Genomic DNA, 72,089 nt, shown 5'->3' on the forward strand with positions numbered 1-72,089 from the left:
ATAAACCATCTCTCTCCAAAAACAAAGCTCTTAAGATCTCATATACAGTATTATAATCAATCGTATCAAAACCTTCTCAAAGGCAAGTTTTACAATAATAACTTCCTTTTTGGAGTACTGGCATTGATGAATATATGCACAAGCCCATGCAAGGAAATCTTGGATGGATCTCCCTTTAAGAAACACATGTTGATTAGTATGGATTAGCCTCAGAACAATCTATTGCAATATATTAGCTAGAAGATTTGTAACGATTTTAATTGTGCAATTGAGTAATGAGATGGTCCTATAGTCATTTGGGCAGACAACATTGTCCTTCTTAGGAATCATAGTGCTAAATGAATTCTTAATAGATTGTAAATTAAGCTTTCCGTCATAAAAATCATTTACCAACATTCTTTTATGAAGTTCCCGTTGAAGCCATTACTGATTGGGGCTTTATCACAAGGAAACTCCTTAACCACATTATTAATTTCTACCATAAAGAAAGGACTCTCAAGTTCTTGGAAATCCACCTCAATTTGCAGCAGGCTCGAAAGATGGGTTTTTTTCTTGAAGTATTAGTACAATCTCTCATACTTCCTTGAAAAGTTGTCCAAAGAGTTGTTGCTTTTCCTTGATGATCTCTATGGTCATGTGATTGCTCATCCCTTAACACTGCAATATGACTAGATCTATATTTAATGGTATATTGGCATACAAGAATTGAGTGTTTCATCTCCAAACTGGACCCATCTAATTGTTGCCCTTTGCCTCGAGTAAGTGTATCAAAATGCCAAAAAATTGTTCAAATGATTTTTAATAATCCTTTTACCATTCCCTTATTATGTGGATAACCTTATGAATACTTCCAATATGTCAAACAAAATATTAAGTTCATCGTAATTTTTTATATTTGCATAGAAATTGAATTTTTTTTTGCCCAAATCTTGAGTCTTTTTCTCAGTCTTTCGAATTTGGATGTAATTCTTTTTGCACTATCTCCTGCATCCACATCTTGTCCCCAGATTGGTTTTACCACATCTTGAAAGCCCTCAACTTACTGCGAAAAAAATTCAAATCTAAAATTTGGGCTTTAGGGATACTTGTTCTCACTTGAATAAGATTCAAGAAGTGGTCGGAGATTGACTTTGCTAAAAACGAGTTAATTGTATTAGGTTAAATCAAAGTCCATGATTCAGATGAAAAACACCAGTCTAGCTTTTTGCAAGGCAGGGGCTTCTTGCATATTGCTCTAATTAAATTTTCTCCCTTTCGAATGAATTTTCTACCAAACCCATTGAGCTAATTGCTTCATTAAATGCTAACTTGTCTTGCATATTTTTCCATGTTCTATTTATGTGATCTTGATATCTAATATAATTAAAATATCCAAGCATCAACAATTCTATCTCTTGATGCCTTTGAATGTTGGAAACCGAGTTGAAAAACACCTATTTTCCTTCCAAATCACAAGGGCCATAAATATTTGTCAAAATCCAAGAGGAACCACTGAGATAGGAGGTAAATTGTACAGAAAGGGCATATTGATGGAGAACACAGTTTCTATAGAGAACAAGCTAGCATTCCAGGCTACAAGAATCCCTGCAGAAGATCCTTGAGTGGGAACATACACAAACCTACTTAATATTCTAGGGGGAAAAGGTTTTAGGAAGGAAAAGTCAATTGTTTATTTTGTAGTTTCTTGAAGGCAAAGAATATTACAGTATGTCTCTTTAATTTTGTTGGCAATAGCTAACCATTTAGCCTTATTTCCCAGACCTATAATATTCCAGTTTAATGCTTTCCACTGTCTATTCATTTTTCAATAGGGTATAAAATTTCACCACTAGTAATACGCAAAGTAGTTATTGATATATAAAGCTACTTAAACACCACCGCCAACAGCGAAAAATAGACCACCAAATATACAACATTGTACCCTCTAGCTTTAGGGCCATTTCCATACATCATAAACTTCCACATAGACAACAACTTACAGATAATCTTATGAGAAAAGAGACTAGCAGGGTTACAACTCATAGTGGTAAAATAGTTCTTACACGCCACACACCAAAAGAATTTATTCTACTTCCCGAGAAGGAACTTCTCTCTCTGCTTTGCAGCTTGATGGTTATTATTTTTCAGCTCTATCTTCCTTGTCCTCCTCCTTCTTCGACCCCTTTTTCTTTTTTGCTTTCGTTTTCAGAATCTCTTTAGTGGAATCCATTTGAGGTACCTTGCAAAAGGTAGTATTTAGTTTTTTTTAACATTTTTTTCTTTTAGGTTAGGAGCGTCTGCATTACAAGCCATGCTTTTTTTTATTAGCACAAACTTTTTTTGTGAACCCTTTTTATAAATACAGTAACCTAGTGCTCCTCCTTACCTCGGTCTCCACTATAGGGCCCCCTACTCCTTCCTCTTTATCTTGATGTGGAGAGCACTAGTGGTGGATGCTTGTCCATAGCTAACTTTTGTTCAGGAACAGATCAAGATTGTTTACTTTGAGGGGCTGAAAAATTGAGTGCATTTCCATTGAGACTGGAGGAAGAGCAATAGTTTTTCCAAATTGGAGCAATGGTCTTTGCATTCACTCACTGATGTTCTTTTAGCTCAATATAACGATTGAATAAAAAGTACCATATAGGAGAATACAAACCTAACTATCTACGACCACCTATGAAGGCAAGAAGGTTGTATGCCTTCCTAGATTGTAGTTGCACATGTTCCATGTTTGTTTTGATGATGCTTTATTTATCGCAAGGAGCACCAGAAGTTGTACAAGTATCCTACATGCACCCCTGCATTGACATCCTTGTAACATTCGTTCCGTTCACCTTTCTCGACCGCCTCCACTCCAAGTTTTAGCACTAGGAGGCACCATATATAGCAGCCGATTGTCATGATGATGCCGTGGGATTGGCCCCGAGCTACAAACAGGTCGAGTGCTTAGATGATGTATGGCACATCATGAAGGCAGTAGCCGGCAATGACTGCAACAATTCCAGCTACTGTAGCACACAGGGGCATGAGTAGTCATGTTGTGAGGTGGGGAGGAAGATGATGCACCTATGTCCGAGGAGTAGAAACAAGAGTGCTATATGTGTGTTTCCGCACACACCCCATTAATATCAGCTTGCACAAGTCTAAACCATCCTATTTATTATTTCCCTCTTTCTCTTCGTCAATGATACAAGATACTCCCTTTGTTCCTCAATCCACTCAGTACTATTTTTCTGGGAATTTTTCATATGTAGTGCATAGTTGGAGTGCAACGCAGTTCTGCATAAAACTTAATTACCCTCCCCGGGCTGAAAGTGTGCGTCATAGGGCACATAGGTCCAAAATACACACGGCAGCACACTTCTTGGTATTGCGATCAGAGGAAACACGCACTATATAAAGGTACATAGACGAAAGAGGGAGGATATTAGTGACTACGAGAAGTATCCTCCAAACTTCGGAGCAGCATGTTTTTTATAAGCATAGATCATGCTTAAAAGGTGTGTGGGTGCAATAGTTATCCATTATCTCCTTCGGCTTGGACAAAAGGGGAAAAAACTAGACACCTGATCATCAGTTCAAATAGACCCGGTTCTGAGATTTTGGGGGCCCGGAGTGACACTAGAACACGGGCCCTTCAATATAAGGGCGCTGCTACGCGTCCGTCAGCCGATCTTTCTAAAAGATCGGTCGTGGTCGGGTCGCTAGCCACCAACGTCATCAAATGTGTGATGGGCATAATAATTTTTGCAGCATAGATTATGTTGCATAATTTTTTGCAACATAGAATGTGTTATAGAAACGTCTGTAGATTTTTATTTTTTACAACAGAGTTTATTATAGAATATTTTCTGCAATAAAGATCGTGTTACAGAAACATCTGTAGAATTTTAGTTACAACAGAGTTTGTTATATAATATTTTTAACGACAAAGATTATGTTGCGGAAACATCTCTAGAATTTTATTTACAACAGTTTTTATTATACAAAAAAATCAATAACAAAGACAGTGTTGCGGAAATATCTATAGAATTGTTTTGCAACAAAGTTTGTTATAATTTTATTCCCCAAAAAAGATCATGTTATAGAAATGTTTGTAAAAAATTTCTACAATAGAAATCATATTGTAGAAACGTGTGTAATTCATTTTTGTAAGAGAGGCTTTGTTGCAGAAAAATTATGCAACAAAGATAATGTTGCAAAAACTGCACGACGACGGCACTAGAGGTTGCGGCGTTGAACGACGGAGACGGCGGACAAGGCTCCAGCGATCTCTCTTCCGCCAACAAGACCTTGGTTGCAAAATATCTTCTCTGTTTTCCTCCAATAAGATCCTTTGAAAAAATTACAATATCTTTCATCCCTTCTCTATTTTCCGCAACGACACCTTTGTTGCGAAAATTTCGTCTAAAGCAATTGTAGCATCACTTCATGGATTCGGTCCGCAAAAATCAGTGGTGAGCGACACGTGCCTTTAGCATTTGAATCCCGGCCTACAACGCCGACACCTTGAAGCAGACACTTCGCCTGTACGCCCTTCATGTGGTCGGCCGATCAAAACGAATCGGATGGCTGGATCTATGACAGATGCACACGCAGGATCAACAGGCAGATTTAGATCATTTCCCTTAATATAATCATTAAGACAATTAATATTTCCTCGTTTTCTAAATATAAGATGTATTTTTTAAGTAAAAAATTCTAACCTTGACTAATTTATAAAGAAAAATATCAATATCCAGAATACCAAATCCCCCTCAGGGCCGGCCCCGAGTTCAAAATAAAAGGCTGAATCCGTGGTACAAAGTTCATGTCAAGGGACAGCAAGTGGCCGACATCTTTGCCGTAAAGTATTGGAGCTAGGTTGTCGTACGGGCGCGCCCACCTGAACGCAGGCTGGCTGGTAGCCACCCGTCTGATATCTGGGCCGGTGGCGTCGCCGTCCCACGTCGATGGCGTCGCTCGCGTCTCAGTACATCGACCATTCTTTATTGATTGATCAGTTAGATATTATTTGATAAATGTATTAATGTATTCGAGATGTATTAGTGATGTATTTGAGATTATATATTCGATAATATTAAATGAGTTATTTGATGATGCATTAATTAAGTGGATTATTCGATGTATTAGTGATATTATATATACATGATGATCTTGCTGCTCAAAATGACCTAGTTTACTTATGATTACACATTTTATTTCTTGATTCCCTTACTTGGAAAGCACTCTCAAGCTATACCTTGTAAGTCATGGGAATGCATTGTCAAGTCCCCATTCATTCATTCACAAAACATAAATCTTATAGTGATGGAACTTTTTTGGCCAATGTTAATGGGAGCCAAAGAAAATGTTTTGTGCATGTTTGAAACATAGAAGTTTGTGTAATTCGGCTATTCATACAAGGAGCTGAAATATTTGCAGAAACTATGAATCAAAGAGACATGGAAAAAGAATAGTTGTTGGGGGATATAATCCTCGCTGGACATGATGTCTTCTCGTATCTCACCGACGTCGATGGTCTGGAAGGAAAGGATGACGGCTCGGGTGATCGAACAATGGAGGAGGAAGGACACGATTAGGATGGCTCCGGTCATCAAATGCTGGGGGAAGAAGGAGAACATGATGACGGCTCCGGTGACCGAATGGAGGAGGGAGCTTTTGCAAAGTCCGACGAGGTATATATATATATTAATTAAGCTTGTACCGACTAGCTAATTGATGCATTAACTGTTTTGATATGTACATATATTAACTCTTCTTTCTTCTTTTATAGACCTCCGGATCGACCCGAACTTCGGTAACGAGACGAGGCCCGAAGAGAAGGTTGCGCAAGGATGAAAGGTTCACGATCACAACACTCGCGGACGATGGCCTACCGATTCAACCCAAGCAGACTAAGGACGCATTTTGCGTTAGAAATATTTCTTTCACATTTCAGTTTCATTTTTGGTTAAAACAAGTTTGCGTGAAATAGATTGTTTCGGCATCTTTTTAATTAAGTATGTATTTCAAATTTTTCTAACGCAAATGTTCTCCACATATGAAATGTGAAATGTCAAAATTTACACATGTTTGAAATGTACCCGGAATAGATCTAGTTCTAAAGGGCTTGACGCGAGGAGTCCAAATATGTAAAAAGTTACAAAAACGAGCCTATAACTTAAAAGATATGAATGATTTACATTGTCTACGATGAAATAAGGTCTATTGATTTCTTGAAGGGAGAGAGAGAAGAGAGATGCATGTGCATCTTTCCTTGCAAAGGTGGTCCTGGGCCAAACGAACTAACACTGATTTGACCCAAAAATAAAACATAGAACAATTATACTACTGCTATGCAGCTAGATGGGCCATAACTCATGCATCTCGAAAATTATGAGCGGTCTGAAATCTATCGGTAGGTAGCATCACCGCCCAAAATGACTTTCGCTTTTCTTCTCCCGTACGTCTACCCAGCCCTAACCACCTGCATCCTCCTCGTATTTGGCGCACATCGCCTCGCCCTCCAGCTCCAGCTTGTACATAGCTCGGTCCCGTCGTCCCCTCCTTCGGGCTAGGACGAAAGGGAAAAGAACTAGTACTAATCAGTTCAAAATGAAAGGCAGAATCCGTGGTACAAACTCCATGTCATGGGACGGCAAGTGGCCGACACCTTTGCCGCAAAGTATTCGAGCTAGGTTGTCGTACGGGCAAGCCCCACTAGTAGAAAAAGGGGCTTCCGTCCCAGCTCAATTTACACATTAGTCCCGGTTTCATTACGAACCGGGATTAATGTTAGCATTAGTCCCGGTTCGAACAGCAAGGACGCTGGTCGGTCATTAGTCCCGGTTAAAAGGGACCTTTAGTCCCGGTTCGTGTCTCGAACCGGGACTAAAGGGTTTGGAGGCTTTAGTCCTGGTTCGTGTCTTGAACCGGGACTAAAGGGTAGACCTTTAGTCCCGGTTCGAGACACGAACCGGGACTAAAGGGGTTTTGTATTTTTATTTTTTCCTGTTTTTAAATTTTATTTCTGTTTGTAGTTTCTGTTTTAAATTGCTTATATCTTTTAGGATATTTAATTTTTTTAGTGATTCTTTTTGCATTAGATTCAAAACTTTGTCTAGTTTCTGTTTGTGCAATTAGTTTTTAAATTTGAATGGTTTAAATTTGAATTTGTTCAAATTTGCTTCAAACCCAAATTGTGAATAACTTGAGTTTACAAATAGTTTTTAATTTAATTCTTTTTTCTCCTAGTCATCTGTTAGATTGTTATCACAGTAAGATTTATTTGGTTATTTTTAGAATAATTTAAATTTGGATTTTAATTAAAACAATATTGTTTTGCTTATATAGTTGTTTTTAGTCATTTAATTGTTGTTTTTTATTATTTTTAGTTAGTACTTTCTGTAGATTTTAACATGTTATAGTATGGTGCATATTGAATGCATAAAAAGTCTGGGATTAAAATCATTTTAATAAAATGCCTTTGTAGCAGATGGGTTTTCGTCTGAAACCTTGATACTTCGAAGGATGATCCAGTTTGTACACGAAGTGCATCCAGTTTTTATCATAACTCTCTCAACTTTTTAGCACATGCCATGTGGGTGAAACTATGATACCTTGCCAACTTTCAACCTTTTCAGAGTTCATTTGTAGTGCTTTTCAATTTCAGGGTCAATTAGCTCAAAAAAGTAAGTAAATGCATGAAAAATACCAAATGAAGTCAGAAAATATTGAAAAATTATGATATGGCTTTAAATGGTGTATTTTAAACACACAAGAAGTATGGAGTTCAAATAAGTTCAAAAAAAGGAAATCCCTTTGCAATAGATGAGTTTTCGTTCGAAACCCTGATACTTCAAAAGAGATTGTTCATTTTGTACACGAAGTGCATCCAGTTTTTGACGTTACCCTCTCAACTTTTTAGCACATGCTACGTGGGAGAAATGATGATACGATGCCAAGTTTCAACCTTTTCAGAGTTCATTTGTCGGGCTTTTCAATTTCAAGGTCATTTAGGTCAAAAAATCATTAAATGCATGAAAATTAGCAAATGAAGTTATAAAGGGTCAAAATTTAGGATGTGGTTTCGAATGGTTTATATTGAATGCACAAAATGCATAAAATGTCTGAAGTTGAAATAAGTAAAAAAATAAAATATATTTCTAGCAGATGAGTTTTCGTCCGAAACCGTGATACTTTGAAGGAGATGGTCCAGTTTGTACACGAAGTACATCCAGTTTTTGTCGTAACCCTCTCAACTTTTTAGCACAAGCTATGTGGATGAAATGATGATACCATGCCAAGTTTAACATTTTCAGAGTTCATTATAGTTCTTTTCAATTTCAGGGTCATTTAGCTCAACATAGCAAATAAAGTTAGAAAGGGTTAATTCTGGCTTGGTTAACCTTAGTTGTGATTCTGGCGGGGACGGTGCTAGCAAATGTAGTCGACGGGTATGATTGGACTCTTGGCTAAAGGGGGATTCTGAAATTTTCAAACTCTACCCTCCCTGGACCGTCTTTTTTATTTTTGTAGAAAATAAACAAAAATGCTAAAATCTTCAAAAAATAAAATCCTTTGAGATGTAGTTAGGTTTTAGTGCCTAGTTGGTATACAAATTTTGAGATATGAATTTTGACCGTTTTTCCAAAAAAGGGAAAAATGTAAAACGGCCATAACTTTTGCATACGACGTAAAAAAAAAGTTTAATATTTCAAACAAAACTAGAGAAAATTGGGAATCGATTTCACCGGGGCTTGCCCGGTGAAGTTTTCTCAGATGCTCAAAAATCTAAATGTAAAAAAAGTTATGGCAAAAAGAAGTTTTTCCACCAAAATAAGAAAAAATAATTTTATTTAAAATCTTTAGGTTGTTTTCATTAAAATTTACTATTATTATTACTTATTTTGTTTATTTTAATAATTGTTTGAATTCAAAAAATTAAATCATGTGACATGACATCAAACCCTAGGTTGTTTAGGATTGATAGCTTACTATTGTTAGGAGAACAACAAGTGCAGACTTGGCAACTGAAGCAACGAAAGGATGGGTGACCGGCCGAGAAGTTAGATGATTTGAAATGAGAAATGAGGATGGGTTATTAGAGATTAAATTGTCAAATAAATCAAAGATTTAAAAATTTAAATAAAACATAAAAATAAATCAAAGAATATTCAAAAATAAAATTTGAAAAAATAAATAAAAAGGGTACCTTTTTAGGTCAAACACACCAAATAAACAGACGGATCCTTTAGTCCCGGTTCTCAAAGATTTAAAAATTTAAATAAAACATAAAAACAAATCAAAGAATATTCAAAAATAAAATTTGAAAATAAAAATAAAAAGGGTACCTTTTTAGGTCAAACACACCAAATAAATAGACGGATCCTTTAGTCCCGGTTCGTGTTAAGACCCGGGACTAAAGGGCCTGCCCCGGAGGACGCTACGAGGCGCCCACGTGGAACACCTTTGGTCCCGGCTTGGAACAGGGCCGGGACTAAAGGTTAGGCCTTTAGTCCCGCCTCTTTGGTCCCGGTTGATGAACCGAAACTAAAGCCCCTTACGGGCCGGGACTATAGTCCCTGTCCCCACTAGTGCCCACCTGAACGCAGGCTGGTTGGTAGCCACTCCTTCAATATCTGCGCCGGTGGACGGATTTGGCATACAGCGTCCCGGATTAGGCATAAGGCATCCAATTGCAAACCACGCCCTTGCCCTCCATGGCCCAGCCAAGCCAAGTTGCAGAGGCAGAGCATTATTACTTGCTTCACGGCTATATATTCTACAATCATGCAGCTAGCAGCGTGTGACATCCTCGACTTTTACTACAGTAGTGATTGTAATTAAGCTACAGTGATCAACCGCTAATGATGCCACGTCACCGAATTTCCATCTCACACCCGCATTGATTCAAGCCTATCCGGGTTCAAAATTTGAGGACAAAAGAAAAGTGTATTATAAATTCATGTTAAATATCGAAAGAACATATATGTAAAAAAAAAGAAAGTATTAAAGAAATAATAATGATAAAAGAAAGAAAAGAAAACTGAAAGAAAGAAATAATAAAAAGAAAAGGGAAAAGGAGAAAACAAGATAAATCTAATCAAAAAAAAAAATTGAAAACAACCCTCACTCCCCCGTGGCCCAACTGGGCCAAAAGGCCCAGCCGGCCACCACCCCCACCCTCCAAAACCCTAGCGCCACCCCACCCCCACGCCAACTCCCTCCCCCCCTGGGCGCCGCCGCCAGCCCCCCCCTCGTGGGGGGCCCCACCCCCACGCCGCCACCTCTCCCTCCCCTCTCGTGACCCTCCCCAACCCACCGACACCCCCTCCCCCACGATCTCCCTCCTCTCCTCCCGTGGCCTCCTCCCCCAGATCTCTCCCCTGCCGAGCCCCCCTCCTCTCCCAACTCCCATGTCGCCTCCTCCTCCTACCTCCCGTCGACCCCCCCGCCGGCAGCCCCCCCCGACGGCCAGCCCTCTCCACCGCCGGCCTCCTCCCCCCACGGCCTCCTCCCCACCCCACGGCCACCTCCTACACCGAGCCGCCCCACCCCACGGCCCCTCCTTCCCCCGGCGCCCCCCCCCATCTCGGCGACCGGCCCCTTCCGGGGGGTCCCTCTCCGGCGGCCCTCTCTACGGTGGCCGCCCCTCACCGTCGGCGGCTCCACCTCCGGGGGCCCCTCCTCACCGGCTCCTCCTCGCCGGCACATCACCACCATCGGCACCGTCACCGCCTCCACGCCCGTCTCCACCGTCAACTACGTGCGAACTCCGGCTTCACCGGGCCGTCACGTCACCGTCGGTGAGCCCCTCCTCGGGCTCCTCCCACCGTGTCGTTCTCCTCGACGTCCCGGTTCCGTTCCGGCAAACGGGGCCTCGATCCGTCGACGGTGGACTCCGGTAGAAGGATTCGAAGTTTGTGTTCTTCTAGGTGGAGTAGCAAAAGAACTTCTCTGTCTCTGTTAACAGAGAGATGAGTGTTGAGAGAAAAGAAAAAAAAATAAAAATAAAAACAAAGGTTGTATTCCGTATGTATGTATGAGATGGGATGTATGTATTTGTGTATTTGGATATTTAGAGAGATACGGTATTTGCACGGATAGGTATCTAATAAAAATAAAAGAGAAAATAACCTTAGGCCACTTACCGGTGGGGCCAATGCACCGCTGTCAATGACAGGGAGGCCCCACGCGATAATTAAAAATAATGTTTTTCTTAAATAAATAAATATATATATATATATTAGTTAAATTAATTAATTTGAATAATTAGAGTATGACACGTGGGTCCCTCGTTGAATTAATCTGATTAATAAATAATTAATCTTAAATAAAACTTGTGCCTATGACGTTCGGGACCCGCTGGTCAGTTGACCGGTCAAATGTGATGTCAGCCTGACATCGCGATGATGTCATAATAGGATTTTACTAAATCTTTTAAATCTGTTTTTAATTCTTAAATAATTAATAAAACTTTAAAAATTAATATTAAATAATCCGTAAGTCAGATCAAGATAATTTCAACATGAAAGTTGATCAGCAAAGCGAGACGAACTCGGATACACGGTCCGTTCGTCTCTCACGCGTCCCTAGCATAGCAAACATGGAACTTTTCCATCGTTTCCAGTGTAACCGGTAGTAGCCCGAGACCCGGGAAAATATCGTCAGATATTCTTCCGACCCGTCTATGACGGATGTTCCTGCGTTAGCTCATGCCTAGCCTGCATATTTCCATGTCATGTTTTGTGTTGCATCGGTGCTATTATTTATTGTTTCTTCCCCCTCTTCTTACCGGTAGACCCTGAGACTGACGCTGCTGCCGGGTACATCTACGACCCTGCCGATCAGTCCTTTGCCGCAGAACAGCAAGGCAAGCAAACCCCCCTTGATCATTCCTATATCGCCTATGTCTTTCTTTCTACTGTTTGCATTAGTATTTTGCTACTGTTGTAGTTAGCTCCTATATCTGATGCATAGCCTGTTTTTGATGAACTGCTACTTTCAGTCCTGTACCTTTAACCTGCTTAGTATAGGTGGAGCAGTCATCCCCTCTGACCCCGTAGATCAGTTGCCCCGCTTGTTTTCAATTCTCGATCTCTGATCGACGAGCCAGACCCGACACAGCACGTTCACCCCCCTTCGTTGTACGACGCTACAGAGGTACTATCGGGTACCGAGGGTGACACCTCGCTAAGTACTCCTGATGAGATCTCTGTAGTATAGCTAGTCGGTCGTGGTTCTCGAGGGTGATTCCTCTTTCACCATTCCCGATGACGCCTCCGTCGTGCAACCCCGCAAGTGTGAGAGCCCCGAGGGTGATTCCTCTAAGCCCACCTTGACGGGTACATCGTTCGGAATCCAACGAGGGTGATTCCTCGGATTCCCCGGATGTTACAACCACACAGTTACTCGACCATGTTACTGGGTTCATTGGTGAATAGTTGTAAGCCGGGTGGATTCCCGTGAGACTGTGTTGTTGGCCTAATTGAAATGCTAATGGATTTGGGTATTTGATCTGGGTTGGTCGGAGACCTTTTCGCACTAACCGGCTACGCGGGAAGAATTATGGGTACTCGACGTCGCGGTATCAGCCGAAGCTTTTCAGATGTCAGCAGTGTAGCGGCGCGCGCCCGAGTGGTCCCGAGATGCATCGCGCTTGTGATTAAGGGATGCTAGGACTGACGTCGGCCGCCCACGCCACGTGCAGGAGCGTGAAGGGGAACTGGGCCCATGAACCCTTTGTGCTTAGGATTTAGACCGGCGGGCTGGCCTCTCTGATTACTCTTAGGTGGGGCTGCGACGTGTCGATATTCCGAGGCCGAGCAGGACCCAGAAAAGTATGTCCGGCCAGAGTGTTATCGAGCGTGACGGGACATGTGGTGCACCCCTGCAGGGATGAAAATTAACTATTCGGATAGCCGTGTCCACGGTTACAGGACGACTTGGAGTTGTGCCCCGATCTTATACAACTACAATTGTTACTTAACTGGAATTAGTTTGCCTCGGGATTGCTTCCTCGCAGGGAGTCGAGGGAGGATCTTTAGGCGTGACCTCACTTTAATATTGCTGCAACAATATGACTATTAATGTGTTACCCCCCCTGTTCTACTCTCGTCTATTGCTGCAAGACCCTGAAGATGCTAGTCTTCGATAGGACTAGGCCTTCTGTCTCTATTCTCGCATTGCTGCAGTCAGTCCACGTATAACCCCCTTCTTTGATACTGATGCATTATTAGAATAGTCCTGATGTAAGACTTGCGAGTACTTTGGATGAGTACTCACCGCTGCTTTGCTCCCCTCTTGTCCCCTTGATCCGTTTGCTGCGACCAGATGATGAAGCCCAGGAGATGGAGGTCCCCGTCGCCGACGACTGCTACCCCGACGGTTCCTACTACTACGTGGAGGCCGCTGATGATCAGGAGTAGTTAGGAGGTTCCCAGGCAGGAGGCCTCGCCTCGTTCGATCGTTGTATCTTTTGTGCTAGCCTTCTCTAAGGCACCCCCATGTTGTTTTATGTCTGTACTCAGATATTTGTTGCTTCCGCTGACTCGTGTGTTTTTCGAGCTTTCGTATTCTAGCCCTCGAGGCCCCTGGCTTGTAATATGAAGCTGATGTTATTTTATTTGTGTCTAGAGTTGTGTTGTGATATCTTCCCGTGAGTCCTTGGGTTTGATCGTACGCATTTGCGTGTATGGTTAGCGTACGATTAAGCCGAGGGCGTCACAAGTTGGTATCAGAGCCAACTGCCTGTAGGTAGCCCCCTTTCCAACTCCTTGGTCGAAGTTGAGTCTAGTGTTTGAAAAACTTTACTAACACTGATGTTGTGGCTTACGGGCCCACATCTCAATTGGGTGGTATTAGTATCTTTTACTCCTTTTCTATACTCTGGGCTCTACTTTCTCTTCTCTTTCGGGTCAAAGATTTTGCTAACTCTAACATCAGGTTCTCGAATCACATCAATCCGGAGCGCTGGACTATCTACTCCTTTTCTCCTGAATATGTATTACACACACTGTCATTGACATTCGTCAATCTTATTTTCAGATGCGTCCCGCAAGACAGCACGTGCGCCTGACACAGGCCACCGAGACGACTGGGTTCCCGGCCATTTTGGTCGATCTCCTGACCAGGCTGGGATATCGCTGGTACCCCGAGTACACCGTGTTCGAGGATTTCCGTGAGTACAACCAGTGCCAGTACCAGGCTGAGGTTCGCATCTTCGACCAGAGGGGCGGCGAGACCCTCGAGCGCCACGTGTTCTGTGGTATTGGAGTGTCGGTCGAGATGGCCGTCCACGATGCGGCCTACATCGCCATCACCCGACTCCGTGGAGCGTACCCTCACCTGGAGGAGAGCCCTTTCAGATACATCCCGCATGCTCCTGCTGGGGATGAGACTGGGTCTGATCTCACTGCCTACGCTTCTGACGTTCGGGAGCGCTGCGACCGTTCCTACGTCGCTGTCTGCGCCCCCTACGTGACGCGTCGCTACGACGCGCGGATTCTGGTGCAGTACACTGAGGCAATGGATCGTGCTTTCCGAGCTCTGACTGTGGAGTTGTATGCTACGCGCGCTCGTCTTTACGATGCATTGACAGAGCTGCAGCCATCACACTGTCCGAGGGTTCCCCCTTTGCGCATCCGCGAGCCGAGCAGGACAGAGCTACCATCAGCTCTCGAGTGGACAGATGTTGGGGGTAGAACCCCTGCACTTGGACCTCAGCTCCTCGACTGGATGCGGTACTGTCACCAGAGTCACAACGGGACACAGGGTCCTGTCCCTACCTTCTATCACCGCCAGCTACCAGGATTCGTTCGTCCTCTCCGACGTTGATGTAGCCTTATCGCTACATCTCGTTGTGGTACTCTTCCACCGCGTGCCTGCGCGCCGCCTAGTGAGTCCAGGGTATCGTCAAATGCGTCCGGGCTATCGCCAAATTTCGAGTTTTTAATCGTTAGTCTGTAATCGAACTTATGTATGGGTCTGTATGTCGAACTCAACTACCATGGAGTATCTATCGCATTTCCCTTTCATTATGCTTGATTACTTCATGAATGCGTGCGATGCCTTTCGATTACTTTAAGCTAAACTACCCCTGCTAAATATTTAACAGGATGGTTAGACCAGCTGGCCGCCCGCGTGGCCGTGCCAACGATGCACCACCCCCGCCTCCTGAGTATATGGCGGGGATGATCCAACAGTTTGAGCTGAACCGCCAGTTTATGCAAGGGCTCATGGATCAGTTCCAAAGGCCGAACATGAACCAACCACAAGGCGTGACACTGCAAGACTTCTGCCGTCTCAACCCTGCGATCTACCGCAGCTCAACTCAGCCTCTAGATGCTGATGACTGGCTCCGTGACATTTCTTATGAGCTAGAGTCTGCCAATGTGCCCCTGGCGAGCTATGTCAACTTTGCCGCATACTTTCTGAAGGGTCCCGCTGCTCAATGGTGGGACAGCCACAGGCGCTCTCAGCCCGTTGGAGCTATCATCACTTGGGAAGAGTTCAAGGCTGCTTTCCGTGCTCGATACATTCCCCAGGGAATCATGGACCGGAAGAAGCGTGAGTTCCGCAACTTAGTCCAGGGCAACAAGACTGTGGATGCTTATCAGCGGGAATTTCTGGAATTATCTCGCTATGCTGAAGAAGACATTGCGACTGATGCACGCAGGCAGGAGAAGTTCCGTGAAGGCCTCCACCCTGATATCAAGCTGACACTCCTCGTTCAGGACTATGCTGATTTCGCCACCCTCGTGAACAAGGCTATTCAGGTTGAGACTGGTCTGCAGGAATACAAAGATAGCAGCAAGCGCAACCGTGACATGGGCTCATCTTCGGGCTCATCTGCACAAAAGCGGAAGATCTGGATTCCCAACAACATGTACCATGCACCTGCTCCTACTCCGAGGCCGTCCTATGCTGCACCTCGCCTGCCTCCTCCACCACCTAGGCAGCCGAGGCTTCCAGCTCCACCACCTCGAGTTCCTCCTTCCCGTCCTGAGGACGGGCTGTGCTTCAAGTGTGGCCGTCCAGGTCACCGTGCTAGAGACTGCAGGCAGAATCAGAATCAGCTGGCACTTCCCGCAACTGGCCGTGGCAACAACCAGAACCGCAACTTCAACTCTAAGCCTGCTTATGTTCGTGGTCAGGCCAACAACATTGATATGGGTCAAGCTCAAGACCAGCCTGCTACCGTGATGGGTACACTTCTCGTTAACTCAGTACCTGCTTCTGTATTGTTTGATACAGGAGCATCGCATTCCTTTATGTCGGAAAATTTTGCATACATGCATGACATTAGGAGCGAAGAGATGAACCTCCCGATAGTGGTAAACACCCCTGGGGGCGAATGCCGAACCTCTGTGGTTTGCCCCCATGTTCCAGTTGAAATTGAAGGATTAGAATTCCTTGCCAACCCCATCCTACTAAAGTCATCCAACATTGATCTCATATTGGGGATGGACTGGTTGAAAACTCATACAACATCGATCGTTTGTGCCACCAAAACCGTCCACCTCCTACACCCTTCAGATGAACTAGTAAGCTACCATGCTCATCTCGTCCGTAATGCTGAGGCACGGCTGTATGCCTTGAATGCATTAAATGCGTCGCCTCTTGAAGGGATTGAAAACATACCAGTGGTCCGAGAGTTCCAAGATGTCTTTCCAGAAGAACTTCCGGGGATTCCCCCTGCTCGAGCTGTCGAGTTTGTCATTGACTTGGTACCCGGTACCACTCCTATTGCCAAGCGCCCTTATAAAATGCCACCACATGAACTCCTTGAACTTAAGCAAGAAATTGACAACTCGCTCCGTCTGGGTTTCATCCGTCCGAGTTCCTCTGCTTGGGGAGGACCTTCTCTCTTTGTTAAGAAGAAGGATGGGACAAATCGATTGGTTCAAGACTATCGTCCTATCAACCAGGCCACTATTCAGAACAAATATCCTCTCCCGCGGATAAATGATTTGTATGATCAACTTGCTGGTTCCACCGTTTTCTCTAAGCTCGACTTGAGATTGGGATACCACCAGATCCGTGTTCGCAAGGAGGATATTCCAAAGACCGCCTTTGTTACTCGATATGGGTCATACGAGTACACCGTCATGTCCTTCGGCTTAACCAATGCACCGGCAACTTTCTCTAGATTGATGAATTATATATTCATGGATTACCTCGACAAATTTGTCGTGGTATATCTGGATGATATTCTGGTGTTTTCAAAGAACAAAGAAGAGCATGCTGAACATCTTCGTCTTGTACTGGATAAGCTTCGGGAGCATAAACTCTATGCGAAGTATTCCAAATGTGAGTTCTGGCTAGACGAAGTGACTTACCTTGGTCATGTGATTTCCAAGGATGGTATTGCGGTCAACCCCGAACGAATTCAAGCTATTCTTGACTGGACTCCCCCGAAGAATGTCAAGCAAGTCAGAAGTTTTCTCGGACTCGCCAGCTATTGCCGTCGATTCGTCGAGAAATTCTCCAAGATTGCGAAGCCCTTAACCAACCTGCTTCACAAAGGTGTTAAGTATGAATGGACTGATAAATGTCAGGAAAGTTTCCAGGCACTCAAGGACAAACTGACGTCCGCTCCAGTACTTGCTCCTCCAGATACGAAAAGGGATTTCGTCATATACTGTGATGCTTCTCGTCAAGGAATAGGTTGTGTCCTAATGCAGGATCGCAAGGTGATCGCTTATGCTTCACGTCAACTGCATGCTCATGAAGAGAACTACCCAGTTCATGATCTCGAGCTTGCCGCAGTCATTCATGCATTGAAGGAATGGCGACAATACCTTGTCGGTAATCGCTGTGAAATCTACACCGACCATCAAAGTTTGAAGTACTTGTTCACTCAACCGGAGCTGAACCTGCGTCAACAAAGATGGATGGAGCGTATAGCAGATTTTGACTGTAGTATATCATATACCCCTGGCAAGGCTAATGTAATGGCTGATGCCTTAAGTCGCAAGTCATACTGCAACCACCTCCAGGTTCGTCAGGTTCACGATCGTCTGCAAGAGGAATTCCGTAAGCTGAACCTCCACATTGTTCCTCAGGGTTACCTTGTTCCCCCTCCTGAAGAGTATCAAAAGATGAACCTTCGTGTTGTTAATCAGGGTTCCCTCAGTAACCTAGTGGTTGAACCAGATCTTGTGAGCTCCATAAAGAATATACAAAACTTTGACGATGATGTCGACAGGATTAAGAGCTATATTGCAAAGGGTAAACCCTCCTTTTTCACCATTGATGAAGGTGGCGCCTTGTATTTCAAGGGTCGCCTATTCGTCCCAAACAAGAGGGAAAATCTCAGGATGACTGGGAAGGTGATGGAAGAAGCTCATGACACACCATTGTCTATTCACCCGGGTAGTACCAAGATGTACCAAGACATCCGGCAAAGATTCTGGTGGCCCAATATGAAACAAGACATTGCATGCTATGTGGCAGAATGTGATATATGCCGGCGTATCAAAGCAGAACACCAAAAGCCTGCTGGAACTCTACAACCTATCTCTATTCCCGAGTGGAAATGGGATCACGTTGAAATGGACTTCGTCACTGGTTTTCCCAGGTCTCAGAAAGGTAATGATGCTATTCTTGTCGTCATTGATCGACTGTCCAAAGTTGCACATTTCCTGGCCGTCAAAGAAACGATTAATGCTAGTCAACTGGCAGATCTTTATATGTCAAGAGTTGTTTCACTTCACGGTATTCCGTTGGTGATCAGTTCGTACCGTGGCAGCTTGTTTACTTCAAAATTCTGGGAAAGTTTTCAGAAGGCTATGGGGACTCATCTGTCCTTCAGCACTGCATTTCATCCTCAATCCCAGGGACAAGTTGAACGAGTCAACCAAATTCTCGAGGAGATGCTTCGAGCCTGTGTCATTTCTTTCGGTAAGAAATGGGAGGAATCTCTCCCGTATGCCGAGTTCTCTTACAACAATAGCTATCAAGCTAGTCTGAAGATGGCCCCTTTCGAAGTATTGTACGGGCGAAGGTGTCGAACTCCTCTGAATTGGTCAGAAACTGGGGAACGATCACTCTTCGGTCCGGATATTATTCAACATGCCGAAGATCAAGTCCGCATTATTCATGAGAATCTGAAGGCTGCTCAGTCTCGTCAGAAAAGTCAGTATGACCGTCATCATCAAGATATGGTCTATCAACCTGGCGAAAAGGCTTATCTCCGTGTCACACCAATGAGAGGCGCACACCGTTTCGGAATCAAGGGCAAGTTAGCTCCTCGTTATATTGGTCCTTTCACTATTCTCGAAAGGCGTGGAAGAGTGGCTTATCAATTGGAACTACCGGCGAACCTTTCTCAGGTTCACGATGTCTTCCATGTTTCTCAGCTCTGTCGCTGCTTCAAGGACCCTATTCGAGCAGTGGATCACGATATGCTTGAGCTACAACAAGACCTCTCTTATAAAGAGCATCCGGTCCGCATTCTCGACCAAGCTGAACGTAAAACTCGTCGCAAGGTCACTAAGTTCCTTAAGGTGCAGTGGTCAAATCACTCTGAAGATGAAGCCACTTGGGAACGCGAGGATCATCTTCGTGATGAATACCCCGGGCTCTTTCCCTCTACCTCTTAAATTCTCGGGACGAGAATTCTTGTTAGTAGGGGAGAATTGCGACATCCTCGACTTTTACTACAGTAGTGATTGTAATTAAGCTACAGTGATCAACCGCTAATGATGCCACGTCACCGAATTTCCATCTCACACCCGCATTGATTCAAGCCTATCCGGGTTCAAAATTTGAGGACAAAAGAAAAGTGTATTATAAATTCATGTTAAATATCGAAAGAACATATATGTAAAAAAAAAAGAAAGTATTAAAGAAATAATAATGATAAAAGAAAGAAAAGAAAACTGAAAGAAAGAAATAATAAAAAGAAAAGGGAAAAGGAGAAAACAAAATAAATCTAATCAAAAAAAAAAATTGAAAACAACCCTCACTCCCCCGTGGCCCAACTGGGCCAAAAGGCCCAGCCGGCCACCACCCCCACCCTCCAAAACCCTAGCGCCACCCCACCCCCACGCCAACTCCCTCCCCCCCCTGGGCGCCGCCGCCAGCCCCCCCCCCCCTCGTGGGGGGCCCCACCCCCACGCCGCCACCTCTCCCTCCCCTCTCGTGACCCTCCCCAACCCACCGACACCCCCTCCCCCACGATCTCCCTCCTCTCCTCCCGTGGCCTCCTCCCCCAGATCTCTCCCCTGCCGAGCCCCCCTCCTCTCCCAACTCCCACGTCGCCTCCTCCTCCTACCTCCCGTCGACCCCCCCGCCGGCAGCCCCCCCGATGGCCAGCCCTCTCCCCCGCCGGCCTCCTCCCCCCACGGCCTCCTCCCCACCCCACGGCCACCTCCTACACCGAGCCGCCCCACCCCACGGCCCCTCCTTCCCCCGGCGCCCCCCCCCATCTCGGCGACCGGCCCCTTCCGGGGGGTCCCTCTCCGGCGGCCCTCTCTACGGTGGCCGCCCCTCACCGTCGGCGGCTCCACCTCCGGGGGCCCCTCCTCACCGGCTCCTCCTCACCGGCACATCACCACCATCGGCACCGTCACCGCCTCCACGCCCGTCTCCACCGTCAACTACATGCGAACTCCGGCTTCACCGGGCCGTCACGTCACCGTCGGTGAGCCCCTCCTCGGGCTCCTCCCACCGTGTCGTTCTCCTCGACGTCCCGGTTCCGTTCCGGCAAACGGGGCCTCGATCCGTCGACGGTGGACTCCGGTAGAAGGATTCGAAGTTTGTGTTCTTCTAGGTGGAGTAGCAAAAGAACTTCTCTGTCTCTGTTAACAGAGAGATGAGTGTTGAGAGAAAAGAAAAAAAAATAAAAATAAAAACAAAGGTTGTATTCCGTATGTATGTATGAGATGGGATGTATGTATTTGTGTATTTGGATATTTAGAGAGATACGGTATTTGCACGGATAGGTATCTAATAAAAATAAAAGAGAAAATAACCTTAGGCCACTTACCGGTGGGGCCAATGCACCGCTGTCAATGACAGGGAGGCCCCACGCGGTAATTAAAAATAATGTTTTTCTTAAATAAATAAATAAATATATATATTAGTTAAATTAATTAATTTGAATAATTAGAGTATGACACGTGGGTCCCTCGTTGAATTAATCTGATTAATAAATAATTAATCTTAAATAAAACTTGTGCCTATGACGTTCGGGACCCGCTGGTCAGTTGACCGGTCAAATGTGATGTCAGCCTGACATCGCGATGATGTCATAATAGGATTTTACTAAATCTTTTAAATCTGTTTTTAATTCTTAAATAATTAATAAAACTTTAAAAATTAATATTAAATAATCCGTAAGTCAGATCAAGATAATTTCAACATGAAAGTTGATCAGCAAAGCGAGACGAACCCGGATACACGGTCCGTTCGTCTGTCACGCGTCCCTAGCATAGCAAACATGGAACTTTTCCATCGTTTCCAGTGTAACCGGTAGTAGCCCGAGACCCGGGAAAATATCGTCAGATATTCTTCCGACCCGTCTATGACGGATGTTCCTGCGTTAGCTCATGCCTAGCCTGCATATTTCCATGTCATGTTTTGTGTTGCATCGGTGCTATTATTTATTGTTTCTTCCCCCTCTTCTTACCGGTAGACCCTAAGACTGACGCTGCTGCCGGGTACATCTACGACCCTGCCGATCAGTCCTTTGCCGCAGAACAGCAAGGCAAGCAAACCCCCCTTGATCATTCCTATATCGCCTATGTCTTTCTTTCTACTGTTTGCATTAGTATTTTGCTACTGTTGTAGTTAGCTCCTATATCTGATGCATAGCCTGTTTTTGATGAACTGCTACTTTCAGTCCTGTACCTTTAACCTGCTTAGTATAGGTGGAGCAGTCATCCCCTCTGACCCCGTAGATCAGTTGCCCCGCTTGTTTTCAATTCTCGATCTCTGATCGACGAGCCAGACCCGACACAGCACGTTCACCCCCCTTCGTTGTACGACGCTACAGAGGTACTATCGGGTACCGAGGGTGACACCTCGCTAAGTACTCCTGATGAGATCTCTGTAGTATAGCTAGTCGGTCGTGGTTCTCGAGGGTGATTCCTCTTTCACCATTCCCGATGACGCCTCCGTCGTGCAACCCCGCAAGTGTGAGAGCCCCGAGGGTGATTCCTCTAAGCCCACCTTGACGGGTACATCGTTCGGAATCCAACGAGGGTGATTCCTCGGATTCCCCGGATGTTACAACCACACAGTTACTCGACCATGTTACTGGGTTCATTGGTGAATAGTTGTAAGCCGGGTGGATTCCCGTGAGACTGTGTTGTTGGCCTAATTAAAATGCTAATGGATTTGGGTATTTGATCTGGGTTGGTCGGAGACCTTTTCGCACTAACCGGCTACGCGGGAAGAATTATGGGTACTCGACGTCGCGGTATCTGCCGAAGCTTTTCAGATGTCAGCAGTGTAGCGACGCGCGCCCGAGTGGTCCCGAGATGCATCGCGCTTGTGATTAAGGGATGCTAGGACTGACGTCGGCCGCCCACGCCACGTGCAGGAGCGTGAAGGGGAACTGGGCCCATGAACCCTTTGTGCTTAGGATTTAGACCGGCGGGCTGGCCTCTCTGATTAGTCTTAGGTGGGGCTGCGACGTGTCGATATTCCGAGGCCGGGCAGGACCCAGAAAAGTATGTCCGGCCAGAGTGTTATCGAGCGTGACGGGACATGTGGTGCACCCCTGCAGGGATGAAAATTAACTATTCGGATAGCCGTGTCCACGGTTACAGGACGACTTGGAGTTGTGCCCCGATCTTATACAACTACAATTGTTACTTAACTGGAATTAGTTTGCCTCGGGATTGCTTCCTCGCAGGGAGTCGAGGGAGGATCTTTAGGCGTGACCTCACTTTAATATTGCTGCAACAATATGACTATTAATGTGTTACCCCCCCTGTTCTACTCTCGTCTATTGCTGCAAGACCCTGAAGATGCTAGTCTTCGATAGGACTAGGCCTTCTCTCTCTATTCTCGCATTGCTGCAGTCAGTCCACGTATAACCCCCTTCTTTGATACTGATGCATTATTAGAATAGTCCTGATGTAAGACTTGCGAGTACTTTGGATGAGTACTCACCGCTGCTTTGCTCCCCTCTTGTCCCCTTGATCCGTTTGCTGCGACCAGATGATGAAGCCCAGGAGATGGAGGTCCCCGTCGCCGACGACTGCTACCCCGACGGTTCCTACTACTACGTGGAGGCCGCTGATGATCAGGAGTAGTTAGGAGGTTCCCAGGCAGGAGGCCTCGCCTCGTTCGATCGTTGTATCTTTTGTGCTAGCCTTCTCTAAGGCACCCCCATGTTGTTTTATGTCTGTACTCAGATATTTGTTGCTTCCGCTGACTCGTGTGTTTTTCGAGCTTTCGTATTCTAGCCCTCGAGGCCCCTGGCTTGTAATATGAAGCTGATGTTATTTTATTTGTGTCTAGAGTTGTGTTGTGATATCTTCCCGTGAGTCCTTGGGTTTGATCGTACGCATTTGCGTGTATGGTTAGCGTACGATTAAGCCGAGGGCGTCACACAGCGGGAGAGCAAAAATAACCAGCCTGCGATAGCTAGGTAGACGACGGAGGCGATCCAAATAATCCATGGCGGCCGGAGGCGTTTGGGTGTTCCGGGAGGACGGGGTGATGGAGCTGAAGAGCGCCGGGGTGCAGCCATCGGCGGCGGCGGCGCCGAGCAAGAAGGCGCTGGTGTACGTGCCGGCGAACGAGACGATGCGGTCGCTGGACGCGCTGGAGCAGCGGCTGGGGTCGCTGGGCTGGGAGCGCTACTACGAGAACCGAGACATCGTGCAGCTCCACCGGCACGACGGCGGCGTCGACCTCATCGCCCTCCCGCGAGACTTTGCAAGGTTCCGATCCACACACATCACTAGTGGGGACGGGGCCTTTAGCCCCGGCTTGTAAGGGGCTTTAGTCCCGGTTCACCAACCGGGACTTAAGGGGTGGGACTAAAAGCCTAACCTTTAGTCCCGGCCCTGTTACAAGCCGGGACTAAAGGTGCTCCACGTGGGCGCCTCGTAACGCCCTCAGGGCAGGCCCTTTAGTCCCGGTTCGTTACATGGACCGGGACTAAATAGTTTCAGATTTTGTTTATTTTTCAGTTTTTTTTGAATGAAATTATTTTTGGGTTTTAGGGTTTTAGGGTTTAGGTGTTCGAGAGATTAACGTGATGCCTCGTTTGGTGTTCGGTAATTAGTTTTCATATAATTTAAATAGAAATAATTATGCATATATATATAAGATTAACTTATCTTACAAGCGAGCATATATATACAATTATACGGAGATCTGAATTATCGGGACTAGAGCCTGTCTATTTGATTACATGGACGAACATCAGTAATGGCCCCTAGCTACACTAAATCGTCCTTTGTAATCTATAGCTTCCGTGCCCAGAAAGGTCGCAAGCTCCTCTGCAACAGCAATCGTGCGTTGCTCTGGTAGGACCTTCGTCCTCATGGCCGTGTACTATATAAGAAGAGGAGATGAATATGAATATCAATCATGATAACAAGGAATGACGGTTAAAAATAGAGGTGTGAATGTTCATTGCTTACGTCGAATCTGTGATCCTTGTGCTCAGAGGTAAACGTGTGAATGGTCTCGCAAACATAGTATCCGCATAGATGCGTCCCCCGCGGCTGCTGGTCGCACTTTACGAGAATAGAATATATATAATCAAAATAATAATCTAGCATCATAAATGTATTGAAAATAGAAGTATATCATACTACTACTTACCTGAGCCGGTCTAAAGGTCAGCTTCTCAGGCTCGATACCGGGAGTCACGCACTTGAACCGCTTCCAAACCCTGCCCGACAAGGATAATGATTTGCTAAGTTTTTCATTAATTGATATATCAGAGAATCATCGAAAGAGACCGATAGAGCGCAAGAATGATTGAAATTACCCTTGGAGCAAGTCCGGCAGGCTTTGGAACTGTTCCAAGGGTCTCGATAATGGGTCGAAGGCATCAACTCTTCCCTTATCAATTTGAATGTCCAACAGAATCCAATGGAAGCTGCACATGTATATATATATATGTGTGTGTGTGTGTCAGTAACTTATGAATTACACTTATAAGTGAATGGACACAACAGAGTAAAGACCCTCACCTGAAGTTGTATGGAAACAGTATGTGGTCACAGAAATTTTGATCTGTTAGAAACCTTAGAAGGTTTTCCTCCGTCTCCTTTGGTTTATCAGTTAACGTCGCTATATGTATTTTATCTTGGTCAATAAACCCAAAATTTAGGATGTTCCTACTTTTACAATCCAGAATCTTCATTCTGCATAATAGAGTACAAGTTATATATAGACAATGAATTGAAATAACTAAACAAGTTATATGTAGACAACGAATTGAAAAACTTACAGACAATAGCAACTCATAAGCGATTTGTCGAGGGCGTCGCCATTGTACATTTGGAAGAGTTCATCAAAGTCGATATGGATTTCTGCGGGGCGGCCGTAGTACTCCCGTGGGACACTCACCACGATCATCGTTCTCCCATTCTTTGATTCACTTAAGTACCATGTATGCAGGTAACGCATATTTGTTGGGAAATCATCTTTGCTGACCAAAGGCGCTCCCATGACAAACTGTGGCTTAGGGGCTACCACAGCCTTGGGTAACCTGTCGTCTTGGGAAGCCAGAATGTCTTCAACCGGGATACCCCATTCAGCCGCCCACTTCTTTGCTAATTCCAAATCTTGCCCCTGCAACGGAGGGGGGACATTCTCGGTTAACACCCTGAGGGGTGGGATCGACTGTTTGGCCTGTTGTCCAAGCTGAGGAACGTCTGATTTTTTCTTGCTTGTAGTTGAACTTGATTTGCTCCCACTTGCACTTGCACGTCATCTGCTCTTTTTCACTTCCTTCTGCAATGTGCGTGTATAGTCATCAGGCTTATGGTGTAAGTCATACTGTGATGGAAGGCTCGTGAAGTATTTTGCAAATGCTATTTGCTCCTCGGTGTATTCTGGGCGGGGCTCGGGTTCCTTCTTTTTCATCTGTGCATCATGATGTTCCTTTGCTATCCTGGCGTTTTCCTCGGGGGTACGATCATAAGGTCTGATAGGAAGATTAGCATGAGGTACCTTTGGGAGGGGCGACCGTTTGCGCTTTGGGGGGCTCCGTCGCTTAGAAATCATCGGCGGAGCGTTCTTGCTGGCACGCTTCCGCTTAGTATCCGGAGCGGGCGGCGGCGAAGATGGACGACCCAAGTCCGGCGGCGGTGATCGAGATGGACTCGTGTTGTGCTGGCCGACGTCATGTGGAGGGCTTGGAGGTAATGGAGGTGTAGGTGACCTGCGACGACTCGGAGGCGGTGTTGTCCGTGGGGCCGAGCCTGGAAGCTTGATGTAGTTCTTGTCCCATTGGATGACTCCACCCAGTACTTCTCCGAGTGTCCTCTCATCTTCGGGTCCAGCTATGTCGAGCTCCATATCATGAAACCCCGCCATGATTTCATCCACCCCGACTTTAGCAAAGTCAGCTGGAATCTCACGGCCATGCCAGCGTGCATCAGGGCCAGAAGGTAAAGCTTGTCCGACGGACACCTTCATGGATATGTTCTTGAATTTCTGATGGACTTCACATGATGTTGACACCTTGATTCCATCCACGGGGTAGCCGGGACCGCCCTCTATCATTCTTCGTGCATCGTCGGGCGGGGCCTCAGATTCAGCCACACTGCTTTTCCGCTTAGATGGGGCGCCGGTAATATCAAATGCAGGATCTTCCTAGCGCGCTACTCCTCTAAGCTCATCAATCTGTTTCTGTTGCTCGTTAATCCTGGCAAGCAACTGGTTGAACTTGTCATTCTCCTCATCCTGCTGCCGCTTCTTTGCTCTCTCTCGGCTTCTGTAAGTGTCTTGGTCTCTGGCAAACCCCAAGCCACCACGGGTAAGAAGGACCGAAGCCTCGCGTTCGTCCTCCATGTTCGTCATTGCCGAGGACCAGGGTGAGCAAATCTTTCTCTCTATTTGCAGTGAACTTTCTTTTTCCCTCCTTAATTTCTTTCACTATCCTTTTCCAATTCTCCCTGGGTATCCTAAGACCGTCACTGCAGATGACGTCCCCTGTTTCTTCGTCGTACGAACCACCATGCGCAAGGAACCAATTTCTTGCTCTCAATTGCCACTCATCACGGAGTGGTTCAGGTACGATGCCTTTAGCTAGCAGATCTTGCTCTTTCTTATCCCACTTTGGGATGGCAGTCTCATAGCCCCCTGGCCCGAGCTTGTGGTGATATTTCTTCTTGTCGGCATTTATCTTGTTCTTTTCTAATATTGCCTGGGCATCTTCTGACTCGTTGTACTCTTCAAATGCCTTCCAGTGATTCGCCTGCTTGGCTAGATACTCCTCGAATACTGGCACTTTCTTTGTCTTCAGATAGTTTTTCCATAGCTTCTTCTTCCAGCTACGGAACAGTTCGGCCATCTTCTTTAGAGTCCACAACTTGACTTTGGCCCTCGGTTTGTCTGCGGTGTCTTCATTCTCACATTCTGGCAGGTTGAAATGTGACATGAGATCATTCCAAAGATTATCTTTGTACCTTTCGGCGACATAGTCACTATCGGCTGCCCCTTTGCGCTTGTTCCGCTCCCGAACGCTGATCGGGACGTGATCCCTAACGAGAACTCCGTATTGCTTCTTGAATGTGTCAGCAGCATTCTTAGGAAGCTTGGGTTCGCCCGTAGGCAATATCACCTCAAAGGTGTAATGCGTCCGTGCATCCAACTTTCTAATCGGGCCTCGTTTCGTAGCTTTGCTCGATGTGGAGGCCTAAGAGGGAGAACCCTAGGTTGTTTAGGATTGATAGCTTACTATTGTGAGGAGAACAACAAGTGCAGACTTGGCAACTAGGGACGATAGAACCACGAAGTTAAGCGTGCTTGAGCTGAAGCAACGAAAGGATGGGTGACCGGCCGAGAAGTTAGACGATTTGAAATGAGAAATGAGGATGGGTGATTAGAGATTAAATTGTCAAATAAATCAAAGATTTAAAAATTTAAATAAAACATAAAAACAAATCAAAGAATATTCAAAAATAAAATTTGAAAAAAAAATAAAAAGGGTACCTTTTTTGGGTCAAACACACAAAATAAACAGACGGATCCTTTAGTCCCGGTTCGTGTTAAGACCCGGGACTAAAGGGCCTGCCCCTGAGGACGCTACGAGGCGCCCACGGGGAACACCTTTGGTCCCGGCTTGGAACAGGGCCGGGACTAAAGGTTAGGCCTTTAGTCCCGCCTCTTTGGTCCCGGTTGATGAACCAGAACTAAAGCCCCTTACGGGCCGGGACTATAGGCCCTGTCACCACTAGTGCCCACCTGAACGCAGGCTGGTTGGTAGCCACTCCTTCAATATCTGCGCCGGTGGACGGATTTGGCATACAGCGTCCCGGATTAGGCATACGGCATCCAATTGCAAACCACGCCCTTGCCCTCCATGGCCCAGCCAAGCCAAGTTGCAGAGGCGGAGCATTATTACTTGCTTCACGGCTATATATTCTTCAATCATGCAGCTAGCAGCGGGAGAGCAAAAATAACCAGCCTGCGATAGCTAGGTAGACGACGGAGGCGATCCAAATAATCCATGGCGGCCGGAGGCGTTTGGGTGTTCCGGGAGGACGGGGTGATGGAGCTGAAGAGTGCCGGGGTGCAGCCGTCGGCGGCGGCGGCGCCGAGCAAGAAGGCGCTGGTGTACGTGCCGGCGAACGAGACGATGCGGTCGCTGGAGGCGCTGGAGCAGCGGCTGGGGTCGCTGGGCTGGGAGCGCTACTACGAGAACCGAGACATCGTGCAGCTCCACTGGCACGACGGCGGCGTCGACCTCATCGCCCTCCCGCGAGACTTTGCGAGGTTCCGATCCACACACATCACTAGTGGGGACGGGGCCTTTAGCCCCGGCTTGTAAGGGGCTTTAGTCCCGGTTCACCAACCGGGACTAAAGGGGTGGGACTAAAATCCTAACCTTTAGTCCCGGCCCTTTTACAAGCCGGGACTAAAGGTGCTCCACGTGGGCGCCTCGTAACGCCCTCAGGGGCAGGCCCTTTAGTCCCGGTTCGTTACACGGACCGGGACTAAAGAGTTTCAGATTTTGTTTATTTTTTAGTTTTTTTTTGAATGAAATTATTTTTGGGTTTTAGGGTTTTAGGGTTTAGGTGTTCGAGAGATTAACGTGATGCCTCGTTTGGTCTTCGGGAATTAGTTTTCATATAATTTAAATAGAAATAATTATGCATATATATAAGATTAACTTATCTTACAAGCGAGCATATATATACAATTATACGGAGATCTGAATTATCGGGACTAGAGCCTGTCTATTCGATTACATGGACGAACATCAGTAATGGCCCCTAGCTACACTAAATCGTCCTGTGTCATCTATAGCTTCCGTGCTCAGAAAGGTCGCAAGCTCCTCTGCAACAGCAATCGTGCGTTGCTCTGGTAGGACCTTCGTCCTCATGGCCGTGTACTATATAAGAAGAGGAGATGAATATGAATATCAATCATGATAACAAGGAATGACGGGTAAAAATAGAGGTGTGAATGTTCATTGCTTACGTCGAATCTGTGATCCTTGTGCTCAGAGGTAAACGTGCGAATGGTCTCGCAAACATAGTATCCGCATAGATGCGTCCCCCGTGGCTGCTGGTCGCACTTTACGAGAATAGAATATATATAATCATAATAATAATCTAGCATCATAAATGTATTGAAAATAGAAGTATATCATACTACTACTTACCTGAGCCGCTCTAAAGGTCAGCTTCTCAGGCTCGATACCGGGAGTCATGCACTTGAACCGCTTCCAAACCCTGCCCGACAAGGATAATGATTTGCTAAGTTTTTCATTAATTGATATATCAGAGAATCATCGAAAGAGACCGATAGAGCGCAAGAATGATTGAAATTACCCTTGGAGCATGTCCGGCAGGCTTTGGAACTGTTCCAAGGGTCTCGATAATGGGTCGAAGGCATCAACTCTTCCCTTATCAATTTGAATGTCCAACAGAATCCAATGGAAACTGCACATGTATATATATATATATATATATATGTGTGTGTGTGTGTGTGTGTGTCAGTAACTTATCAATTACACTTATAAGTGAATGGACACAACAGAGTAAAGACCCTCACCTGAAGTTGTATGGAAACAGTATGTGGTCACAGAAATTTTGATCTGTTAGAAACCTTAGAAGGTTTTCCTCCGTCTCCTTTGGTTTATCAGTTAACGTCGCTATATGTATTTTATCTTGGTCAATAAACCCAAAATTTAGGATGTTCCTACTTTTACAATCCAGAATCTTCATTTTGCATAATAGAGTACAAGTTATATATAGACAATGAATTGAAATAACTAAACAAGTTATATGTAGACAACGAATTGAAAAACTTACAGACAATAGCAACTCATAAGCGATTTGTCGAGGGCGTCGCCATTGTACATCTGGAAGAGTTCATCAAAGTCGATATGGATTTCTGCGGGGCGGCCGTAGTACTCCCGTGGGACACTCACCACGATCATCGTTCTCCCATTCTTTGATTCACTTAAGTACCATGTATGCAGGTAACGCATATTTGTTGGGAAATCATCTTTGCTGACCAAAGGCGCTCCCATGACAAACTGTGGCTTAGGGGCTACCACAGCCTTGGGTAACCTGTCATCTTGGGAAGCCAGAATGTCTTCAACCGGGATACCCCATCCAGGCGCCCACTTCGCCTGCTTGGCATCTTCTGACTCGTTGTACTCTTCAAATGCCTTCCAGTGATTCGCCTGCTTGGCTAGATACTCCTTGAATACTGGCACTTTCTTTGTCTTCAGATAGTTTTTCCATAGCTTCTTCTTCCAGCTACGGAACAGTTCGGCCATCTTCTTTAGAGTCCACTACTTGACTTTGGCCCTCAGTTTGTCTGCGGTGTCTTCATTCTCACATTCTGGCAGGTTGAAATGTGACATGAGATCATTCCAAAGATTATCTTTGTACCTTTCGGCGACATAGTCACTATCGGCTGCCCCTTTGCGCTTGTTCCACTCCCGAATGCTGATCGGGACGTGATCCCTAACGAGAACTCCGTATTGCTTCTTGAATGTGTCAGCAGCATTCTTAGGAAGCTTGGGTTCGCCCATAGGCAATATCACCTCAAAGGTGTAATGCGTCCGTGCATCCAACTTTCTAATCGGGCCTCGTTTCGTAGCTTTGCTCGATGTGGAGGCCTAAGAGGGAGAAACATTCGTCAAATGAATGTATATGTATACAATATGGAGCTATCTCCAATATTTTTCACATATTACAAGTGATTGTCGAACTTCATATGTATACCCCGCCGGACTTTATTATTTCTTCACCGGCTTCTCCACCGGCTTCTCCATCAGTGGAGCTATCACCTTCTGCGTCATTGGACCTATCTCCTGCCCCATCGGCTTCATCTTCGTGTCGGTCGACCTCCATTCCATATCTGGAGGGGTTTAGATATGATGACGGAAATTCATCTGGTTCAACGTCGGGGCCGTCTTTGATTATATCTCCGAGAAGTTCTTCCTCTTCGAGGTTCCTGATATGTGGATCCATAGTTCTGCAAAAAACGGACATCTGATTAACTAATAAACTAACAAACTATATAAGAGGGGTTGGAAACTTCGAAGTGTCGTTTTATATAGGAGGACCTTTAGTCCCGGGTCTTGGCTAGAACCTAAACTCTAAAATATGTCTAACGGATTCTTTTAACCTTTAAGGATTTAACAAAATGGCGACATTCTAGATGTGTAGAAAATGATCCTATTTTTCCTGATCTCATCTACCCTTCTATATGTCACATTATTCTATCAGGAACTCCGTTCCAAAACAACTTTAGTCTCGGGTCGTGGCTCCACCCGGGACTCCTAGATTTCTGCATAGTATTCAAAGTAGGAGTACTTTTCCAATTTGAGCATTCAATAAGCAAAACCAAATCGTAAAATAAAGTAGTATTCAAATTAGCATGCATTCAATTATAAGAAAATACATCATCTCTTTTGTCCGTACATCGTCGAATATTGTCACTAATACTCCTCGAATACTATCATACATATAGCATCACTGATACATCTAGAACCGTAGAGCCCGACGGGTAACGTCCCGGGCGGTGGACACCCAAAGAGAAGGAACCATCACAGGATCATAGCTCTAGTGAGATCCCCGAAGAACCTGCCAGGTATGCTCGAACCTGCCCTCCAACGCAACCATGTAGCGACGGACGTGCTCATCCTCCTCGCTGACACGGTGACGTACCACCTCTGCGGTGTCCGGAAGCCTCGGCACCCTCACTAGCCCACGCGACCGCCACCAAACAAGGATCGGGTCAACGACGGGTTGGCTCCTCACCAACCTACGCCCCCGGAAGGTAGCACCTCCCAATACCAGCCGGGCGGAGCCCAGTCCCGGACAGGGCCCCTCTGATCAAGCAGGTGTCCTCCGCCGAGTCGACGACGAGGATGCGGGATAGGCATCGTAAAATGAACTAAAAAAATAAACTAGTTCTATTAATTTTCTTGCTAAAAATAAACTATTAACACTTAAGCATATACAATAGAAAAATTAAACTATTAAAACTTAAGCATATACAATAGCAAAATTAAGCAATAATCTAAGAAACACTATTAACACTTAAGCATATACACTATACAATAGCAAAATTAAATGACAAAAAATATATTTCTTCTTCTTGTAACCCTAAACTAATTTTTCCTCTTCTTCTATTTCTCCTCTTCTTCTACTTCTTCTTCTACTTCTACTTCTCCTCTTCTTCTACTAGTTCTCCTCTTCTCTTCTTCTACTTCTCCTCTCCTCCTCTTCTAATTTTTTCTCTTCTTCTACTTCTCCTCTTCTTCTATTTTTCCTCTTCTTCTCCTCTCCTCCTCTTCTTATTCTCCTTTTTCTTTTTTCTTCTCCTCCTCTTCTTATTTTCCTTTTTCCTAATCTTATTTTCTTATTTTTCTTCATATTTCTTCTTCTTGTAACCCTAACCTACTTCTAAATATTACTAACCCTAATAATCTTGTACAAACCTAATAACAATAGGAATTAAATGACAAAAAAAATCTTTTTCTTTTTCTTCTTTTCTTCCCTCTTTCTTCTTTTCTTCTCCTTTTTATTCTTTTCTTCTCCTTTTCTTCCTTTCTTCTCCTTTTTCTTCCTTTCTTCCCTTTTTCTTCTTTTCTTCTCCTTTTTCTTCTTTTCTTCTCCTTTTTCTTCTTTTCTTCTCATTTTTCTTGTTTTCTTCTCCTTTTTCTTGTTTTCTTCTCCTTCCCTTTTTCTTCTTTTCTTCTACTTTTTTTCTTTTCTTCTCCTTTTTCTTCCTTCCTTCTCCTTTTTCTTCCTTTCTTCTCCTTTTTCTTCCTTTCTTCTCCTTTTTCTTCCTTTCTTCCCTTTTTCTTCTTTTCTTCTCCTTTTCTTCTTTTCTTCTCCTTTCTCTTCTTTTCTTCTACTGGCCGGAGTGTTGGGGAGGAGGGGACGGGGGGCTTACCGGCCGGAGGTGTCGACGGCGCGCGGCGAGGAGGACGGTGGCGCGTGGCGAGGAGGACGGCGGCGGCGAGGAGGATGACAGCGACGGCTAGGAGGACGGCAGGCGGCGGCGAGGAGGACGGCGGGCAGCCTGACGGCGTCGTCGAGGTCGTCGGTGTGCCGCGCCGGGCAGGAGAACGAGAGGAAGAAGAAGAGAAACGAACGATTTGGGTTGGAATTTTTCTAACTCCCGCTTATATAGGTGGATCTTTAGTCCCGGTTCGGGGCTGGAACCGGGACTAAAGACCCCCTTTAGTCCCGGGTGGAGGCACGACCGGGGACTAAAGGCCGTTTTTCGGGCATACCAGAAGGCGGGAAGCAGGGGTCTTTAGTCCCGGTGCGGAGCTCCAACCGGGACTAAAGGGGGTCTTTAGTCCCGGTTGGAGCCACGCACCGGGACTAAAGCCCCTCCTCGGCAGGCGGCAGGCGAGGGGCTTTAGTCCCGGGTCTTGGCTCCACCCAGGACTAAAGCCCCTCCGCGGCTGCACGATAAGTTTAGTCCCACCTCGCCCAGCGAGGGGGACTAACACTTCTTTATAAGCCCCGTCGCACCTACTCCATCGAGCTCCTCTCTAAAGCAGGCTTACGGGCCTAAACTGAGTGTAAATTAAAAAATTGAAACTATATTTGAAATAGTGAAGAAAATTAAACCTGAATTCAAAGTGAGGTCACTTTGAATTTAGGTTTAATTTTCTTTACAAATTCTCATATAGTTTCAATTTTTTTTATTTTCAAAATTAACTATTTTGTTATTTTCAATTAAAAACTATGTTTATTAAAATTCTTTTTGCATATTTGAGAATTTGACAAAACTATGATAATGAAAAGTGTTTGAAATTGAATAAATAATTCAAAACTATTTTCTATTTTCAAAAGTAATTATTTTGACTATCCAAACTATTAACTATTTTGTTATTTTCAATTAAAAACTATGTTTATTAAAATTCTTTTTGCATATTTGAGAATTTGACAAAACTATAATAATGAAAAGTGTTTGAAATTGAATAAATAATTCAAGACTATTTTCTATTTTCAAAAGTAATTATTTTGACTATCCAAACTATTAACTATTTTGTAATTTTCAATTAAAAATTATGTTTATTAAAATTCTTTTTGCATATTTAAGAATTTGACAAAATTATGATAATGAAAAGTGTTTGAAATTGAATAAATAATTCAAAAATATTTTCTATTTTGAAAAGTAATTATTTTAACTATCCAACTATTAACTATTTTGTTACTTTCAATTAAAAAATGTTTGAAATTGAAAAGCACTACAAATGAACTCTGAAAATGTTGAAAGTTGGCATGCTATCATCATTTCACCCACATAGCATGTGTTAAAAAGTTGAGACGGCTACGACAAAAACTGGATGCACTCTTCGTGTACAAAACGCACAATCCCTCTCGAAATATCAGGGTTTCGAACGAGTACTCATCCCTTACAAAGGGATTTCAGTTTTTTGAACTTATTTGAACTCCACACTTTTTGTGTGTTCAAAATGCACCATTCAAAGGCACATCACAAAATTTCAACAATTTCGGACTTCATTTGGTATTCTTCGTGCATTTACTTTTTTTTGAGCTAGTTGACCCTGAAATTGAAAAGCACTACAAATGAACTCTGAAAATGTTAAAAGTTGGCATGCTATCATCATTTCACCCACATAGCATGTGTTAAAAAGTTGAGAGGGCTACGAACAAAACTGGATGCACTTCGTGTACAAAACGGACAATCTCTCTCGAAGTATCGGGGTTTCGAACGAGAACTCATCTCTTACAAAGGGATTTTATTTTTTGAACTTATTTGAACTCCATACTTTTTGTGTGTTTAAAATGCACCATTCAAAGGCACATCACAAAATTTCAACAATTTCTGACTTCATTTGGTATTCTTCGTGCATTTAATTATTATTTTTGAGCTAGTTGACCCTGAAATTGAAAAGCACTACAAATGAACTCTGAAAATGTTGAAAGTTGGCATGCTATCATCATTTCACCCACATAGCATGTGTTAAAAAGTTGAGAGGGCTACGACAAAAACTAGATGCACTTCGTGTACAAAACGGACAATCTCTCTCGAAGTATGAGGGTTTCGAACGAGAACTCATCTCTTACAAAGGGATTTCATTTTTTTTGAACTTATTTGAACTCCATACTTTTTGTGTGTTCAAAATGCACCATTCAAAGGCACATCACAAAATTTCAACAATTTCTGACTTCATTTGGTATTCTTCGTGCATTTAACTATTTTTTTTGAGCTAGTTGACCCTGAAATTGAAAAGCACTACAAATGAACTCTGAAAATGTTGAAAGTTGGCATGCTATCATAATTTCACCCACATAGCATGTGTTAAAAAGTTGAGCGGGCTACGACAAAAACTGGATGCACTTCGTGTACAAAATGGACAATCTCTCTCGAAGTATGAAGGTTTCGAACGAGAACTCATCTCCTACAAAGGGATTTCATTTTTTTGAACTTATTTGAACTCCATACTTTTTGTGTGTTCAAAATGCACCATTCAAAGGCACATCACAAAATTTCAACAATTTCTGACTTCATTTGGTATTCTTCGTGCATTTACTTATTATTTTTTTTGAGCTAGTTGACCCTGAAATCGAAAAGCACTACAAATGAACTCTGAAAATGTTGAAAGTTTGCATGCTATCATCATTTCACCCACATAGCATGTGTTAAAAAGTTGAGAGGGCTACGAACAAAACTGGATGCACTTCGTGTACAAAACGGACAATCTCTCCCGAAGTATCGGGGTTTCGAACGAGAACTCATCTCTTACAAAGGGATTTTATTTTTTGAACTTATTTGAACTCCATACTTTTTGTGTGTTTAAAATGCACCATTCAAAGGCACATCACAAAATTTCAACAATTTCTGACTTCATTTGGTATTCTTCGTGCATTTAATTATTATTTTTGAGCTAGTTGACCCTGAAATTGAAAAGCACTACAAATGAACTCTGAAAATGTTGAAAGTTGGCATGCTATCATCATTTCACCCACATAGCATGTGTTAAAAAGTTGAGAGGGCTACGACAAAAACTAGATGCACTTCGTGTACAAAACGGACAATCTCTCTCGAAGTATGAGGGTTTCGAACGAGAACTCATCTCTTACAAAGGGATTTCATTTTTTTTGAACTTATTTGAACTCCATACTTTTTGTGTGTTCAAAATGCACCATTCAAAGGCACATCACAAAATTTCAACAATTTCTGACTTCATTTGGTATTCTTCGTGCATTTAACTATTTTTTTTGAGCTAGTTGACCCTGAAATTGAAAAGCACTACAAATGAACTCTGAAAATGTTGAAAGTTGGCATGCTATCATAATTTCACCCACATAGCATGTGTTAAAAAGTTGAGCGGGCTACGACAAAAACTGGATGCACTTCGTGTACAAAATGGACAATCTCTCTCGAAGTATGAAGGTTTCGAACGAGAACTCATCTCCTACAAAGGGATTTCATTTTTTTGAACTTATTTGAACTCCATACTTTTTGTGTGTTCAAAATGCACCATTCAAAGGCACATCACAAAATTTCAACAATTTCTGACTTCATTTGGTATTCTTCGTGCATTTACTTATTATTTTTTTTGAGCTAGTTGACCTTGAAATCGAAAAGCACTACAAATGAACTCTGAAAATGTTGAAAGTTGGCATGCTATCATCATTTCACCCACATAGCATGTGTTAAAAAGTTGAGAGGGCTACGACAAAAACTGGATGCACTTCGTGTACAAAACGGACAATCTCTCCCGAAGTATCGGGGTTTCGAACGAGAACTCATCTCTTACAAAGGGATTTTATTTTTTGAACTTATTTGAACTCCATACTTTTTGTGTGTTTAAAATGCACCATTCAAAGGCACATCACAAAATTTCAACAATTTCTGACTTCATTTGGTATTCTTCGTGCATTTAATTATTATTTTTGAGCTAGTTGACCCTGAAATTGAAAAGCACTACAAATGAACTCTGAAAATGTTGAAAGTTGGCATGCTATCATCATTTCACCCACATAGCATGTGTTAAAAAGTTGAGAGGGCTACGACAAAAACTAGATGCACTTCGTGTACAAAACGGACAATCTCTCTCGAAGTATGAGGGTTTCGAACGAGAACTCATCTCTTACAAAGGGATTTCATTTTTTTTGAACTTATTTGAACTCCATACTTTTTGTGTGTTCAAAATGCACCATTCAAAGGCACATCACAAAATTTCAACAATTTCTGACTTCATTTGGTATTCTTCGTGCATTTAACTATTTTTTTTGAGCTAGTTGACCCTGAAATTGAAAAGCACTACAAATGAACTCTGAAAATGTTGAAAGTTGGCATGCTATCATAATTTCACCCACATAGCATGTGTTAAAAAGTTGAGCGGGCTACGACAAAAACTGGATGCACTTCGTGTACAAAATGGACAATCTCTCTCGAAGTATGAAGGTTTCGAACGAGAACTCATCTCCTACAAAGGGATTTCATTTTTTTGAACTTATTTGAACTCCATACTTTTTGTGTGTTCAAAATGCACCATTCAAAGGCACATCACAAAATTTCAACAATTTCTGACTTCATTTGGTATTCTTCGTGCATTTACTTATTATTTTTTTTGAGCTAGTTGACCCTGAAATCGAAAAGCACTACAAATGAACTCTGAAAATGTTGAAAGTTGGCATGCTATCATCATTTCACCCACATAGCATGTGTTAAAATGTTGAGAGGGCTACGACAAAAACTGGATGCACTTCGTGTACAAAACGGACAATCTCTCCCGAAGTATCAGGGTTTCGAACGAGAACTCATCTCTTACAAAGGGATTTCATTTTTTTGAACTTATTTGAACTCCATACTTTTTGTGTGTTCAAAATGCACCATTCAAAGGCACATCGCAAAATTTCAACAATATCTGACTTCATTTGGTATTCTTCGTGCATTTACCTTTTTTTTTGAGCTAGTTGACCCTGAATTTTAAAAGCACTACAAATGAACTCTAAAAATGTTGAAAGTTGGCATGCTATCATCATTTCACCCACATAGCATGTGTTAAAAAGTTGAGAGGGCTACGACAAAAACTGGATCCATTTCATGTACAAAACGGACAATCTCTCTCGAAGTATGAGGGTTTCGTACGAGAACTCATCTCTTACAAAGGGATTTCATTTTTTTGAACTTATTTGAACTCCATACTTTTTTTGTGTTCAAAATGCACCATTCAAAGGCACATCACAAAATTTCAACAATTTCTGACTTCATTTGGTATTCTTCGTGCATTTACTTATTATTTTTTTTGAGCTAGTTGACCCTGAAATTGAAAAGCACTACAAATGAACTCTGAAAATGTTGAAATTGGCATGCTATCATAATTTCACCCACATAGCATGTGTTAAAAAGTTGAGAGGGCTACGACAAAAACTGGATGCACTTCGTGTACAAAACGGACAATCTCTCTCGAAGTATCAGGGTTTCGAACGAGAACTCATCTCTTACAAAGGGATTTCATTTTTTTGAACTTATTTGAACTCCATACTTTTTGTGTGTTCAAAATGCATCATTCAAAGGCACATCACAAAATTTCAACAATTTCTGACTTCATTTGGTATTCTTCGTGCATTTACTTATTATTATTTTTGAGCTTGTTGACCCTGAAATTGAAAAGCACTACAAATGAACTCTTAAAATGTTGAAAGTTGGCATGCTATCATAATTTCACCCACATAGCATGTGTTAAAAAGTTGAGAGGGCTACGACAAAAACTGGATGCACTTCGTGTACAAAACGGACAATCTCTCTCGAAGTATCAGGGTTTCGAACGAGAACTCATCTCTTACAAAGGGATTTCATTTTTTTGAACTTATTTGAACTCCATACTTTTTGTGTGTTCGAAATGCACCATTCAAAGGCACGTCACAAAATTTCAACAATTTCTGACTTCATTTGGTATTCTTCGTGCATTTACTTATTTTTTTTTGAGCTAGTTGACCCTGAAATCGAAAAGCACTACAAATGAACTCTGAAAATGTTGAAAGTTGGCATGCTATCATCATTTCACCCACATAGCATGTGTTAAAAAGTTGAGAGGGCTACGACTAAAACTGGATGCACTTCGTGTACAAAACGGACAATCTCTCCCGAAGTATCACGGTTTCGAACGAGAACTCATCTCTTACAAAGGGATTTCATTTGTTTGAACTTATTTGAACTCCATACTTTTTTTGTGTTCAAAATGCACCATTCAAAGGCACATCACAAAATTTCAACAATATCTGACTTCATTTGGTATTCTTCGTGCATTTACCTTTTTTTTTGAGCTAGTTGACCCTGAAATTGAAAAGCACTACAAATGAACTCTAAAAATGTTGAAAGTTGGCATGCTATCATCATTTCACCCACATAGCATGTGTTAAAAAGTTTAGAGGGCTACGACAAAAACTGGATCCATTTCATGTACAAAACGGACAATCTCTCTCGAAGTATGAGGGTTTCGTACGAGAACTCATCTCTTACAAAGGGATTTCATTTTTTTGAACTTATTTGAACTCCATACTTTTTTTGTGTTCAAAATGCACCATTCAAAGGCACATCACAAAATTTCAACAATTTCTGACTTCATTTGGTATTCTTCGTGCATTTACTTATTATTTTTTTTGAGCTAGTTGACCCTGAAATTGAAAAGCACTACAAATGAACTCTGAAAATGTTGAAATTGGCATGCTATCATAATTTCACCCACACAGCATGTGTTAAAAAGTTGAGAGGGCTACGACAAAAACTGGATGCACTTCGTGTACAAAACGGACAATCTCTCTCGAAGTATCAGGGTTTCGAACGAGAACTCATCTCTTACAAAGGGATTTCATTTTTTTGAACTTATTTGAACTCCATACTTTTTGTGTGTTCAAAATGCATCATTCAAAGGCACATCACAAAATTTCAACAATTTCTGACTTCATTTGGTATTCTTCGTGCATTTACTTATTATTATTTTTGAGCTAGTTGACCCTGAAATTGAAAAGCACTACAAATGAACTCTGAAAATGTTGAAAGTTGGCATGCTATCATAATTTCACCCACATAGCATGTGTTAAAAAGTTGAGAGGGCTACGGCAAAAACTGGATGCACTTCGTGTACAAAACGGACAATCTCTCTCGAAGTATCAGGGTTTCGAACGAGAACTCATCTCTTACAAAGGGATTTCATTTTTTTGAACTTATTTGAACTCCATACTTTTTGTGTGTTCAAAATGCACCATTCAAAGGCACGTCACAAAATTTCAACAATTTCTGACTTCATTTGGTATTCTTCGTGCATTTACTTTTTTTTTTGAGCTAGTTGACCCTGAAATTGAAAAGCACTACAAATGAACTCTGAAAATGTTGAAAGTTGGCATGCTATCATCATTTCACCCACATAGCATGTGTTAAAAAGTTGAGAGGGCTACGACAAAAACTGGATGCACTTCGTGTACAAAACGGACAATCTCTCTCGAAGTATCAGGGTTTCGAACGAGAACTCATCTCTTACAAAGGGATTTCATTTTTTTGAACTTATTTGAACACCATACTTTTTGTGTGTTAAAAATGCACCATTCAAAGGCACATCACAAAATTTCAACAATTTCTGACTTCATTTGTTATTCTTCGTGCATTTACTTATTTTTTTGAGCTAGTTGACCCTGAAATTGAAAAGCACTACAAATGAACTCTGAAAATATTGAAAGTTGGCATGCTATCATCATTTCACCCACATAGCATGTGTTAAAAAGTTGAGAGGGCTATGACAAAACTGGATGCACTTCGTGTACAAAACGCACAATCTCTCTCGAAGTATCAGGGTTTCGAACGAGAACTCATCTCTTACAAAGGGATTTTATTTTTTTGAACTTATTTGAACTCCATAATTTTTGTGTGTTTGAAATGTACCATTCAAAGGCACATCACAAAATTTCAACAACTTCTGACTTCATTTGGTATTCTTCGTGCATTTAACTTTTTTTTTTGAGCTAGTTGACCCTGAAATTGAAAAGCACTACAAATGAACTCTGAAAATGTTGAAAGTTGGCATGCTATCATCATTTCACCCACATAGCATGTGTTAAAAAGTTGAGAGGGCTACGACAAAAACTAGACGCACTTCGTGTACAAAGCGGACAATCTCTCTCGAAGTATGAGGGTTTCGAACGAGAACTCATCTCTTACAAAGGGATTTCATTTTTTTGAACTTATTTGAACTCCGTACTTTTTGAGTGTTCAAAATGCACCATTCAAAGGCACATCACAAAATGTCAACTATTTCTGACTTCATTTGGTATTCTTCGTGCATTTAAGTATTTTTTTTGAGCTAGTTGACCCTGAAATTGAAAAGCACTACAAATGAACTCTAAAAATGTTGAAAGTTGGCATGCTATCATAATTTCACCCACATAGCATGTGTTACAAAATTGAGAGGGCTACGACAAAAACTGGATGCACTTCGTATACAAAACGGACAATCTCTCTCGAAGTATGAAGGTTTCGAATGAGAACTCATCTCTTACAAAGGAATTTCATTTTTTTGAACTTATTTGAACTCCATACTTTTTGTGTGTTCAAAATGCACCATTCAAAGGCACATCACAAAATTTCAACAATTTCTGACTTCATTTGGTATTCTTCGTGCATTTACTTATTATTTTTTTTGAGCTAGTTGACCCTGAAATCGAAAAGCACTACAAATGAACTCTGAAAATGTTGAAAGTTGGCATGCTATCATCATTTCACCCACATAGCATGTGTTAAAAAGTTGAGAGGGCTACGACAAAAACTGGATGCACTTCGTGTACAAAACGGACAATCTCTCTCGAAGTATCAGGGTTTCGAACGAGAACTCATCTCTTACAAAGGGATTTCATTTTTTTGAACTTATTTGAACACCATACTTTTTGTGTGTTAAAAATGCACCATTCAAAGGCACATCACAAAATTTCAACAATTTCTGACTTCATTTGTTATTCTTCGTGCATTTACTTATTTTTTTGAGCTAGTTGACCCTGAAATTGAAAAGCACTACAAATGAACTCTGAAAATGTTGAATGTTGGCATGCTATCATCATTTCACCCACATAGCATGTGTTAAAAAGTTGAGACGGCTACGACAAAAACTGGATGCACTCTTCGTGTACAAAACGCACAATCTCTCTCGAAATATCAGGGTTTCGAACGAGTACTCATCCCTTACAAAGGGATTTCAGTTTTTTGAACTTATTTGAACTCCACACTTTTTGTGTGTTCAAAATGCACCATTCAAAGGCACATCACAAAATTTCAACAATTTCGGACTTCATTTGGTATTCTTCGTGCATTTACTTTTTTTTCAGCTAGTTGACCCTGAAATTGAAAAGCACTACAAATGAACTCTGAAAATGTTAAAAGTTGGCATGCTATCATCATTTCACCCACATAGCATGTGTTAAAAAGTTGAGAGGGCTACGAACAAAACTGGATGCACTTCGTGTACAAAACGGACAATCTCTCTCGAAGTATCGGGGTTTCGAACGAGAACTCATCTCTTACAAAGGGATTTTATTTTTTGAACTTATTTGAACTCCATACTTTTTGTGTGTTTAAAATGCACCATTCAAAGGCACATCACTAAATTTCAACAATTTCTGACTTCATTTGGTATTCTTCGTGCATTTAATTATTTTTTTTGAGCTAGTTGACCCTGAAATTGAAAAGCACTACAAATGAACTCTGAAAATGTTGAAAGTTGGCATGCTATCATCATTTCACCCACATAGCATGTGTTAAAAAGTTGAGAGGGCTACGACAAAAACTAGATGCACTTCGTGTACAAAACGGACAATCTCTCTCGAAGTATGAGGGTTTCGAACGAGAACTCATCTCTTACAAAGGGATTTCATTTTTTTTGAACTTATTTGAACTCCATACTTTTTGTGTGTTCAAAATGCACCATTCAAAGGCACATCACAAAATTTCAACAATTTCTGACTTCATTTGTTATTCTTCGTGCATTTAACTATTTTTTTTGAGCTAGTTGACCCTGAAATTGAAAAGCACTACAAATGAACTCTGAAAATGTTGAAAGTTGGCATGCTATCATAATTTCACCCACATAGCATGTGTTAAAAAGTTGAGCGGGCTACGACAAAAACTGGATGCACTTCGTGTACAAAATGGACAATCTCTCTCGAAGTATGAAGGTTTCGAACGAGAACTCATCTCCTACAAAGGGATTTCATTTTTTTGAACTTATTTGAACTCCATACTTTTTGTGTGTTCAAAATGCACCATTCAAAGGCACATCACAAAATTTCAACAATTTCTGACTTCATTTGGTATTCTTCGTGCATTTACTTATTATTTTTTTTGAGCTAGTTGACCCTGAAATCGAAAAGCACTACAAATGAACTCTGAAAATGTTGAAAGTTGGCATGCTATCATCATTTCACCCACATAGCATGTGTTAAAAAGTTGAGAGGGCTACGACAAAAACTGGATGCACTTCGTGTACAAAACGGACAATCTCTCCCGAAGTATCAGGGTTTCGAACGAGAACTCATCTCTTACAAAGGGATTTCATTTTTTTGAACTTATTTGAACTCCATACTTTTTGTGTGTTCAAAATGCACCATTCAAAGGCACATCGCAAAATTTCAACAATATCTGACTTCATTTGGTATTCTTCGTGCATTTACCTTTTTTTTTGAGCTAGTTGACCCTGAAATTGAAAAGCACTACAAATGAACTCTAAAAATGTTGAAAGTTGGCATGCTATCATCATTTCACCCACATAGCATGTGTTAAAAAGTTGAGAGGGCTACGACAAAAACTGGATCCATTTCATGTACAAAACGGACAATCTCTCTCGAAGTATGAGGGTTTCGTACGAGAACTCATCTCTTACAAAGGGATTTCATTTTTTTGAACTTATTTGAACTCCATACTTTTTTTGTGTTCAAAATGCACCATTCAAAGGCACATCACAAAATTTCAACAATTTCTGACTTCATTTGGTATTCTTCGTGCATTTACTTATTATTTTTTTTGAGCTAGTTGACCCTGAAATTGAAAAGCACTACAAATGAACTCTGAAAATGTTGAAATTGGCATGCTATCATAATTTCACCCACACAGCATGTGTTAAAAAGTTGAGAGGGCTACGACAAAAACTGGATGCACTTCGTGTACAAAACGGACAATCTCTCTCGATGTATCAGGGTTTCGAACGAGAACTCATCTCTTACAAAGGGATTTCATTTTTTTGAACTTATTTGAACTCCATACTTTTTGTGTGTTCAAAATGCATCATTCAAAGGCACATCACAAAATTTCAACAATTTCTGACTTCATTTGGTATTCTTCGTGCATTTACTTATTATTATTTTTGAGCTAGTTGACCCTGAAATTGAAAAGCACTACAAATGAACTCTGAAAATGTTGAAAGTTGGCATGCTATCATAATTTCACCCACATAGCATGTGTTAAAAAGTTGAGAGGGCTACGGCAAAAACTGGATGCACTTCGTGTACAAAACGGACAATCTCTCTCGAAGTATCAGGGTTTCGAACGAGAACTCATCTCTTACAAAGGGATTTCATTTTTTTGAACTTATTTGAACTCCATACTTTTTGTGTGTTCAAAATGCACCATTCAAAGGCACGTCACAAAATTTCAACAATTTCTGACTTCATTTGGTATTCTTCGTGCATTTACTTTTTTTTTTGAGCTAGTTGACCCTGAAATCGAAAAGCACTACAAATGAACTCTGAAAATGTTGAAAGTTGGCATGCTATCATCATTTCACCCACATAGCATGTGTTAAAAAGTTGAGAGGGCTACGACAAAAACTGGATGCACTTCGTGTACAAAACGGACAATCTCTCTCGAAGTATCAGGGTTTCGAACGAGAACTCATCTCTTACAAAGGGATTTCATTTTTTTGAACTTATTTGAACACCATACTTTTTGTGTGTTAAAAATGCACCATTCAAAGGCACATCACAAAATTTCAACAATTTCTGACTTCATTTGTTATTCTTCGTGTATTTACTTATTTTTTTGAGCTAGTTGACCCTGAAATTGAAAAGCACTACAAATGAACTCTGAAAATGTTGAAAGTTGGCATGCTATCATCATTTCACCCACATAGCATGTGTTAAAAAGTTGAGACGGCTACGACAAAAACTGGATGCACTCTTCGTGTACAAAACGCACAATCTCTCTCGAAATATCAGGGTTTCGAACGAGTACTCATCCCTTACAAAGGGATTTCAGTTTTTTGAACTTATTTGAACTCCACACTTTTTGTGTGTTCAAAATGCACCATTCAAAGGCACATCACATAATTTCAACAATTTCGGACTTCATTTGGTATTCTTCGTGCATTTACTTTTTTTCAGCTAGTTGACCCTGAAATTGAAAAGCACTACAAATGAACTCTGAAAATGTTAAAAGTTGGCATGCTATCATCATTTCACCCACATAGCATGTGTTAAAAAGTTGAGAGGGCTACGAACAAAACTGGATGCACTTCGTGTATAAAACGGACAATCTCTCTCGAAGTATCGGGGTTTCGAACGAGAACTCATCTCTTACAAAGGGATTTTATTTTTTGAACTTATTTGAACTCCATACTTTTTGTGTGTTCAAAATGCACCATTCAAAGGCACATCACAAAATTTCAACAATTTCTGACTTCATTTGGTATTCTTCGTGCATTTACTTATTTTTTTTGAGCTAGTTGACCCTGAAATTGAAAAGCACTACAAATGAACTCTGAAAATGTTGAAAGTTGGCATGCTATCATCATTTCACCCACATAGCATGTGTTAAAAAGTTGAGAGGGCTACGACAAAAACTAGATGCACTTCGTGTACAAAACGGACAATCTCTCTCGAAGTATGAGGGTTTCGAACGAGAACTCATCTCTTACAAAGGGATTTCATTTTTTTTGAACATATTTGAACTCCATACTTTTTGTGTGTTCAAAATGCACCATTCAAAGGCACATCACAAAATTTCAACAATTTCTGACTTCATTTGGTATTCTTCGTGCATTTAACTATTTTTTTTGAGCTAGTTGACCCTGAAATTGAAAAGCACTACAAATGAACTCTGAAAATGTTGAAAGTTGGCATGCTATCATAATTTCACCCACATAGCATGTGTTAAAAAGTTGAGCGGGCTACGACAAAAACTGGATGCACTTCGTGTACAAAATGGACAATCTCTCTCGAAGTATGAAGGTTTCGAACGAGAACTCATCTCCTACAAAGGGATTTCATTTTTTTGAACTTATTTGAACTCCATACTTTTTGTGTGTTCAAAATGCACCATTCAAAGGCACATCACAAAATTTCAACAATTTCTGACTTCATTTGGTATTCTTCGTGCATTTACTTATTATTTTTTTTGAGCTAGTTGACCCTGAAATCGAAAAGCACTACAAATGAACTCTGAAAATGTTGAAAGTTGGCATGCTATCATCATTTCACCCACATAGCATGTGTTAAAAAGTTGAGAGGGCTACGACAAAAACTGGATGCACTTCGTGTACAAAACGGACAATCTCTCCCGAAGTATCGGGGTTTCGAACGAGAACTCATCTCTTACAAAGGGATTTCATTTTTTTGAACTTATTTGAACTCCATACTTTTTGTGTGTTCAAAATGTACCATTCAAAGGCACATCGCAAAATTTCAACAATATCTGACTTAATTTGGTATTCTTCGTGCATTTACCTTTTTTTTTGAGCTAGTTGACCCTGAAATTGAAAAGCACTACAAATGAACTCTAAAAATGTTGAAAGTTGGCATGCTATCATCATTTCACCCACATAGCATGTGTTAAGAAGTTGAGACGGCTACGACAAAAACTGGATCCATTTCATGTACAAAACGGACAATCTCTCTCGAAGTATGAGGGTTTCGTACGAGAACTCATCTCTTACAAAGGGATTTCATTTTTTTGAACTTATTTGAACTCCATACTTTTTTTGTGTTCAAAATGCACCATTCAAAGGCACATCACAAAATTTCAACAATTTCTGACTTCATTTGGTATTCTTCGTGCATTTACTTATTATTATTTTTGAGCTAGTTGACCCTGAAATTGAAAAGCACTACAAATGAACTCTGAAAATGTTGAAATTGGCATGCTATCATAATTTCACCCACATAGCATGTGTTAAAAAGTTGAGAGGGCTACGACAAAAACTGGATGCACTTCGTGTACAAAACGGACAATCTCTCTCGAAGTATCAGGGTTTCGAACGAGAACTCATCTCTTACAAAGGGATTTCATTTTTTTGAACTTATTTGAACTCCATACTTTTTGTGTGTTCAAAATGCATCATTCAAAGGCACATCACAAAATTTCAACAATTTCTGACTTCATTTGGTATTCTTCGTGCATTTACTTATTATTATTTTTGAGCTAGTTGACCCTGAAATTGAAACGCACTACAAATGAACTCTTAAAATGTTGAAAGTTGGCATGCTATCATAATTTCACCCACATAGCATGTGTTAAAAAGTTGAGAGGGCTACGACAAAAACTGGATGCACTTCGTGTACAAAACGGACAATCTCTCTCGAAGTATCAGGGTTTCGAACGAGAACTCATCTCTTACAAAGGGATTTCATTTTTTTGAACTTATTTGAACTCCATACTTTTTGTGTGTCAAAATGCACCATTCAAAGGCACGTCACAAAATTTCAACAATTTCTGACTTCATTTGGTATTCTTCGTGCATTTACTTTTTTTTTTTTTGAGCTAGTTGACCCTGAAATCGAAAAGCACTACAAATGAACTCTGAAAATGTTGAAAGTTGGCATGCTATCATCATTTCACCCACATAGCATGTGTTAAAAAGTTGAGAGGGCTACGACAAAAACTGGATGCACTTCGTGTACAAAACGGACAATCTCTCCCGAAGTATCAGGGTTTCGAACGAGAACTCATCTCTTACAAAGGGATTTCATTTTTTTGAACTTATTTGAACTCCATTCTTTTTTTGTGTTCAAAATGCACCATTCAAAGGCACATCACAAAATTTCAACAACATCTGACTTCATTTGGTATTCTTCGTGCATTTACCTTTTTTTTGAGCTAGTTGACCCCGAAATTGAAAAGCACTACAAATGAACTCTAAAAATGTTGAAAGTTGGCATGCTATCATCATTTCACCCACATAGCATGTGTTAAAAAGTTGAGAGGGCTACGACAAAAACTGGATCCATTTCATGTACAAAACGGACAATCTCTCTCGAAGTATGAGGGTTTCGTACGAGAACTCATCTCTTACAAAGGGATTTCATTTTTTTGAACTTATTTGAAATCCATACTTTTTTTGTGTTCAAAATGCACCATTCAAAGGCACATCACAAAATTTCAACAATTTCTGACTTCATTTGGTATTCTTCGTGCATTTCCTTATTATTTTTTTTGAGCTAGTTGACCCTGAAATTGAAAAGCACTACAAATGAACTCTGAAAATGTTGAAATTGGCATGCTATCATAATTTCACCCACACAGCATGTGTTAAAAAGTTGAGAGGGCTACGACAAAAACTGGATGCACTTCGTGTACAAAACGGACAATCTCTCTCGAAGTATCAGGGTTTCGAACGAGAACTCATCTCTTACAAAGGGATTTCATTTTTTTGAACTTATTTGAACTCCATACTTTTTGTGTGTTCAAAATGCATCATTCAAAGGCACATCACAAAATTTCAACAATTTCTGACTTCATTTGGTATTCTTCGTGCATTTACTTATTATTATTTTTGAGCTAGTTGACCCTGAAATTGAAAAGCACTACAAATGAACTCTGAAAATGTTGAAAGTTGGCATGCTATCATAATTTCACCCACATAGCATGTGTTAAAAAGTTGAGAGGGCTACGGCAAAAACTGGATGCACTTCGTGTACAAAACGGACAATCTCTCTCGAAGTATCAGGGTTTCGAACGAGAACTCATCTCGTACAAAGGGATTTCATTTTTTTGAACTTATTTGAACTCCATACTTTTTGTGTGTTCAAAATGCACCATTCAAAGGCACGTCACAAAATTTCAACAATTTCTGACTTCATTTGGTATTCTTCGTGCATTTACTTTTTTTTTTTGAGCTAGTTGACCCTGAAATCGAAAAGCACTACAAATGAACTCTGAAAATGTTGAAAGTTGGCATGCTATCATCATTTCACCCACATAGCATGTGTTAAAAAGTTGAGAGGGCTACGACAAAAACTGGATGCACTTCGTGTACAAAACGGACAATCTCTCTCGAAGTATCAGGGTTTCGAACGAGAACTCATCTCTTACAAAGGGATTTCATTTTTTTGAACTTATTTAAACACCATACTTTTTGTGTGTTAAAAATGCACCATTCAAAGGCACATCACAAAATTTCAACAATTTCTGACTTCATTTGTTATTCTTCGTGTATTTACTTATTTTTTTGAGCTAGTTGACCCTGAAATTGAAAAGCACTACAAATGAACTCTGAAAATGTTGAAAGTTGGCATGCTATCATCATTTCACCCACATAGCATGTGTTAAAAAGTTGAGACGGCTACGACAAAAACTGGATGCACTCTTCGTGTACAAAACGCACAATCTCTCTCGAAATATCAGGGTTTCGAACGAGTACTCATCCCTTACAAAGGGATTTCAGTTTTTTGAACTTATTTGAACTCCACACTTTTTGTGTGTTCAAAATGCACCATTCAAAGGCACATCACATAATTTCAACAATTTCGGACTTCATTTGGTATTCTTCGTGCATTTACTTTTTTTCAGCTAGTTGACCCTGAAATTGAAAAGCACTACAAATGAACTCTGAAAATGTTAAAAGTTGGCATGCTATCATCATTTCACCCACATAGCATGTGTTAAAAAGTTGAGAGGGCTACGAACAAAACTGGATGCACTTCGTGTACAAAACGGACAATCTCTCTCGAAGTATCGGGGTTTCGAACGAGAACTCATCTCTTACAAAGGGATTTTATTTTTTGAACTTATTTGAACTCCATACTTTTTGTGTGTTCAAAATGCACCATTCAAAGGCACATCACAAAATTTCAACAATTTCTGACTTCATTTGGTATTCTTCGTGCATTTACTTATTTTTTTTGAGCTAGTTGACCCTGAAATTGAAAAGCACTACAAATGAACTCTGAAAATGTTGAAAGTTGGCATGCTATCATCATTTCACCCACATAGCATGTGTTAAAAAGTTGAGAGGGCTACGACAAAAACTAGATGCACTTCGTGTCCAAAACGGACAATCTCTCTCGAAGTATGAGGGTTTCGAACGAGAACTCATCTCTTACAAAGGGATTTCATTTTTTTTGAACATATTTGAACTCCATACTTTTTGTGTGTTCAAAATGCACCATTCAAAGGCACATCACAAAATTTCAACAATTTCTGACTTCATTTGGTATTCTTCGTGCATTTAACTATTTTTTTTGAGCTAGTTGACCCTGAAATTGAAAAGCACTACAAATGAACTCTGAAAATGTTGAAAGTTGGCATGCTATCATAATTTCACCCACATAGCATGTGTTAAAAAGTTGAGCGGGCTACGACAAAAACTGGATGCACTTCGTGTACAAAATGGACAATCTCTCTCGAAGTATGAAGGTTTCGAACGAGAACTCATCTCCTACAAAGGGATTTCATTTTTTTGAACTTATTTGAACTCCATACTTTTTGTGTGTTCAAAATGCACCATTCAAAGGCACATCACAAAATTTCAACAATTTCTGACTTCATTTGGTATTCTTCGTGCATTTACTTATTATTTTTTTTGAGCTAGTTGACCCTGAAATCGAAAAGCACTACAAATGAACTCTGAAAATGTTGAAAGTTGGCATGCTATCATCATTTCACCCACATAGCATGTGTTAAAAAGTTGAGAGGGCTACGACAAAAACTGGATGCACTTCGTGTACAAAACGGACAATCTCTCCCGAAGTATCGGGGTTTCGAACGAGAACTCATCTCTTACAAAGGGATTTCATTTTTTTGAACTTATTTGAACTCCATACTTTTTGTGTGTTCAAAATGTACCATTCAAAGGCACATCGCAAAATTTCAACAATATCTGACTTAATTTGGTATTCTTCGTGCATTTACCTTTTTTTTTGAGCTAGTTGACCCTGAAATTGAAAAGCACTACAAATGAACTCTAAAAATGTTGAAAGTTGGCATGCTATCATCATTTCACCCACATAGCATGTGTTAAGAAGTTGAGACGGCTACGACAAAAACTGGATCCATTTCATGTACAAAACGGACAATCTCTCTCGAAGTATGAGGGTTTCGTACGAGAACTCATCTCTTACAAAGGGATTTCATTTTTTTGAACTTATTTGAACTCCATACTTTTTTTGTGTTCAAAATGCACCATTCAAAGGCACATCACAAAATTTCAACAATTTCTGACTTCATTTGGTATTCTTCGTGCATTTACTTATTATTATTTTTGAGCTAGTTGACCCTGAAATTGAAAAGCACTACAAATGAACTCTGAAAATGTTGAAATTGGCATGCTATCATAATTTCACCCACATAGCATGTGTTAAAAAGTTGAGAGGGCTACGACAAAAACTGGATGCACTTCGTGTACAAAACGGACAATCTCTCTCGAAGTATCAGGGTTTCGAACGAGAACTCATCTCTTACAAAGGGATTTCATTTTTTTGAACTTATTTGAACTCCATACTTTTTGTGTGTTCAAAATGCATCATTCAAAGGCACATCACAAAATTTCAACAATTTCTGACTTCATTTGGTATTCTTCGTGCATTTACTTATTATTATTTTTGAGCTAGTTGACCCTGAAATTGAAAAGCACTACAAATGAACTCTTAAAATGTTGAAAGTTGGCATGCTATCATAATTTCACCCACATAGCATGTGTTAAAAAGTTGAGAGGGCTACGACAAAAAATGGATGCACTTCGTGTACAAAACGGACAATCTCTCTCGAAGTATCAGGGTTTCGAACGAGAACTCATCTCTTACAAAGGGATTTCATTTTTTTGAACTTATTTGAACTCCATACTTTTTGTGTGTCAAAATGCACCATTCAAAGGCACGTCACAAAATTTCAACAATTTCTGACTTCATTTGGTATTCTTCGTGCATTTACTTATTTTTTTTTTGAGCTAGTTGACCCTGAAATCGAAAAGCACTACAAATGAACTCTGAAAATGTTGAAAGTTGGCATGCTATCATCATTTCACCCACATAGCATGTGTTAAAAAGTTGAGAGGGCTACGACAAAAACTGGATGCACTTCGTGTACAAAACGGACAATCTCTCCCGAAGTATCAGGGTTTCGAACGAGAACTCATCTCTTACAAAGGGATTTCATTTTTTTGAACTTATTTGAACTCCATACTTTTTTTGTGTTCAAAATGCACCATTCAAAGGCACATCACAAAATTTCAACAATATCTGACTTCATTTGGTATTCTTCGTGCATTTACCTTTTTTTTGAGCTAGTTGACCCCGTAATTGAAAAGCACTACAAATGAACTCTAAAAATGTTGAAAGTTGGCATGCTATCATCATTTCACCCACATAGCATGTGTTAAAAAGTTGAGAGGGCTACGACAAAAACTGGATCCATTTCATGTACAAAACGGACAATCTCTCTCGAAGTATGAGGGTTTCGTACGAGAACTCATCTCTTACAAAGGGATTTCATTTTTTTGAACTTATTTGAACTCCATACTTTTTTTGTGTTCAAAATGCACCATTCAAAGGCACATCACAAAATTTCAACAATTTCTGACTTCATTTGGTATTCTTCGTGCATTTACTTATTATTTTTTTTGAGCTAGTTGACCCTGAAATTGAAAAGCACTACAAATGAACTCTGAAAATGTTGAAATTGGCATGCTATCATAATTTCACCCACATAGCATGTGTTAAAAAGTTGAGAGGGCTACGACAAAAACTGGATGCACTTCGTGTACAAAACGGACAATCTCTCTCGAAGTATCAGGGTTTCGAACGAGAACTCATCTCTTACAAAGGGATTTCATTTTTTTGAACTTATTTGAACTCCATACTTTTTGTGTGTTCAAAATGCATCATTCAAAGGCACATCACAAAATTTCAACAATTTCTGACTTCATTTGGTATTCTTCGTGCATTTACTTATTATTATTTTTGAGCTAGTTGACCCTGAAATTGAAAAGCACTACAAATGAACTCTGAAAATGTTGAAAGTTGGCATGCTATCATAATTTCACCCACATAGCATGTGTTAAAAAGTTGAGAGGGCTACGGCAAAAACTGGATGCACTTCGTGTACAAAACGGACAATCTCTCTCGAAGTATCAGGGTTTCGAACGAGAACACATCTCTTACAAAGGGATTTCATTTTTTTGAACTTATTTGAACTCCATACTATTTGTGTGTTCAAAATGCACCATTCAAAGGCACGTCACAAGATTTCAACAATTTCTGACTTCATTTGGTATTCTTCGTGCATTTACTTATTTTTTTTTGAGCTAGTTGACCCTGAAATTGAAAAGCACTACAAATGAACTCTGAAAATGTTGAAAGTTGGCATGCTATCATCATTTCACCCACATAGCATGTGTTAAAAAGTTGAGAGGGCTACGACAAAAACTGGATGCACTTCGTGTACAAAACGGACAATCTCTCTCGAAGTATCAGGGTTTCGAACGAGAACTCATCTCTTACAAAGGGATTTCATTTTTTTGAACTTATTTGAACTCCATACTTTTTGTGTGTTCAAAATGCACCATTCAAAGGCACGTCACAAAATTTCAACAATTTCTGACTTCATTTGGTATTCTTCGTGCATTTACTTATTTTTTTTTTGAGCTAGTTGACCCTGAAATCGAAAAGCACTACAAATGAACTCTGAAAATGTTGAAAGTTGGCATGCTATCATCATTTCACCCACATAGCATGTGTTAAAAAGTTGAGAGGGCTACGACAAAAACTGGATGCACTTCGTGTACAAAACGGACAATCTCTCCCGAAGTATCAGGGTTTCGAACGAGAACTCATCTCTTACAAAGGGATTTCATTTTTTTGAACTTATTTGAACTCCATACTTTTTTTGTGTTCAAAATGCACCATTCAAAGGCACATCACAAAATTTCAACAATATCTTACTTCATTTGGTATTCTTCGTGCATTTACCTTTTTTTTGAGCTAGTTGACCCCGAAATTGAAAAGCACTACAAATGAACTCTAAAAATGTTGAAAGTTGGCATGCTATCATCATTTCACCCACATAGCATTTGTTAAAAAGTTGAGAGGGCTACGACAAAAACTGGATCCATTTCATGTACAAAACGGACAATCTCTCTCGAAGTATGAGGGTTTCGTACGAGAACTCATCTCTTACAAAGGGATTTCATTTTTTTGAACTTATTTGAACTCCATACTTTTTTTGTGTTCAAAATGCACCTTTCAAAGGCACATCACAAAATTTCAACAATTTCTGACTTCATTTGGTATTCTTCGTGCATTTACTTATTATTTTTTTTGAGCTAGTTGACCCTGAAATTGAAAAGCACTACAAATGAACTCTGAAAATGTTGAAATTGGCATGCTATCATAATTTCACCCACACAGCATGTGTTAAAAAGTTGAGAGGGCTACGACAAAAACTGGATGCACTTCGTGTACAAAACGGACAATCTCTCTCGAAGTATCAGGGTTTCGAACGAGAACTCATCTCTTACAAAGGGATTTCATTTTTTTGAACTTATTTGAACTCCATACTTTTTGTGTGTTCAAAATGCATCATTCAAAGGCACATCACAAAATTTCAACAATTTCTGACTTCATTTGGTATTCTTCGTGCATTTACTTATTATTATTTTTGAGCTAGTTGACCCTGAAATTGAAAAGCACTACAAATGAACTCTTAAAATGTTGAAAGTTGGCATGCTATCATAATTTCACCCACATAGCATGTGTTAAAAAGTTGAGAGGGCTACGACAAAAAATGGATGCACTTCGTGTACAAAACGGACAATCTCTCTCGAAGTATCAGGGTTTCGAACGAGAACTCATCTCTTACAAAGGGATTTCATTTTTTTGAACTTATTTGAACTCCATACTTTTTGTGTGTCAAAATGCACCATTCAAAGGCACGTCACAAAATTTCAACAATTTCTGACTTCATTTGGTATTCTTCGTGCATTTACTTATTTTTTTTTTGAGCTAGTTGACCCTGAAATCGAAAAGCACTACAAATGAACTCTGAAAATGTTGAAAGTTGGCATGCTATCATCATTTCACCCACATAGCATGTGTTAAAAAGTTGAGAGGGCTACGACAAAAACTGGATGCACTTCGTGTACAAAACGGACAATCTCTCCCGAAGTATCAGGGTTTCGAACGAGAACTCATCTCTTACAAAGGGATTTCATTTTTTTGAACTTATTTGAACTCCATACTTTTTTTGTGTTCAAAATGCACCATTCAAAGGCACATCACAAAATTTCAAAAATATCTGACTTCATTTGGTATTCTTCGTGCATTTACCTTTTTTTTGAGCTAGTTGACCCCGAAATTGAAAAGCACTACAAATGAACTCTAAAAATGTTGAAAGTTGGCATGCTATCATCATTTCACCCACATAGCATGTGTTAAAAAGTTGAGAGGGCTACGACAAAAACTGGATCCATTTCATGTACAAAACGGACAATCTCTCTCGAAGTATGAGGGTTTCGTACGAGAACTCATCTCTTACAAAGGGATTTCATTTTTTTGAACTTATTTGAACTCCATACTTTTTTTGTGTTCAAAATGCACCATTCAAAGGCACATCACAAAATTTCAACAATTTCTGACTTCATTTGGTATTCTTCGTGCATTTACTTATTATTATTTTTGAGCTAGTTGACCCTGAAATTGAAAAGCACTACAAATGAACTCTGAAAATGTTGAAATTGGCATGCTATCATAATTTCACCCACATAGCATGTGTTAAAAAGTTGAGAGGGCTACGACAAAAACTGGATGCACTTCGTGTACAAAACGGACAATCTCTCTCGAAGTATCAGGGTTTCGAACGAGAACTCATCTCTTACAAAGGGATTTCATTTTTTTGAACTTATTTGAACTCCATACTTTTTGTGTGTTCAAAATGCATCATTCAAAGGCACATCACAAAATTTCAACAATTTCTGACTTCATTTGGTATTCTTCGTGCATTTACTTATTATTATTTTTGAGCTAGTTGACCCTGAAATTGAAAAGCACTACAAATGAACTCTGAAAATGTTGAAAGTTGGCATGCTATCATAATTTCACCCACATAGCATGTGTTAAAAAGTTGAGAGGGCTACGGCAAAAACTGGATGCACTTCGTGTACAAAACGGACAATCTCTCTCGAAGTATCAGGGTTTCGAACGAGAACTCATCTCTTACAAAGGGATTTCATTTTTTTGAACTTATTTGAACTCCATACTATTTGTGTGTTCAAAATGCACCATTCAAAGGCACGTCACAAGATTTCAACAATTTCTGACTTCATTTGGTATTCTTCGTGCATTTACTTATTTTTTTTTGAGCTAGTTGACCCTGAAATTGAAAAGCACTACAAATGAACTCTGAAAATGTTGAAAGTTGGCATGCTATCATCATTTCACCCACATAGCATGTGTTAAAAAGTTGAGAGGGCTACGACAAAAACTGGATGCACTTCGTGTACAAAACGGACAATCTCTCTCGAAGTATCAGGGTTTCGAACGAGAACTCATCTCTTACAAAGGGATTTCATTTTTTTGAACTTATTTGAACTCCATACTTTTTGTGTGTTCAAAATGCACCATTCAAAGGCACGTCACAAAATTTCAACAATTTCTGACTTCATTTGGTATTCTTCGTGCATTTACTTATTTTTTTTTTGAGCTAGTTGACCCTGAAATCGAAAAGCACTACAAATGAACTCTGAAAATGTTGAAAGTTGGCATGCTATCATCATTTCACCCACATAGCATGTGTTAAAAAGTTGAGAGGGCTACGACAAAAACTGGATGCACTTCGTGTACAAAACGGACAATCTCTCCCGAAGTATCAGGGTTTCGAACGAGAACTCATCTCTTACAAAGGGATTTCATTTTTTTGAACTTATTTGAACTCCATACTTTTTTTGTGTTCAAAATGCACCATTCAAAGGCACATCACAAAATTTCAACAATATCTTACTTCATTTGGTATTCTTCGTGCATTTACCTTTTTTTTGAGCTAGTTGACCCCGAAATTGAAAAGCACTACAAATGAACTCTAAAAATGTTGAAAGTTGGCATGCTATCATCATTTCACCCACATAGCATGTGTTAAAAAGTTGAGAGGGCTACGACAAAAACTGGATCCATTTCATGTACAAAACGGACAATCTCTCTCGAAGTATGAGGGTTTCGTACGAGAACTCATCTCTTACAAAGGGATTTCATTTTTTTGAACTTATTTGAACTCCATACTTTTTTTGTGTTCAAAATGCACCTTTCAAAGGCACATCACAAAATTTCAACAATTTCTGACTTCATTTGGTATTCTTCGTGCATTTACTTATTATTTTTTTTGAGCTAGTTGACCCTGAAATTGAAAAGCACTACAAATGAACTCTGAAAATGTTGAAATTGGCATGCTATCATAATTTCACCCACACAGCATGTGTTAAAAAGTTGAGAGGGCTACGACAAAAACTGGATGCACTTCGTGTACAAAACGGACAATCTCTCTCGAAGTATCAGGGTTTCGAACGAGAACTCATCTCTTACAAAGGGATTTCATTTTTTTGAACTTATTTGAACTCCATACTTTTTGTGTGTTCAAAATGCATCATTCAAAGGCACATCACAAAATTTCAACAATTTCTGACTTCATTTGGTATTCTTCGTGCATTTACTTATTATTATTTTTGAGCTAGTTGACCCTGAAATTGAAAAGCACTACAAATGAACTCTGAAAATGTTGAAAGTTGGCATGCTATCATAATTTCACCCACATAGCATGTGTTAAAAAGTTGAGAGGGCTACGGCAAAAACTGGATGCACTTCGTGTACAAAACGGACAATCTCTCTCGAAGTATCAGGGTTTCGAACGAGAACTCATCTCTTACAAAGGGATTTCATTTTTTTGAACTTATTTGAACTCCATACTTTTTGTGTGTTCAAACTGCACCATTCAAAGGCACGTCACAAGATTTCAACAATTTCTGACTTCATTTGGTATTCTTCGTGCATTTACTTTTTTTTTTTGAGCTAGTTGACCCTGAAATTGAAAAGCACTACAAATGAACTCTGAAAATGTTGAAAGTTGGCATGCTATCATCATTTCACCCACATAGCATGTGTTAAAAAGTTGAGAGGGCTACGACAAAAACTGGATGCACTTCGTGTACAAAACGGACAATCTCTCTCGAAGTATCAGGGTTTCGAACGAGAACTCATCTCTTACAAAGGGATTTCATTTTTTTGAACTTATTTGAACACCATACTTTTTGTGTGTTAAAAATGCACCATTCAAAGGCACATCACAAAATTTCAACAATTTCTGACTTCATTTGTTATTCTTCGTGCATTTACTTATTTTTTTGAGCTAGTTGACCCTGAAATTGAAAAGCACTACAAATGAACTCTGAAAATATTGAAACTTGGCATGTTATCATCATTTCACCCACATAGCATGTGTTAAAAAGTTGAGAGGGCTATGACAAAACTGGATGCACTTCGTGTACAAAATGGACAATCTCTCTCGAAGTATCAGGGTTTCGAACGAGAACTCATCTCTTACAAAGGGATTTTATTTTTTTTGAACTTATTTGAACTCCACACTTTTTGTGTGTTTGAAATGTACCATTCAAAGGCACATCACAAAATTTCAACAATTTCTGACTTCATTTGGTATTCTTCGTGCATTTAACTTTTTTTTTTGAGCTAGTTGACCCTGAAATTGAAAAGCACTACAAATGAACTCTGAAAATGTTGAAAGTTGGCATGCTATCATCATTTCACCCACATAGCATGTGTTAAAAAGTTGAGAGGGCTACGACAAAAACTAGACGCACTTCGTGTACAAAGCGGACAATCTCTCTCGAAGTATGAGGGTTTCGAACGAGAACTCATCTCTTACAAAGGGATTTCATTTTTTTGAACTTATTTGAACTCCGTACTTTTTGTGTGTTCAAAATGCACCATTCAAAGGCACATCACAAAATGTCAACTATTTCTGACTTCATTTGGTATTCTTCGTGCATTTAAGTATTTTTTTTGAGCTAGTTGACCCTGAAATTGAAAAGCACTACAAATGAACTCTGAAAATGTTGAAAGTTGGCATGCTATCATAATTTCACCCACATAGCATGTGTTACAAAATTGAGAGGGCTACGACAAAAACTGGATGCACTTCGTATGCAAAACGGACAATCTCTCTCGAAGTATGAAGGTTTCGAATGAGAACTCATCTCTTACAAAGGGATTTCATTTTTTTGAACTTATTTGAACTCCATACTTTTTGTGTGTTCAAAATGCACCATTCAAAGGCACATCACAAAATTTCAACAATTTCTGACTTCATTTGGTATTCTTCGTGCATTTACTTATTATTATTTTTGAGCTAGTTGACCCTGAAATCGAAAAGCACTACAAATGAACTCTGGAAATGTTGAAAGTTGGCATGCTATCATCATTTCACCCACATAGCATGTGTTAAAAAGTTGAGAGGGCTACGACAAAAACTGGATGCACTTCGTGTACAAAACGGACAATCTCTCTCGAAGTATCAGGGTTTCGAACGAGAACTCATCTCTTACAAAGGGATTTCATTTTTTTGAACTTATTTGAACTCCATACTTTTTGTGTGTTCAAAATGCACCATTCAAAGGCACGTCACAAAATTTCAACAATTTCTGACTTCATTTGGTATTCTTCGTGCATTTACTTATTTTTTTTTTGAGCTAGTTGACCCTGAAATCGAAAAGCACTACAAATGAACTCTGAAAATGTTGAAAGTTGGCATGCTATCATCATTTCACCCACATAGCATGTGTTAAAAAGTTGAGAGGGCTACGACAAAAACTGGATGCACTTCGTGTACAAAACGGACAATCTCTCCCGAAGTATCAGGGTTTCGAACGAGAACTCATCTCTTACAAAGGGATTTCATTTTTTTGAACTTATTTGAACTCCATACTTTTTTTGTGTTCAAAATGCACCATTCAAAGGCACATCACAAAATTTCAACAATATCTTACTTCATTTGGTATTCTTCGTGCATTTACCTTTTTTTTGAGCTAGTTGACCCCGAAATTGAAAAGCACTACAAATGAACTCTAAAAATGTTGAAAGTTGGCATGCTATCATCATTTCACCCACATAGCATGTGTTAAAAAGTTGAGAGGGCTACGACAAAAACTGGATCCATTTCATGTACAAAACGGACAATCTCTCTCGAAGTATGAGGGTTTCGTACGAGAACTCATCTCTTACAAAGGGATTTCATTTTTTTGAACTTATTTGAACTCCATACTTTTTTTGTGTTCAAAATGCACCTTTCAAAGGCACATCACAAAATTTCAACAATTTCTGACTTCATTTGGTATTCTTCGTGCATTTACTTATTATTTTTTTTGAGCTAGTTGACCCTGAAATTGAAAAGCACTACAAATGAACTCTGAAAATGTTGAAATTGGCATGCTATCATAATTTCACCCACACAGCATGTGTTAAAAAGTTGAGAGGGCTACGACAAAAACTGGATGCACTTCGTGTACAAAACGGACAATCTCTCTCGAAGTATCAGGGTTTCGAACGAGAACTCATCTCTTACAAAGGGATTTCATTTTTTTGAACTTATTTGAACTCCATACTTTTTGTGTGTTCAAAATGCATCATTCAAAGGCACATCACAAAATTTCAACAATTTCTGACTTCATTTGGTATTCTTCGTGCATTTACTTATTATTATTTTTGAGCTAGTTGACCCTGAAATTGAAAAGCACTACAAATGAACTCTTAAAATGTTGAAAGTTGGCATGCTATCATAATTTCACCCACATAGCATGTGTTAAAAAGTTGAGAGGGCTACGACAAAAAATGGATGCACTTCGTGTACAAAACGGACAATCTCTCTCGAAGTATCAGGGTTTCGAACGAGAACTCATCTCTTACAAAGGGATTTCATTTTTTTGAACTTATTTGAACTCCATACTTTTTGTGTGTCAAAATGCACCATTCAAAGGCACGTCACAAAATTTCAACAATTTCTGACTTCATTTGGTATTCTTCGTGCATTTACTTATTTTTTTTTTGAGCTAGTTGACCCTGAAATCGAAAAGCACTACAAATGAACTCTGAAAATGTTGAAAGTTGGCATGCTATCATCATTTCACCCACATAGCATGTGTTAAAAAGTTGAGAGGGCTACGACAAAAACTGGATGCACTTCGTGTACAAAACGGACAATCTCTCCCGAAGTATCAGGGTTTCGAACGAGAACTCATCTCTTACAAAGGGATTTCATTTTTTTGAACTTATTTGAACTCCATACTTTTTTTGTGTTCAAAATGCACCATTCAAAGGCACATCACAAAATTTCAAAAATATCTGACTTCATTTGGTATTCTTCGTGCATTTACCTTTTTTTTGAGCTAGTTGACCCCGAAATTGAAAAGCACTACAAATGAACTCTAAAAATGTTGAAAGTTGGCATGCTATCATCATTTCACCCACATAGCATGTGTTAAAAAGTTGAGAGGGCTACGACAAAAACTGGATCCATTTCATGTACAAAACGGACAATCTCTCTCGAAGTATGAGGGTTTCGTACGAGAACTCATCTCTTACAAAGGGATTTCATTTTTTTGAACTTATTTGAACTCCATACTTTTTTTGTGTTCAAAATGCACCATTCAAAGGCACATCACAAAATTTCAACAATTTCTGACTTCATTTGGTATTCTTCGTGCATTTACTTATTATTATTTTTGAGCTAGTTGACCCTGAAATTGAAAAGCACTACAAATGAACTCTGAAAATGTTGAAATTGGCATGCTATCATAATTTCACCCACATAGCATGTGTTAAAAAGTTGAGAGGGCTACGACAAAAACTGGATGCACTTCGTGTACAAAACGGACAATCTCTCTCGAAGTATCAGGGTTTCGAACGAGAACTCATCTCTTACAAAGGGATTTCATTTTTTTGAACTTATTTGAACTCCATACTTTTTGTGTGTTCAAAATGCATCATTCAAAGGCACATCACAAAATTTCAACAATTTCTGACTTCATTTGGTATTCTTCGTGCATTTACTTATTATTATTTTTGAGCTAGTTGACCCTGAAATTGAAAAGCACTACAAATGAACTCTGAAAATGTTGAAAGTTGGCATGCTATCATAATTTCACCCACATAGCATGTGTTAAAAAGTTGAGAGGGCTACGGCAAAAACTGGATGCACTTCGTGTACAAAACGGACAATCTCTCTCGAAGTATCAGGGTTTCGAACGAGAACTCATCTCTTACAAAGGGATTTCATTTTTTTGAACTTATTTGAACTCCATACTATTTGTGTGTTCAAAATGCACCATTCAAAGGCACGTCACAAGATTTCAACAATTTCTGACTTCATTTGGTATTCTTCGTGCATTTACTTATTTTTTTTTGAGCTAGTTGACCCTGAAATTGAAAAGCACTACAAATGAACTCTGAAAATGTTGAAAGTTGGCATGCTATCATCATTTCACCCACATAGCATGTGTTAAAAAGTTGAGAGGGCTACGACAAAAACTGGATGCACTTCGTGTACAAAACGGACAATCTCTCTCGAAGTATCAGGGTTTCGAACGAGAACTCATCTCTTACAAAGGGATTTCATTTTTTTGAACTTATTTGAACTCCATACTTTTTGTGTGTTCAAAATGCACCATTCAAAGGCACGTCACAAAATTTCAACAATTTCTGACTTCATTTGGTATTCTTCGTGCATTTACTTATTTTTTTTTTGAGCTAGTTGACCCTGAAATCGAAAAGCACTACAAATGAACTCTGAAAATGTTGAAAGTTGGCATGCTATCATCATTTCACCCACATAGCATGTGTTAAAAAGTTGAGAGGGCTACGACAAAAACTGGATGCACTTCGTGTACAAAACGGACAATCTCTCCCGAAGTATCAGGGTTTCGAACGAGAACTCATCTCTTACAAAGGGATTTCATTTTTTTGAACTTATTTGAACTCCATACTTTTTTTGTGTTCAAAATGCACCATTCAAAGGCACATCACAAAATTTCAACAATATCTTACTTCATTTGGTATTCTTCGTGCATTTACCTTTTTTTTGAGCTAGTTGACCCCGAAATTGAAAAGCACTACAAATGAACTCTAAAAATATTGAAAGTTGGCATGCTATCATCATTTCACCCACATAGCATGTGTTAAAAAGTTGAGAGGGCTACGACAAAAACTGGATCCATTTCATGTACAAAACGGACAATCTCTCTCGAAGTATGAGGGTTTCGTACGAGAACTCATCTCTTACAAAGGGATTTCATTTTTTTGAACTTATTTGAACTCCATACTTTTTTTGTGTTCAAAATGCACCTTTCAAAGGCACATCACAAAATTTCAACAATTTCTGACTTCATTTGGTATTCTTCGTGCATTTACTTATTATTTTTTTTGAGCTAGTTGACCCTGAAATTGAAAAGCACTACAAATGAACTCTGAAAATGTTGAAATTGGCATGCTATCATAATTTCACCCACACAGCATGTGTTAAAAAGTTGAGAGGGCTACGACAAAAACTGGATGCACTTCGTGTACAAAACGGACAATCTCTCTCGAAGTATCAGGGTTTCGAACGAGAACTCATCTCTTACAAAGGGATTTCATTTTTTTGAACTTATTTGAACTCCATACTTTTTGTGTGTTCAAAATGCATCATTCAAAGGCACATCACAAAATTTCAACAATTTCTGACTTCATTTGGTATTCTTCGTGCATTTACTTATTATTATTTTTGAGCTAGTTGACCCTGAAATTGAAAAGCACTACAAATGAACTCTGAAAATGTTGAAAGTTGGCATGCTATCATAATTTCACCCACATAGCATGTGTTAAAAAGTTGAGAGGGCTACGGCAAAAACTGGATGCACTTCGTGTACAAAACGGACAATCTCTCTCGAAGTATCAGGGTTTCGAACGAGAACTCATCTCTTACAAAGGGATTTCATTTTTTTGAACTTATTTGAACTCCATACTTTTTGTGTGTTCAAACTGCACCATTCAAAGGCACGTCACAAGATTTCAACAATTTCTGACTTCATTTGGTATTCTTCGTGCATTTACTTTTTTTTTTTGAGCTAGTTGACCCTGAAATTGAAAAGCACTACAAATGAACTCTGAAAATGTTGAAAGTTGGCATGCTATCATCATTTCACCCACATAGCATGTGTTAAAAAGTTGAGAGGGCTACGACAAAAACTGGATGCACTTCGTGTACAAAACGGACAATCTCTCTCGAAGTATCAGGGTTTCGAACGAGAACTCATCTCTTACAAAGGGATTTCATTTTTTTGAACTTATTTGAACACCATACTTTTTGTGTGTTAAAAATGCACCATTCAAAGGCACATCACAAAATTTCAACAATTTCTGACTTCATTTGTTATTCTTCGTGCATTTACTTATTTTTTTGAGCTAGTTGACCCTGAAATTGAAAAGCACTACAAATGAACTCTGAAAATATTGAAACTTGGCATGTTATCATCATTTCACCCACATAGCATGTGTTAAAAAGTTGAGAGGGCTATGACAAAACTGGATGCACTTCGTGTACAAAATGGACAATCTCTCTCGAAGTATCAGGGTTTCGAACGAGAACTCATCTCTTACAAAGGGATTTTATTTTTTTTGAACTTATTTGAACTCCATACTTTTTGTGTGTTTGAAATGTACCATTCAAAGGCACATCACAAAATTTCAACAATTTCTGACTTCATTTGGTATTCTTCGTGCATTTAACTTTTTTTTTTGAGCTAGTTGACCCTGAAATTGAAAAGCACTACAAATGAACTCTGAAAATGTTGAAAGTTGGCATGCTATCATCATTTCACCCACATAGCATGTGTTAAAAAGTTGAGAGGGCTACGACAAAAACTAGACGCACTTCGTGTACAAAGCGGACAATCTCTCTCGAAGTATGAGGGTTTCGAACGAGAACTCATCTCTTACAAAGGGATTTCATTTTTTTGAACTTATTTGAACTCCGTACTTTTTGTGTGTTCAAAATGCACCATTCAAAGGCACATCACAAAATGTCAACTATTTCTGACTTCATTTGGTATTCTTCGTGCATTTAAGTATTTTTTTTGAGCTAGTTGACCCTGAAATTGAAAAGCACTACAAATGAACTCTGAAAATGTTGAAAGTTGGCATGCTATCATAATTTCACCCACATAGCATGTGTTACAAAATTGAGAGGGCTACGACAAAAACTGGATGCACTTCGTATGCAAAACGGACAATCTCTCTCGAAGTATGAAGGTTTCGAATGAGAACTCATCTCTTACAAAGGGATTTCATTTTTTTGAACTTATTTGAACTCCATACTTTTTGTGTGTTCAAAATGCACCATTCAAAGGCACATCACAAAATTTCAACAATTTCTGACTTCATTTGGTATTCTTCGTGCATTTACTTATTATTATTTTTGAGCTAGTTGACCCTGAAATCGAAAAGCACTACAAATGAACTCTGGAAATGTTGAAAGTTGGCATGCTATCATCATTTCACCCACATAGCATGTGTTAAAAAGTTGAGAGGGCTACGACAAAAACTGGATGCACTTCGTGTACAAAACGGACAATCTCTCCCGAAGTATCAGGGTTTCCAACGAGAACTCATCTCTTACAAAGGGATTTCATTTTTTTGAACTTATTTGAACTCCATACTTTTTGTGTGTTCAAAATGCACCATTCAAAGGAACATCACAAAATTTCAACAATTTCTGACTTCATTTGGTATTCTTCGTGCATTTACCTATTTTGTTTGAGCTAGTTGACCCTGAAATTGAAAAGCACTACAAATGAACTCTGAAAATGTTGAAAGTTGGCATGCTATCATAATTTCACCACATAGCATGTGTTAAAAAGTTGAGAGGGCTCCGACAAAAACTGGATGCACTTCGTGTACAAAACGGACAATCTCTCTCGAAGTATCAGGGTTTCGAACGAGAACTCATCTCTTACAAAGGGATTTCATTTTTTTGAACTTATTTGAACTCCATACTTTTTTTGTGTTCCAAATGCGCCATTCAAAGGCACGTCACAAAATTTCAACAATTTCTGACTTCATTTGGTATTCTTCGTGTATTTACTTATTATTTTTTTTAGCTAGTTGACCCTGAAATTGAAAAGCACTACAAATGAACTCTGAAAATGTTGAAAGTTGGCATGCTATCATCATTTCACCCACATAGCATGTGTTAAAAGGTTGAGAGGGCTACGACAAAAACTGGATGCACTTCGTGTACAAAACGGACAATCTCTCTCGAAGTATCAGGGTTTCGAACGAGAACTCATCTCTTACAAAGGGATTTCATTTTTTTGAACTTATTTGAACTCCATACTTTTTGTGTGTTCAAAATGCATCATTCAAAGGCACATCACAAAATTTCAACAATTTCTGACTTGATTTGGTTTTCTTCGTGCATTTACTTATTTTTTTTTTGAGTTAGTTGACCCTGAAATTGAAAAGCACTACAAATGAACTCTGAAAATGTTGAAAGTTGGCATGCTATCATAATTTCACCCACATAGCATGTGTTAAAAAGTTGAGAGGGCTACGACAAAAACTGGATGCACTTCGTGTACAAAACGGACAATCTCTCTCGAAGTATCAGCGTTTCGAACGAGAAGTCATCTCTTACCAAGGGATTTCATTTTTTTAAACTTATTTGAACTCCATACTTTTTGTGTGTTCAAAATGCACCATTCAAAGGCACGTCACAAAATTTCAACAATTTCTGACTTCATTTGGTATTCTTCGTGCATTTACTTTTTTTTTAAGCTAGTTGACCCTGAAATTGAAAAGCACTACAAATGAACTCTGAAAATGTTGAAAGTTGGCATGCTATCATCATTTCACCCACATAGCATGTGTTAAAAAGTTGAGAGGGCTACGACAAAAACTGGATGCACTTCGTGTACAAAACGGACAATCTCTCTCAAAGTATCAGGGTTTCGAACGAGAACTCATCTCTTACAAAGGGATTTCATTTTTTTGAACTTATTTGAACTCCATACTTTTTGTGTGTTCAAAATGCACCATTCAAATGCACATCACAAAATTTCAACAATTTCTGACTTCATTTGGTATTCTTCGTGCATTTCCTTTTTTTTGAGCTAGTTGACTCTGAAATTGAAAAGCACTACAAATGAACTCTTAAAATGTTGAAAGTTGGCATGCTATCATCATTTCACCCACATAGCATGTGTTAAAAAGTTGAGAGGGCTACGACAAAAACTAGATGCACTTCGTGTACAAAACGGACAATCTCTCTCGAAGTATCAGCGTTTCGAACGAGAACTCATCACTTACAAAGGTTTATTAAAATTCTTTTTGCGTATTTGAGAATTTGACAAAACTATGAAAATGAAAAGTGTTTAAAATTTAGTACATTCCATACATGCAGTACATAAAAGGTTTAATACATTATTACATTATTGCACCAATATTCCTATCTATTATTTCTGTTTTCTTCTAGGTCGTAGCCACGGAGAATCTTCAACATTCAGTAGGATGCTTGGGTCAGTTTTCACTTTGAAGGGCGGAATTTCATGAAACTTATTATAATCTTCTGACATGTCTGTCTTGTCATCTACTCCCACGATGTTTCTTTTCCCTGAAAGAACTATGTGGCGTTTTGGCTCATCGGACGATATCTTGTTTTGCGGATTTGTTTTTCTCGTTTTTGTAGACATGTCCTTCACATAGAAAACCTGAGCGACATCATTGGCTAGGACAAATGGTTCGTCCATGTACGCAAGATTGTTGAGATCCACTGTTGTCATGTCGTACATTTGGTCTACAACTACCCCGCCTCCTGTCAGCTTCACCCATTTGCACCGAAACAAAGGGATATTAAAAGTAGGTCCATAGTCAAGTTCCCATATCTCCTCTATGTACCCGTAATATGTTTCCAAACAGTGCCCATTCTCGTCTGTTGCATCAAAGCGGACACCACTATTTTGGTTGGTGCTCTTTTTATCTTGGGCAACCGTGTAAAATGTATTCCCATTTATCTCATACCCTTGGAAAGTACATATAGTCGAAGATGGTGGCCTGGCCAAACTGTACAACTCATCTCCAACGGTGTCGTCATTCATGAGATGTGTCTGCAACCAACTGCCGAAAGTCTTCTTGTGTTCCCTTTAATCCAAGAGTCAGCCTTCCCCGGGTTTTCGGAGCGTAGAATATTCTTGTGTCTCACGATATACGGAGCCACCACTGTGGAATTGTGTAGAACTGTGTAGTGTGCTTGAGAAAAAGAATGCCCGTCCATACATACTTTTGCTTTCCTTCCTAGTGTGCCTTTTCCTGTCAGCCTACCCTCATACCGAGATTCAGGAACACCAATCGGCTTAAGGTCACGAAGAAAGTCCACACAAAACTCAATGACCTCCTCTGTTCCATAGCCCTTGGAGATGCTTCCTTCTGGCCTAGCACGGTTACGAACATATTTCTTTAAGACTCCCATGAACCTCTCGAAGGGGAACATATTGTGTAGAAACACAGGACCGAGAATTCTAATCTCTTCGACTAGGTGAACTAGGAGGTGTGTCATTATATTGAAGAAGGATGGCGGGAACAACAACTCAAAGCTGACCAGACATTGGACCACATCAATCTGTAACCCTGATAGACTTTCTCGATCGATTACCTTCTGAGAAATTGCATTGAGGAATGCACATACCTTCACAATTGCCAGGCGAACATTTTCCGGTAGAATTCCCCTCAATGCAACCGGAAGCAATTGCGTCATAAGCACGTGGCAGTCATGAGACTTTAGGTTTTGGAATTTTTTGTCTTTCATATTTACGATTCCCTTTATATTCGACGAGAAGCCAGTCGGGACCTTGATACTGAAAAGGACTTCAAAGAAGATTTCCTTCTCTTCCTTAGTAAGAGCGTAGTTGGCACGCCCTTGAAACTGCCCTGGATGCATGCCATCTCTTCCTTTATGACGTTCCTGGTCCTCCCGTGCTTCCGGTGTATCTTTTGACTTCCCATACAAGCCCAGGAAGCCTAGAATATTCACGCAGAGATTCTTCGTCAGGTGCATCACGTCGATTGCCGAGCGGACCTCATGGACTTCCCAGTAGGGTAGCTCCCAAAATATAGATTTCTTCTTCCACATGGGTACGCGCTTATCAGGGCCGTTAGGAACAGGTTGTCTGCCAGGACCCTTTCCAAAGATTACTTTTAAATCTTTGACCATATCAAATACTTCAGCACCAGTATGGATGACAGGCTTCCCCCGGGGTTCTGCCTTGCCATTGAAATGCTTGCCTTTTTTCTTCAAGGGATGCTTGGGCGGAAGAAAACGACGATTGTACGGGTACACATTCTTCCTACATTTGTCCAGATATATACTTTCTGTCTGATCCAAACAGTGCGTGCATGCATTGTATCCCTTCTTTGACTGTCCTGAAATGTTACTAAGATCAGGCCAATCATTGATGGTTACGAAAAGCAACGCTCGAAGGTCCAATTCCTCTTGTTTGTGCTCGTCGCACACACGTACACCTGGTTCGGCCCACAGCTGTAAAAGTTCATCAACTAATGGCCTTAGGTACACATCAATATCGTTGCCGGGTTGCTTTGGACCTTGGATAAGCACTGGCATCATAATGAACTTCCGCTTCATGCACAACCAAGGAGGAAGGTTGTAGATACATAGAGTAATGGGCCAGGTGGTGTGACTGCAACTCTGCTCCCCAAAAGGATTCAGGCCATCTGTACTCAGACCTAACCATAAGTTCCTTGCGTCAGCTGCAAATCTCGGGAACTCTCTCTCGATTTTTCTCCACTGCCGACCATCAGCGGTGTGCCTCAACTTATCGTCTTTCATACGATCTTCCATGTGCCATCGCAACAACTTCGCATGATCTTTATTTCTGAACAGACGTTTCAACCGTGGTATTGTAGGAGCATGCCACATCACCTTGGCAGGAACCCTCTTCCTGCGTGGCTCGCCCTCAATATCACCAGGGTCATCTGTTCTGATCTTATACCGCAATGCAGTGCATACCGGGCATTTATCCATATTCTCGTACTTCTCACCGCGGTAGAGAATGCAGTCATTAGGGCATGCATGTATCTTCTGCACGTCTAATCCTAGAGGGAAGACAAGCTTCTTTGCTTCGTACGTGCTGGCGGGCAATTCGTTCTTTCTTGGAAGCATCTTCTTCATCAGTACGAGCAACTTTTCGAATGACGAGTCAGTCACACCGGTCTCTTCCTTCCACTTCAGCAATTCCAGTGTGCTACCCAGCTTCTTCTGGCCATCTTCACAAGTTGGGTACAACAATTTGTTGTGGTCCTGTAACATCTGCTCGAACTGCAACCTCTCCTTTTCTGTGTCGCAACCTCGCCGTGCATCATAAATGACCCGGCCAAGATCATCATCGGGCTCATCTGGTTCCCGTTCTTCATCCTGATCTTCTTCTTCATTGTCTTCCATTGCGGTATCAGCATACTCAGGGAACATAGATCGGTAGTTGTCATCATCGTTCTCTTCTTCTTCATCGTCGTCTTCCATCATAACCCCTCTTTCTCCGTGCTTGGTCCAAACATTATAGCCCGACATAAAACCGGACCGAAGCAGGTGGCTCTGAATGAATCTTGAGGAAGTGTAATCCTTCACATTCCGACATTCAACACATGGACAAAACATATAGCCACCACCATGCTTGTTCGCATCGGCTGCATCTCGAAAAGAATGCACGCCTTCTGTGTAAGCGGCTGTGCGTCGATCACCGTACATCCATGGATGGCTCATCTGTGTTATACGACAGTATATCAAATACAATCACGATCCTAAAAATTAGTACCGCACGGTCTAAACGAGGAAATATAGTTGCTAACCTTTTAGAATAAGTAGAAATAAAGAGGAAGAGATTTAAGCGTGGCTCAGGCATCTCATATCGTAGTTGTGTTCGGTGAACTGAAGCGGCATCGCTCTAACACACATTTCAGCAACCACATCTAGTGCATCAAAAAAAAGTGGAGAGCTAGCACACACCCACAATCCTCCATCCAAAAAAATGCAAGGAAGAGGGGAGAGGGGGGCTGTGCTATATATAGGCAGAGGACTTTAGTCCCGGTTTGAGACACAAACTGGGACTAAAGGTGGCGCACATGCGGGCTGCCCACCGCGTAGCCCTTTAGTCCCGGTTTGGGACACGAACCGGG

General features: G+C 40.6%; 2 protein-coding genes across 2 annotated transcripts; both read left to right on the forward strand.

Annotated features, from left to right (window-relative positions):
• Positions 1–23,540: 23,540 nt before the first annotated feature.
• Positions 23,541–28,588, forward strand: LOC123424973 (flowering-promoting factor 1-like protein 5). Its single transcript, XM_045108653.1, has 2 exons — positions 23,541–23,890; positions 28,551–28,588. Exons 1-2 carry the CDS (start codon positions 23,602–23,604, stop codon positions 28,586–28,588), a joined length of 327 nt encoding a protein of 108 aa, XP_044964588.1. The 5' UTR covers positions 23,541–23,601.
• On the forward strand, positions 28,505–34,252 carry LOC123429178 (flowering-promoting factor 1-like protein 5). The gene is made up of 2 exons (XM_045113237.1): positions 28,505–28,902; positions 34,198–34,252. Exons 1-2 carry the CDS (start codon positions 28,622–28,624, stop codon positions 34,250–34,252), a joined length of 336 nt encoding a protein of 111 aa, XP_044969172.1. The 5' UTR covers positions 28,505–28,621.
• The last annotated feature ends 37,837 nt before the right edge of the window (positions 34,253–72,089 follow it).

Source organism: Hordeum vulgare, chromosome 2H (assembly GCF_904849725.1).
Source record: "Hordeum vulgare subsp. vulgare chromosome 2H, MorexV3_pseudomolecules_assembly, whole genome shotgun sequence".
NCBI classification, from domain to species: Eukaryota; Viridiplantae; Streptophyta; class Magnoliopsida; order Poales; family Poaceae; genus Hordeum; species Hordeum vulgare.

Bases quoted from the DNA above. Each gene is read 5' to 3' on its own strand.
- LOC123424973 (XM_045108653.1), top strand. From the start codon at position 23,602: ATGGCGGCCGGAGGCGTTTGGGTGTTCCGGGAGGACGGGGTGATGGAG. The intron at 23,891-28,550 runs GTGGGGACGGGG...TCAATCATGCAG, and splicing joins CCGATCCACACACATCACTA to CTAGCAGCGGGAGAGCAAAA.
- LOC123429178 (XM_045113237.1), top strand. From the start codon at position 28,622: ATGGCGGCCGGAGGCGTTTGGGTGTTCCGGGAGGACGGGGTGATGGAG. The intron at 28,903-34,197 runs CATCACTAGTGG...AAAAATTGAAAC, and splicing joins GCGAGGTTCCGATCCACACA to TATATTTGAAATAGTGAAGA.